Source organism: Drosophila montana, unplaced genomic scaffold (assembly GCF_035044405.1).
Source record: "Drosophila montana isolate Dmon_TW-CO22-7 unplaced genomic scaffold, ASM3504440v1 contig_2481_1, whole genome shotgun sequence".
Classification (NCBI taxonomy): domain Eukaryota; kingdom Metazoa; phylum Arthropoda; class Insecta; order Diptera; family Drosophilidae; genus Drosophila; species Drosophila montana.
This window is the reverse complement of record NW_026997351.1, coordinates 1,344,545-1,405,660: the sequence shown is the minus strand read 5'-3', so window position 1 is coordinate 1,405,660 and position 61,116 is coordinate 1,344,545. Positions and strand designations below refer to the sequence as shown.

At 41.0% G+C, this 61,116-nt stretch overlaps 11 protein-coding genes and 1 long non-coding RNA gene across 17 annotated transcripts; 3 read left to right on the top strand and 9 right to left on the bottom strand.

Annotated features, from left to right (window-relative positions):
• Nucleotides 1–3,547: 3,547 nt before the first annotated feature.
• On the bottom strand, nucleotides 3,548–5,726 carry LOC135428385 (uncharacterized). The gene is made up of 4 exons (XM_064682348.1): nucleotides 5,513–5,726; nucleotides 4,631–5,427; nucleotides 4,379–4,550; nucleotides 3,548–4,276 (listed from the first exon to the last, which is right to left on the bottom strand). The coding sequence occupies exons 1-4, from the start codon at nucleotides 5,709–5,711 to the stop codon at nucleotides 3,885–3,887; spliced, it is 1,560 nt and encodes a 519-aa protein (XP_064538418.1). The 5' UTR covers nucleotides 5,712–5,726; the 3' UTR covers nucleotides 3,548–3,884.
• Nucleotides 5,727–6,719: 993 nt separating this feature from the next.
• Nucleotides 6,720–7,689, bottom strand: LOC135428471 (proteasome inhibitor PI31 subunit-like). Its single transcript, XM_064682514.1, has one exon. It carries the CDS (start codon nucleotides 7,613–7,615, stop codon nucleotides 6,827–6,829), a length of 789 nt encoding a protein of 262 aa, XP_064538584.1. The 5' UTR covers nucleotides 7,616–7,689; the 3' UTR covers nucleotides 6,720–6,826.
• A 224-nt stretch (nucleotides 7,690–7,913) lies between these two features.
• On the bottom strand, nucleotides 7,914–9,920 carry LOC135428470 (uncharacterized). The gene is made up of 5 exons (XM_064682513.1): nucleotides 9,786–9,920; nucleotides 9,507–9,726; nucleotides 9,217–9,442; nucleotides 8,457–8,619; nucleotides 7,914–8,386 (listed from the first exon to the last, which is right to left on the bottom strand). The coding sequence occupies exons 1-5, from the start codon at nucleotides 9,877–9,879 to the stop codon at nucleotides 8,019–8,021; spliced, it is 1,071 nt and encodes a 356-aa protein (XP_064538583.1). The 5' UTR covers nucleotides 9,880–9,920; the 3' UTR covers nucleotides 7,914–8,018.
• A 705-nt stretch (nucleotides 9,921–10,625) lies between these two features.
• On the bottom strand, nucleotides 10,626–13,673 carry LOC135428447 (uncharacterized). 2 transcript variants are annotated; one of them, XM_064682439.1, is made up of 5 exons: nucleotides 12,723–12,858; nucleotides 12,129–12,333; nucleotides 11,848–12,079; nucleotides 11,142–11,304; nucleotides 10,626–11,071 (listed from the first exon to the last, which is right to left on the bottom strand). In XM_064682439.1, the coding sequence occupies exons 1-5, from the start codon at nucleotides 12,844–12,846 to the stop codon at nucleotides 10,704–10,706; spliced, it is 1,092 nt and encodes a 363-aa protein (XP_064538509.1). In that variant the 5' UTR covers nucleotides 12,847–12,858; the 3' UTR covers nucleotides 10,626–10,703. The 2 variants fall into 2 exon arrangements, with proteins under 2 accessions (XP_064538509.1, XP_064538510.1); XM_064682440.1 differs by lacking the exons at nucleotides 10,626–11,071; nucleotides 11,142–11,304 and adding an exon at nucleotides 11,657–11,792 and having other exon boundaries at nucleotides 12,723–13,673.
• A 138-nt stretch (nucleotides 13,674–13,811) lies between these two features.
• On the bottom strand, nucleotides 13,812–14,644 carry LOC135428449 (uncharacterized). The gene is made up of 2 exons (XM_064682441.1): nucleotides 14,247–14,644; nucleotides 13,812–14,122 (listed from the first exon to the last, which is right to left on the bottom strand). The coding sequence occupies exons 1-2, from the start codon at nucleotides 14,524–14,526 to the stop codon at nucleotides 13,866–13,868; spliced, it is 537 nt and encodes a 178-aa protein (XP_064538511.1). The 5' UTR covers nucleotides 14,527–14,644; the 3' UTR covers nucleotides 13,812–13,865.
• A 2,578-nt stretch (nucleotides 14,645–17,222) lies between these two features.
• On the bottom strand, nucleotides 17,223–18,120 carry LOC135428366 (uncharacterized). Its single transcript, XM_064682319.1, has 2 exons — nucleotides 17,808–18,120; nucleotides 17,223–17,708 (listed from the first exon to the last, which is right to left on the bottom strand). Exons 1-2 carry the CDS (start codon nucleotides 18,037–18,039, stop codon nucleotides 17,452–17,454), a joined length of 489 nt encoding a protein of 162 aa, XP_064538389.1. The 5' UTR covers nucleotides 18,040–18,120; the 3' UTR covers nucleotides 17,223–17,451.
• A 4,276-nt stretch (nucleotides 18,121–22,396) lies between these two features.
• Nucleotides 22,397–26,896, bottom strand: Pgant7 (N-acetylgalactosaminyltransferase 7). 3 transcript variants are annotated; one of them, XM_064682359.1, is made up of 3 exons: nucleotides 26,070–26,896; nucleotides 24,695–25,171; nucleotides 22,397–23,750 (listed from the first exon to the last, which is right to left on the bottom strand). In XM_064682359.1, exons 1-3 carry the CDS (start codon nucleotides 26,272–26,274, stop codon nucleotides 22,657–22,659), a joined length of 1,776 nt encoding a protein of 591 aa, XP_064538429.1. In that variant the 5' UTR covers nucleotides 26,275–26,896; the 3' UTR covers nucleotides 22,397–22,656. The 3 variants fall into 3 exon arrangements, with proteins under 3 accessions (XP_064538429.1, XP_064538430.1, XP_064538431.1); XM_064682360.1 differs by lacking the exons at nucleotides 24,695–25,171; nucleotides 26,070–26,896 and adding an exon at nucleotides 24,338–24,425; XM_064682361.1 differs by lacking the exons at nucleotides 24,695–25,171; nucleotides 26,070–26,896 and adding an exon at nucleotides 24,380–24,425.
• LOC135428395 (uncharacterized) lies at nucleotides 25,388–26,318 on the top strand. Its single transcript, XR_010436247.1, has 2 exons — nucleotides 25,388–25,920; nucleotides 25,997–26,318. It is a non-coding gene; the product is annotated as an uncharacterized LOC135428395 (long non-coding RNA).
• A 561-nt stretch (nucleotides 26,897–27,457) lies between the features above and the next one.
• Nucleotides 27,458–35,553, bottom strand: Ggt-1 (gamma-glutamyl transpeptidase). Of its 2 annotated transcripts, none has more exons than XM_064682350.1 (5): nucleotides 35,405–35,553; nucleotides 28,930–29,697; nucleotides 28,337–28,774; nucleotides 28,031–28,271; nucleotides 27,458–27,801 (listed from the first exon to the last, which is right to left on the bottom strand). In XM_064682350.1, the coding sequence occupies exons 1-5, from the start codon at nucleotides 35,407–35,409 to the stop codon at nucleotides 27,514–27,516; spliced, it is 1,740 nt and encodes a 579-aa protein (XP_064538420.1). In that variant the 5' UTR covers nucleotides 35,410–35,553; the 3' UTR covers nucleotides 27,458–27,513. The 2 variants fall into 2 exon arrangements, with proteins under 2 accessions (XP_064538420.1, XP_064538421.1); XM_064682351.1 differs by lacking the exon at nucleotides 35,405–35,553 and adding an exon at nucleotides 29,990–30,146.
• Nucleotides 35,554–36,407: 854 nt separating this feature from the next.
• LOC135428387 (uncharacterized) lies at nucleotides 36,408–37,829 on the bottom strand. Its single transcript, XM_064682352.1, has 2 exons — nucleotides 37,361–37,829; nucleotides 36,408–37,304 (listed from the first exon to the last, which is right to left on the bottom strand). Exons 1-2 carry the CDS (start codon nucleotides 37,653–37,655, stop codon nucleotides 36,631–36,633), a joined length of 969 nt encoding a protein of 322 aa, XP_064538422.1. The 5' UTR covers nucleotides 37,656–37,829; the 3' UTR covers nucleotides 36,408–36,630.
• Nucleotides 37,830–38,207: 378 nt separating this feature from the next.
• HisRS (histidine--tRNA ligase) lies at nucleotides 38,208–43,101 on the top strand. 2 transcript variants are annotated; one of them, XM_064682619.1, is made up of 6 exons: nucleotides 38,208–38,491; nucleotides 40,719–41,012; nucleotides 41,091–41,306; nucleotides 41,369–41,797; nucleotides 41,864–42,484; nucleotides 42,546–43,101. In XM_064682619.1, the coding sequence occupies exons 2-6, from the start codon at nucleotides 40,812–40,814 to the stop codon at nucleotides 42,747–42,749; spliced, it is 1,671 nt and encodes a 556-aa protein (XP_064538689.1). In that variant the 5' UTR covers nucleotides 38,208–38,491; nucleotides 40,719–40,811; the 3' UTR covers nucleotides 42,750–43,101. The 2 variants fall into 2 exon arrangements, with proteins under 2 accessions (XP_064538689.1, XP_064538690.1); XM_064682620.1 differs by lacking the exon at nucleotides 40,719–41,012 and having other exon boundaries at nucleotides 38,212–38,491.
• A 9,589-nt stretch (nucleotides 43,102–52,690) lies between these two features.
• On the top strand, nucleotides 52,691–53,301 carry LOC135428405 (uncharacterized). The gene has a single exon (XM_064682377.1). The coding sequence runs from the start codon at nucleotides 52,773–52,775 to the stop codon at nucleotides 53,262–53,264; it is 492 nt and encodes a 163-aa protein (XP_064538447.1). The 5' UTR covers nucleotides 52,691–52,772; the 3' UTR covers nucleotides 53,265–53,301.
• Nucleotides 53,302–61,116: the final 7,815 nt, after the last annotated feature.

The window sequence follows — 61,116 nt, the reverse complement described above, 5'->3', positions numbered from 1 at the left end:
CAGGTTTCTGGGCGAGTCCAGCGCATTGAACTCTGTAACTCGTCGGCTCCATAAGATAACCTTCATATTTCAGGCAAAACCAATACAAAAACTTTCCAGCCCATTTCCCAATGACATCTGCGAATTCGTACCACATTGTTCAATGGTTTATCTAACAATCGTTTGGCTAAGTGGTACACAAAAAAAAAAAAAAACAGATATACCTAAATAGGCTACATTTGTAGTACAAGCCTCAGCAAATTAACAAATTATCTTTCATATCAGCGTTGTTTCTTGAGCTCCCATGATATTGGCAATTCCTGTGTTCTCGGTTATCTTTGAAGTTCCATAACAGATGGTGCCGCCAAGAAAATTGAAAAGTGTGATGAAATTTTCATTACAAAAAATGAAAATAAAGTAATTCAACAATTTCATGGCATAAACGTGACTTAAGAACAGCAGCAGCTAGAGCTGAACCAAGCCTTTTTTTGAACAGATTATTATTTAAACTATATGATATTATATATTATTTTATTTATATTTGAATAATTGAATATATGTGAAAAATTTCAGTTTGCCTTTAGTTATGCTGCATATGAAAATATTCCCTAATCACTTTTAACATAAATATTTTAAATTGAAAAGCTCGCCAAAGCCAGCATAAAATACTTTAAAAATAGTAAAAATAATAGCATTAATATTAATATTAATAATATTTATTATTATTCAAATAAAATATATGAAATTCTCTATTGAAAAATGTAAAATATGTTCGAACCCGAACGAGGCAGACAAATAGGTTAACGCACCGAACCGTGCACCATGAACCGCGAACCGAACCGAACCGAACCGAACCGCGCCTTGATATGTATATTAAATTTAAACTCTAACCCAACTCTACTCTAATATTGGTATATTGTTTGTTTTTTTCTGGACTCGCTCATATTGGTATAAGGTATATTGATTGTTTATATATGTATATACAGTCACAGGCTCATATTAGTATAGGGTATAGGGTATATTCTTTAGGTATATTCTTTATGTGTGATCTATATAAATATATATATATATTCCATATATATATATATATCTCAGAAAATAATGCATACGTTAGTTGGACAAGCTTTTATGATGTCAGAAAAAAGCGCACTTTGGCAGACTGCACTTGAGGTGATCTCTCATGAAGTGTGTTTGTAAGTAGTTAGCTAAATAAGAGTTCAGCAACTGTATGAACTGTCAGTTGGTTCTAACTGAATATGATTGAAAATGAGCCGCATGCGTTTATAGTCAGGCATCACTGTACTTGTTAAATGCATGTTATTGCGAGCCAACGTGTAATTATCATGAATATAGACCGTGCCAGACCATATCACTGCAGTGCACTACATTTCTCGTGCTTTCATATTTTTTTGATAATTATGATAGCTATTATTATTATTATTGTTGTTACTGTTGTTGTTCTTGTTGTTATTTTGATTGTTATTGTTATTATTTATTATCAGACGAACCTTTGACACGCGCAAGTTTTAAGCCTTTTGTTTTGATAACAACAAATCAAACAAATAAACCAACTGCACTCGATATTTTTCTTGTTGTTGTGATTTTTGAATGTATTTTTGAATATACAATCGTTGTTTTTTCTTATTTTTTGCAACACTTTGATTTTAACAGCACAAGGCAAACAGACAATTAAAAAAAAAAAATAATATAAAACAAAATGGAACTAAAATAAAAAGCAAAAAATAATTTAAACCGGTGCCAGGCGCTGTACGGAAACGCAGAGCACGGCTCTTATCGGCTCTCTGAGTGTTTGTGTGTGCGGCACCGATTCGTGGGGCTGAGGCTGGGGCTACGGGCTACCTCACAGCAACGCGTCGCTTTGCCAACTGAAGCTGAGATTAGAACCCTACAACGCACATAGCTGGAGCGGTGGCCATAGCCAGAGAGCTGAGGCCATGGCCAAGCGGTTGTTAATATACCCTGCAAAACGCTTAAAATGGCTCAGGAGGGTATACCAATTGGGTGGTATCGTATGTAACAGACAGAATCGGGCTTTTACTGATCACTTAGCACGAAGAGCTTAGTCGATCAACACATAAGAGCTAGAGACTTTAAATATAAGAGAACAAAATTATCATTTTTTTTCGATCTTTCAGCATTTTCAAAATATCGATAAATATCGATTTGAAGACATGGTTTTATAGGCATAGCTCGAGAAATGTAAGAGCAATGTACCCAAAATGTGGTATGTAGATACTCGGATGTTATCCAGAGATCAAGAATACATCACTTGCCATTCCCAAAATATCGATAAATATCGGTTTCAAGACATGGTCTAATGGGCATAGCTCGAGAATTGAAAGAGCTATTTACATCAAATTTGATATGTGGACAAAGATCAAAAATATATCACATACCATTTCCAAAATATCGATAAATATCGGTTTCAAGACATGGTACCCATACTTTTTGGTATGTAGATTGTTGTATAGTATACACTGATCGAGAATATATCACATTTTGGATACCTCCCCCACGCCAAACAAAATTTTTACTTTTTTACTTTTAAGGATAGGTTCTTGCGCTTTGGCATATGCACATATGAATCGGATTTTAAGCACCGAAGTTATTCAAGAATGCATTTCCCTTAGCTACTTAGAATGTTTATAACCGAGCTGGGTTCAGGGTAACTTCCAGTCGGGCACAGCCGAGTCGAGCACTCTTGTTGTTCTCATTGTTGTTGCTCCTCCTGTGTCTTGACCGTGCTGAGCGTCGAACCGGTTTTAGCTTTTAGCATTTCACAGAATCAAAATACGCAACTGAGCGCAGCTACAGGTATTCACGAGCCGCTGGTCATAAGTAAACAGCAGCTAAAATAAAAAAATATATAAATAAAAAAAAAGAAACTGTGATTCAAGGGAAATACACGGCGAGAGTCTGAGTCGAATTCAGAGAGCGGCATGGAATTGAATCAAATAGTTTATAGTGGGTTTTTGCCCAAAGTCTTGGCTCATACTATTTTGGCAGCGATTCGATATTGATGAATTTTGTATTTCTTTAACATAATAAAAAAAATATATATATATATATGTTTGTATGTACTGCATACAAAATATACAAGCGGTTGTTTACCCACTGTTTAGCAAGTTCTTGCTGTTAATGCAAGGCTCGGCTTTTTGATCGTTCTTTAGAGGAGCTCATCAGTTGTCTGCATTCCATAAGACTGTGAATGAGACTGAGTTTTCTCTGATCGACTTAGCCATATAATCCTATCTGATACCCGATCTTATATTCCAAGCTTCAAGTCTCTAGCTTCAACAGCGCCGAAGTTCATTCGGATTGAGTAGAAGAAAAATATTTACAAAAAATATATAAAAATTTGTAAAAAGTCAAAATATAACGAATCTATACCATATTTAAAAATTAAAACGAATCAACATTCCATGAGAATTTCTCCAATTATGAAAATAACATAAATTTTTGTTCTATTATAATAATATTTTCCAACACTTTTTTTTTCGAAAAGAAAGAAAGAAGAGAATTCATCATTAGTTAGAGCGGCCAGCAATTATTGTTATTGCTTGAACTAGCAATGCACTGGAGAACCAGTTTATATGTATATATAATTTATAAGTGTCTACATCTGAATATGCTACAGGTACAAGCTATATACATATATAATATATGCATTTTCTTAGACCTAATAATATACATATATAAATAAATGTATATAATAATATTATATATAATATAATAATACAATATATATATTATATATAATATAATTATATAATATATATATACATATATGTATATATTTATATATTTAACGCTAACAAATAAACTAATCACATTTGGAAAGCTGCTTCTTGCTGCATCGCAGTGGAAACACTTTGAAATTGAATTCATTTTCGCATCCTTGGCTGTCTTTTCTGCTGCTGTTGTTGTTGTTGTTGTTGTTGTTGGTATTGTTGTTGCTCCACAAAGTGCACGAGCCGTGTATCCAGCAGACTCGTAAAATACATTGCCTCTGCATTGCATTTGCTACCGGTGGGCGTGGCAATGGCCAGCACACAACGGCTGCCGCTGGGACGTCGCAAATGGAGCACGCTGCCAACAACAGCCGGACATGGAGCACATGAGCTGGCATTGCTGGCGCTCAGCGCGGCGACATCACGTGGCGCCAGGCACAGATGCGACGACGGCAAATCCTGAACCGCAGACAATTTGCCAATGTCCCTGCACGCATCCGAGTTCAGCAGGCGCATGGGCAGCTCATAGAGCGGACAATCGCTGCCTAGAGCAGGAGCAGGAGCAGGAGTAGGAGCAGCAGTAGAAGTGGAAGAAGAAGATGAAGTTATTCAGCATTGGAGCTAGTCGAGTAAGGGTTAAGCCTTACCATTGCCCATGCCCCACGCGCTGGCCAGCAGCTGTCCGCTGACCTGCAGGCGCATCAGCTCGAACTGGCTGCAGATGGGCGCCAGACTGACATGCGGAGCCTTCGCCTGATCCACTGGCATTGAATGGGCCAAGCGCAGCAGCGCCAAGTCCTGACGATACATGTCCACGCGCTGCCAAAGCAGAGCAACCACACATGAGCAAGAGCGAGAGGGAAGAGTAAGCAAGACAGAGAGAGAGAGCGACTACTTACTGCAATATCAACCAGATAGTCCTCATCCACATCCACATCGCGCATATCCGCCACACCGAAGACCCCATGACTGGCATGCCCACAGCCAGCGGCGCTGAGCAGCAGCTGCGGCGTCAGGGCCAGCGCCGTGCAGCGATGCACATGTCCATCGAAGGCGGCATTCGGATACGCAAGCGCAGCCAGATGCGTGTAATGCGGCAGGAGCTCGACTGCCTTGGCTATGGCCGCCGCATCATCGTCAGCTGTGCCCAAGCGCGTTTCGGTGCCCACCTGAACAATCGGATGCAGCGGCAGATTGGTGGGGCAGCAGATGATCTCCTCGACGGTGCCGTCGCGACACGTTTGCACGTCCTCATCGCGCAGCCGGCGCTGCTGCAGCAGCGGCACCAGGCTCTGGCAATCGGAGACGGCCTCACATTTACCCTGGTAGAGCGGCGTCTGGCATGCGGCGCCCGTCGTCGTGACTCTGTCCGGAAATACAATGCTAGACGAGCCAACTGGCACTGGTGTGGTCACCAAGCGCGCCAAGTACTCGCGATCGGTCCTAAATATGTTCAGCCAGGACGGCGTCGTGGCTTGGGTATCGTTGTCCCTGCTGTCGCTGGGCGAGAAGCGCAGATTCGTGCTGTTGCCGGCTTCGCGGGGACAGCATATATTCTCGCCGGTCGTAGAATAGCCACAGTTGAGCACCGCATCCGCTGACAGCCGGCCACTCTCGATGAACTGTGCCAGCGTCGAGCACTGGTCGGCCGGCTGGCAGCTGCTCAGATAGTCGCGTGTCGGACAGGGATCAGCGACTGCAATATCAAAGCACACACACACACACACACACATATATATATACATATGTACAAGGCTCTGGTTGAGATTGAGTCTACGCACCCTGGAGGCTGTAGTAGCCGCAGCAGCAGCTGCTTAAACAGAGCCAAAGCAGCGATGATAACACAACGGCAATACGTAGCATGGCCGATCCGACAACGAACTGGACAGGCGCGTCGCTCGCGCTCAACTGGCCGCTCTCCCACTGCCCAAGCGACGCTGGCAGCAGCCGACGCCGACGCCGACAGCAGCGGAGCAGCATCGAAGTGAGGAAGTGTCTGAGCGCCAGCTCTTCCGAGTTTTATTTAGATGCAAGAGAAACACATTTAACAATCATTTGTTTTCTTACCGAGCCAGGTGTGAATCAGGCCGTGGGAGTTAGGCTAGTCAGAGGAACTACATATCAGTTAAGCACAAATTGCTTGAGAATTGCTAATTTGTTTTTGATTTTTTTTTTCAAAATTCAAGCTGGCAATTTTTGAGAGTTGAGATTAATCACGTCTAATAATAATTATTACCCATCATTAATATTATTATAAATTACTAATAACAAGCACTTAATAAATGCAAGAGAATATTAACAGTTTTTGTCGCCGGTTCCAATCCGAAATTCCAAATTATTTTTTACTTAGAACCGAACCATAAATCTATCCACTCCCAATAACAAAAATAGACCCCCATTATTGCATATAGTTGTATATATGTAGGTATATAGACCCATTTTTGATAGAAGTCAAATTTTGGGTGGAGATCCAATTTAGCCTTGCCTTATTCTCAGTAGAACGCGCAGTTATACAATTAAAATTCAATTGATTCATTTTGGTTAACATGTAAACATTTGATGTGGAAAAACTGGTTCAAAAACTGAACCTCAGGGCAGGCAGTTGATCCGATCCACCTATTATATTGAGCCAAATATACATATATATATTATATATATAGTATATAGTATATATACATATATTACATTTTATATATATATATGCTTAAGTACAAGAGAACTCGCATGGGCTTAGATCTTTAGTTCTCTGCTAGCGCCCTCTCTCTCTGTCTCTCTCTCTCTCTGAACTGCTCCAACTTGTATTATCTACAATCGATGCATCAAAACATTTATAAACGTGCCCGATTTCATAATCAAAAACGCACCCTAACCCAGTCAGATAATTATGTCAATCATTTTTTTAGTCAGACCACATTGTTAATCGCTTCTACGCAATTTATATAGATGTCGGGAGTAAAGTCCATTCAGCTTAGGTGTTGCCCGCCTCTGTCCAGTTTCTAAAGTAATTTATTTTTATTATGTGATATTATCCAATGAAACTATTGATTTTGTAAGTGATTGCCAAAAGATTGTCCCGGCTTCGCTCTGGCTCGCTGTCACATATAATGATCGGGATTCCAGTCTGGGGGCTGCGCATGATCGGGATTTGGGGCACCCTGGCCGGGTATGTTTGGTCGTGGGGGGACCGGGTTACGTGGAAAAGGGAATAGATTACCGATACCGCCGGCGAGTGGATCCAGATCGCTGCGTCCAACATCGGGCAAATTGTATGGATTTGGTTCGAAATTGTGCGGCATATATGCTGGCGGACGTCGCGGCTCATCGGCCAGGAGATTTGTGGTCTGCGCGGGCGTCTGGCTGGTCCGTTGCGGTACGGTTATTTCCCGGGCATTTGCCGCAAATACCGGATCGCACAGCTCGCGGCGAAAGCGTTCAACAATGGCGCCAGCCGTTGGCATTGTTTTTGCAATACTACCCCGCAGATCGGCCACAAGGGAGTCCGGGGTAACGCACAGATTGGACACGTTCTTGGTGTTCACATCCAGCAAATTGACAATCAATGCATCCTCAGTTATATGGGCCAGCAGCAAATAGAGCACCTTATTGTGCACATATCTCAGCGAGTACTTGGAACTATCCCCATTCCATTGATCTGGCAGCAGTTCGCTTCCAGCCTCATCCACCGGCAGGCTCTTATCATCCCCTATGCCCACGCAACGAAAATTACAATGCTTGGTCAGCAGAAAGTGGGCGAGGACCATTAAGACATCCGCCTTCTTGCCAATCCGGCTCTCCACCGTTTTGAATAGCAAATCCCAGCCGTAAAAGAAGTCCGAATTTAGGGATTCCGCAGCTGGTGTTGTGTTTGGATTCGGCACATTCATTTCGTTCAGGAATTTTGGATATTATCAAGGATGAGACTTCAAATAAACTGAAACATATCTCACAGTAGTCTAAATGCTGTGCAAATGCTCGGACATACGAATACAAAGTACAGAAATTCAATGGAAAAAAAACAAAACAAGTAAGACAACCTGTACCCTGAACCATCTTCTTCCAACAGGCGATAGGTATAAAATGAAAGATACTTGATATATATGTATATATACTATTCTAGAAGCTACATGTCAAGTTTGGTGATTTTACCTCTTATTATTTACCAAAATTGCTCAAAAAACAGGATTTCGATATCGATTTTTATCGATTACTTGGAAACGGGGCAAGTAATCGAATATCGGAAACAAAAATATTTATTTATAAAATGTGATAAAGAAATTCCGTTTAATTTTAACTTGTCCGAAAGGTGACTCTTGCATTTCCCGCCTGGATTCTGGGCAGTTCTTCTTCGCCGCCCCTGCCCACGATTCTGGTGTAATAAATCGGATCGCTGTTCACGATGCAATCGTTGGTGGTGGGCGTGGCAATGCCCGCCACACAGAAACTGCCGTCCGCTCGCTCCACATGGAGCACACTGGTGCTGGCCGTCAGGCATTTGGTGCAGCCATCGCCCTGGCCGCCATGGGAAGCGTTCGGCTGTGGCACCAAGCACATATGCGTCCTGGATGTATCGATGCCTGACACCTGACGCTTGAGCTCCACTTTGGTGCAGTCGTTGAATCTCTCAAGGCGCGTCTTGAACAGGGCGCAATTGGAGTCTATCAACATAAGATAGATAAGAGATCAAATGGAGAACTTAGAGCTTCAGCTATTCATATCAATGCCAACCATGATTCTGAGCAAAGCCCACGGCGTATAACTTTGGATCTCCCTCCAGCTCGGTCTTATTACAAATCGTAGCCAAGCTCACATTTGCCATTTTTTGTTGACTTAGATCAATCGAGCTGAAAAGCTTGAAGACCGCCAGATCGTTCTTATAGTGGACGTTTGCCTGTAATGGGATTGAAGCGACTTTTGTCAACGTTTCGGATGCTCTGAGTGCCCTTAAAGTGCTCCAGCCTGAAGTGCCGAACTATGGAATACCCTTTCTTCTACGTAAAAAGTAATATTGAAAAACTTCAGAGTTTACAGTCAAATCTATACAACATTTTCAGGGACTAAATATGTGTATAGAACAAGGCGCAATGAATCGTATATGATATTAAGAAAATTGCGGGAGATATCGAACCTTGTTCTGCGTATGCATTAAACTCCGCGAGAATAGCTCTCTAACTTGTAATACTTCTAACTCCAATCGTTTCCGAGTTTTACTAATGGACATATAGTTCGTTGTGCTGATTAAAAATATTTGCTACTTTCATTTACACAAGACGTATTCCCACTTTTAACCCACTTCAAAGGAGACTGGAGAAGAAAGAAAGAACAGCTAAAGGCAGGTAGAGGAGGGGCCAATCGATTCAGGGGGCACGATCCGATCGTCTGTTCACGCACACCCAGAATATTTACACTTTATGGAAACCCTTGTGTTCTTTTCCAGCTGATACAAGGCACAGTAAGTGATAAAAACGGAAACTGAAACTAAAAGTACCGTAAGCTCAAACTCTAGCTCCGAACCAAGGGAGATCCTTGGGTCTGTAACACCCACTAGGACTCTGTTGGGCTTCTCATATATTTTTGCGCCCAGGCATTTGGTTGTCGCCAGCAATTGGGTCGGCGACAGGATAATCGCCGTGCAGCGGTACACAATTTCGTATAGGTTATCTGCATAGTAACCGAGGGACGCCAGATGATTAAAGCTCAGTCTATTATTGTCTCTGCAGAATGGAAAAGAATGACACATAAAAGCATTTCTTTAAAATGGGAAGAGAAGTGACATACGTGGGCGCCGATGTAGCGCTTGAGACTTTCACGCCGTGAAACTCATCGGGACAGCAAAACATCTCCGAGGAGCGAGCGTTGATGAAACCGCAGCTGGGTATTTCAGTTAATTTCAAAACCTTTTCCTCGATATACACGGACAATGTTGGACAGTTTCTGGCTAGCCTACAATGGCTCTTGGGATAATTTGTTGTAGTCCAGGTGCATAGATCGCCCTCTGCTTTTACATAATGGAGCTCAGAAAGAAATGCACACAAGAACTAATATGCCCAGACTCACCTCGTCTCCTTGGCCAGCCCGCACTGCCAGCGCCTGCAATTAACGCGAGCAGCCCTATAAAAGTCAACATTTGGGATGTGGCGATAATGTACATTATGTTTACAGTAAAAGCGGTCGCGCGAAACTGAGCTGAAAACATCGACTAATCTGCGTTTTAAGCAGCATCAATATATATATATATATGTACATAAGTTAACAGAGGCCAACGACACCAGCTCCAGATGCTGATACAGCACTGGGCCGGATGTTCCTACGAGCTAACAGGGGTCAGCAAAATGCAATATAACACCAGCCGCAGATGCTGACATAGCTCTGGGCCGGATGTTCTTGCACGACGGCATGGCACGAGGCGCAAGCTAAGCATTCTAGCGGCCGTTGTGAAAGCACACAATAGCTTAGGTATTTTTGATCAATCTTTTGTACATTTAGTTTTTAATTCGACTTTCACTGAGGCACATCGGCCTAGCGACTTCGTGTATAATTTAACTCACTCAATACGGCGAGTCGGCCTAGTGTTTTATAAATCATTGTCAAAATAAAGTTCTATCAAAATAATCCGCGAGGACTTATTATTTAAATCCGAATTTATATGTATATGTATTATAAAATATTTATATATTCCTTATCGTACAAACGCGAATACAGCTATTATCATCATCGTGAAATCTCGCATTCTTTCAAATCCTTATCGCTAGCGCCCTCTCTCTCTCTCCCTCTCTCGCTCCCTCTCTCTCTCTCACTCTCTCTCTATCACTCTTTCTCACTCTCATTCAATTCATTTTAAGATTAATCAAAAATAAAAATGTAAGTATTCCAAAGTGGATTGTATAGAAACAGCGATTAATAATGATTGTTTATTCTTATTATTATATACCATAGATTTATATATAAAATGTGATAAAAAAATTCCGTTTAATTTTAACTTGTCCGAAAGGTGACGCTTGCATTTCCCGCCTGGATTCTGGGCAGTTCTTCTTCGCCGCCCCTGCCCACGATTCTGGTGTAATAAATCGGATCGCTGTTCACGATGCAATCGTTGGTGGTGGGCGTGGCAATGCCCGCCACACAGAAACTGCCGTCCGCTCGCTCCACATGGAGCACACTGGTGCTGGCCGTCAGGCATTTGGTGCAGCCATCGCCCTGGCCGCCATGGGAAGCGTTCGGCTGTGGCACCAAGCACATATGCGTCCTGGATGTATCGATGCCTGACACCTGACGCTTGAGCTCCACTTTGGTGCAGTCGTTGAATCTCTCAAGGCGCGTCCTGAACAGGGCGCAATTGGAGTCTATCAACATAAGATAGATAAGAGATCAAATGGAGAACTTAGAGCTTCAGCTATTCATATCAATGCCAACCATGATTCTGAGCAAAGCCCACGGCGTATAACTTTGGATCTCCCTCCAGCTCGGCCTTATTACAAATCGTAGCCAAGCTCACATTTGCCATTTCTGGTTCACGTACATCAATCGAGCTGAAAAGCTTGAAGACTGCCAGATCTTTCTTATACTGTACTTTTGACTGTAATGGGATTGAAGCGACTTTTGTTAACGTTTGAGACGTTTTGAATTCACTTAAAGTGCTCCAGTCTAAAGTGCAAAACTATGGGATACCCTGTGCCTGTACCCAAAATTCAAACTTCCTTCTACTGGAGAACGCCAGACCAATACCCTGTTCTCGGTGAAAGAACAGCTAAAGGCTGGTAGAGGAGGGGCCAATTGATTTAGGGGGGACGGACTGTGCTTTATATATTGGCTGTGCTTCTTCTTTTTCCAGCACTACGCTATGCAGGGATCAAAACATACAATTGCCTACAGATTGAAAAAGTGAAAGATGTGCTTAAAAAATAAATCGATAATTATCGATAGATAAACAAGAACTTATATTCGACATTTCTAACTCTCCTTCTGTCTGAAAAGGAACAGACATGACCCGATCGACTCGTCTGTTGAAGCACATCCGGAATATTTATACTTTATGGAAACCCTTGTATCATTGTTAGCCCCTTTCTAGCTGATACAAGGCACAGTAAGTGATAAAAACGGAAACTGAAACTGAAAGTACCGTAAGCTCAAACTCTAGCTCCGAACCAAGGGAGATGCTTGGGTCTGTAACACCCACTAGGACTCTGTTGGGCTTCTCATATATTTTTGCGCCCAGGCATTTGGTTGTCGCCAGCAATTGGGTCGGCGACAGGATAATCGCCGTGCAGCGGTACACAATTTCGTCTTGAGTATTCGCCGAATAGTAACCGAGCGACGCCAGATGTGATGACATTTGAACTGGAATTATTTCCCTAAGGTGGGCTGTTAGTCAAGAAACACACACATCGAGCAGTTACTTACGTTGTTGGTGCTGGTGATGGTGGCGCGGGCTTGGTGGTTTCGACAGGATCAGGACAGCAGACCGTCTCCTGGCCAGAATGTGAAACGAAGCCGCAAACTGTCACAGAATACTCTAGATGTTTGTAGGCAACCAATGTGGTACAGCTTTCGGCTATTTGGCAAGTGCTAGCGGGGTGTCCAATCTTTTCCGGACACCGTTCACCCACTGCACAGTAAGATATATGTAAATGTATATATAAGTCTGTTGTAACCGACTGTGCGATACTCTGCTCGCAGCGTCAAAAGTCTCTTTGATTACACTGTGCAACAAATCAGCCTTGTCTCGACATTAACACTGCAAGTATCCATTTTTTGTCGATTTAATCCTTGACCTTATTTACTTTGACATGCGGATCAACATTTTCTCTTCATTCGATTAAAGTCTTTTTAATGCCGGACTTGTCACTCATTTGGGTACCAAAAAAAACACACACACACACAGGGAATAAAATAATCTGACGATCATGCTCCGCCCCAAGCAATGCCAAAGGGGTTGTCCGACTGTTGCATTAGACACAATCAAATATACGATATTCACCGAGACACGGAACCCACCTGACAATTGAATTATTTGTGGTTGACCGGAATTCTCAAGTACTCCACAATCAGTCATAGTCAGCACATAAGCTGCGAAGAATGCGAACGAAATAATCCATCCGGTATTTTGTATACTTCCCATTGTACTCGGTCCAACTTTCAACTGGAAATGCAAGACCCAGCCCGATTAAGACTAGGCACAGTGCGAAAGCTAAGCATACAGCCATTGAGTAAAAAGAACTCACAGTTGACATTCCGCTCACGAGCTTTCACTCGTAAGAGTTAAGTTCACAAGTTAAGCTGATTAGCTGGCTTACGATATATTTATCCACTGTGCACTTAAGAATACGGGATAAAGTTGTTTTTAACGATAAGACAGTGACTATTAAGTAAGTTCTTAGTATTATGTTCTGAGTGTTAAGCAAATTCTTAATGCCCAAGACGAGAAGAAAAGCACAAAGTAAATTTAAGAGTCTTGTTTTGAAAGCTCAATCTTAAACCAGAGAAGCTATTATAATATATATTTAGGTTGCCATTAGTATCTTGCGGGTTTTACCCAAACAGAAATGCAATTGGTTCTTTTATTCAATCAATCAATCAATTGTTAGCGCCACATGGGGAACGACATGTGCCACGCGCTGCAGCACCTTATCTATAAGATCATATGATATAGAGAGAAGCGGAGAACGACTATTTCAATTAAATGGAGCTGCATTGGAAAAACCCGCGCGTCATTTCGCAAAATGTATTTATGTAGGGATGCGTGCGTGTGTGTGCGTGTGTGTGTGGGTGTGTACGATAAGCCAGTAGAGCCCCACAAATAGACAAAGTATTGGAAAGAGAAATGATAATAATAATAACTGAACTGTCTGATATGGGAGCCAAAGGAACAAATATCGAATAAGTTGCACAATTTTTCTGAGTTTAACTGTAGATAATTTTTGGTTTTTTTTGTCATGTTTTCATATTTTTTTTTCTCATTTTAGTTTGTTTTTTTTTTTTCTTTCTATTAAATTTAAAGTTAGCTCTATAATAATACTTGTCTTTCTGAGAGAAGGAATGGGATGGATATGGCGTTAGCGTTGAGCGATGGCGATCACAGTTCAGTTCCAAGTTGAAGATGCTGTTGTTTTATTTGCACTCAAATTAGGTCTCTTTAGTCTAGTAACCATAGAAGAAGGCCTCATACGAGAATGTGCGCGTCTGATTGCAGGCCAGCAATATGGATGCCTTGCTCTTGCCAATGCCGCCATCAATAAAATAGGCATCAGCATCTTCCGCCGATGTGTCCACATAGATCTCAATGCTGGTCAGGGTAACGCCAGTACCGCTGCTCGATGAATATGTCATCTCTACCTCAATATCCACGGTGGTGGTGAAGCTCTCGTCATCATAGTTGTTGACCAACAGTTTATCGCCTGGCGACGAGACATTGAACGAGAACGAGAACGTGAACGAGAACGAGATCGAGATCGAGAGCGAGAACGAGTTGTCCCGTTAGACAGCTATTCCTATTTAGTTAGAGATGACAATTTGGCTTACCCGTTATTCGCTCGCCGGCACTGAACACAATATTGCCCTTGGCATGCTTCACCTTGTTCAGGGCGAGCAGCTCCACCCCTGGATTTTGCGACGTGTAGCGAGTATCATCCGTTACAGGCTTGATCGGCGTAAAGACGAGATCGGTGGCGCGCTGCGACGTCGACTGTGACTGCGACGACAACGATGACGACGACGACAACGACGGCGACTGCTGCTGCTGCGTGGGCGCAGCGAGTGCGCAGGCGCCCAGCAAAAGTAACGAGAGAATCACTTGCGGCATTTTTGGGCGCAATCAAAACACGCGAGAAAAAAAAATCAAATATAAATTAAGAAACAACTTAATGAAAAGAAACGAGTTTTGGTTTAGATGGAATTTGGGTTTGTGGCTTCCGCGCTCTGTGCAATCTAATTGGCGACTGTTTTGTGCATTGGCTTTTATACCGCCCGCTCTTATCGGCGGTCAGCGTTAGATAAGGCAGCTCGACGACTGAACGATAAGCCGGCATAGACTAATAGTATTGGCCATGGTTTTGGCTTTTATTTGGTTTTTGTTTTTTTTTTTGCTTTGAATTTGTTTTGGGGCCCCCTAATTGGCAATCATTCGCTCAGTGTCTATAAATAGGCCACTTGAGTGTCAATAATTTTAGACATGCCCTAACACCAAACGGATTCAAGCAATTAATATACTCCTGCAATTACCAATCGATCGATTTGCAGCGCGTGGCCCCAGCAGCAGCAGCAGTAACAACAACTGAAATTGTGATCATGCTCACCTGGTCATCATGTGATAGCTGGATAGCTAGGCTTGAGCTCCATATTAGAATATTGTTTGTTGTTTGGCATATCACTTGAGACCTGGCTTTTACTTCCGTCTTCGTGTTGGCCACTTCAAATTGTTTGCACATTCATTGTGCGCAAGTAGCTGGACTCTGATTTCCTTATCGGCGACGAAAATCAACAAAAACATTAACCATATAGTGCATGTACTTATTTATCGTATTGCGACAGCAAATATAATGTCCAATTGTCATTGGACATTGCCTGCAATAAATATGCGGACCACCCAAAATGCATCATACAAATGATAATAAAAATAGCCATGCATGAATCAACATTTCTACGGAAATGTCACAATATGATTTCCACACTCAGGAAATAATACCAAGAATTCTTTAATTACATCGAGTACAATTATGTACAATTGGATTTATGGACAGCATTTGAATTTAAGCAAACTTAACCTAGATATTATCACATTGAGTACAAAAATCAAAACGCATTTGAAATTTAAAAAATGCTTAAGAACCGAAGACATTGATTTTTAATCAACATATGCTGACTTGGTTTAATCTTTTCTCTTAAAATAAACCAAACACTTGAGTTCAGACTAAAAAAATATTTGTTTAAAATAAACTTTAGATATACAAATATACATATAAGCATGAAGGATCTGAATACTATATTCGTTAGCTCTGGCATGAGATTTAACCGTATTTTTTTAAAAACATTTGCCATAAATAATTTATACTTTTTTTATATTATACAATCAAATGATTTATGATGCCTCTTTGCGTGGCAACAATTGAATAAAAATGGAAAAAAAACTCATACACATATTTAATAAATACAAGTGCTCGAGTTATCTTTCGATTCCAGACAGTTTTCCGATTCATCTACATCGATGAGTCAAGAGTTATCAGTCAGAACGAAAAACAATCTTTGAGCCAAAAGTGAATTTTATGGTTAACATTAAAATGCAAACTTCAATAAAAAAGCAAAAAAATAATTTCTTCTACAAGATTTCAAGCGAAGTCATAAATTATTTACGGAGTGAATGGGGTTTTATTTGTATGCTGTCGAGAATTAAGTTTTGATCGTAACCCAGTGGGGAATTGTTATCATCATCGCTCTTGATGATTAAAGAGAAGTGAGTTGTGCTTGGCGCGTGTTGTTGGGTTTTGTTTTGCAATCTTAACCTTGATATACATAATTGCGCACAATGGCACGCAATCGAAAAAACGTCTATTTCGAGAAATATCGGGCAATTATTTCTTGTATCATATACGTATTAAAGGGTACGAGCAACATTTGGTGAGAGTTTCTTTTCCCAGTCGGGAACAGCCTCAAGCGGAAGAAATCAATGCAATAAATTTGACTTCTAAATACAGCTCAGTTTCTTTCCAGATGCCATTTAATCTTTAACTACAGGGTATCTCAGTGTACCGCCCACTCGACAACCTCACACTCTCACTTCTTATCATTAGGTTAGTAAAAAACATTTCGGGCCTGATGAATTGACACATTTCTTTCAAATTTGTTAAGCCGAGCGCAAAAGCCACCAAACCGAAATAGAACATACATATATGGCAATAGCCCAATATCAGTAACTAGCATAAACTTAGAAGTCTGACTCATACACGGAATCGCCCAGAAGTTAGCATCGACAATTTCTGTAAAGATATGGCAACGCTTTCGATAACAAATATCCGAATTTAAACGGTAAAAGGCCGAGGCATAAATTCAATCGAGATCAACTGATCGATAACATTTCTGTGTGCGCAGAAGAAAAAGAGAGAAACTTACGTTTAGATTGTAAGTAAATACGCTTTTTATATTGCATATTGTTGTTATTATTTTTATTATAATCATAATTATTATGAGCCAAATCCAGTTTGGTTAACCTTGCAACAAAATGATTATAACGCTCCACTTGGCATTATATATAGACCGCAGTAGTTGTCATACGTAGAACTTATCTCCATATCAAATGGGGTCGAATTAACCATAGTTAAACTATTTTTGCCTTGATCTTGGTACCACAAATCACAAACATTGCGAGTCGCGTGAACCCTCAGTTGTCTAGATTATTTCAAGACCATTCAACGGGTACGTTCGGAATATCCCCAGATCAGATGGGGCGCCAGGCGTTGGCGTCATTGTTGAAAGCTTAGCGTTAATTTACGAGATCGCATGCCAATTCTCAAGTGGGAAGCGCGTGAGCACTTTCGATTTATTTGCCAGCGATTGTCTGCTGAACGATATTTACGAAGGCCCCTCTATAAAGAAAGCCGCGACAATTTATAGATAGTAATTCATTTATATATGTGTGTATATACGATAGTTTGTACAATCAAACAACAAGAAAAAAAGAAGATAAAAAAAAAGAAAGAGAGCTACTATTTGTGGGAGAAAGCGGAGCTCTCACTTAATCGGAGCCAAAGTATTGGGCCTGATAGGCAAAGTTCTCGGTCTGCTTGGCCTCCACCACAATCGATATGAAGCGCTGGCCAATGCCGCCGGCAACAACATAGGCGTTGCCCTCGCTGTTGTCCTGCGTGCAAATGAGCTCCACAAAGGTGACAATGGAGCCAGCGCCGGACTCCGGGTATGTCAGCTGCAGGCTGACGTCCTTGCGCGCCGGATAGCTGTAGACGTCGGCGCCCTGGGCAACCAGTCTGTCGCCTGAAAGTAGGCAGCGCACAAGAGTGTTCAAAATTCGTTGCATAGTTTCGGGAACTATCGTCATCGACATCGACAACGGCAACGGCAACTATCGCTTACCGGAAACACGAGCGCCCAGCGTATAACGGACAGACTGTCCGCTGGCACGCACCGCCGGCTGCTTCTCCAGCCGCTGCATCTTCAGGCCCGGATGCTGGGCAGCGAAATCGCGCACATTCTTGACCACAACAATTTCGCGATGTATGTCGGCGTCACGTGCCACACCCGCTAGACTCTGGGCCACCAGGCAGCCAAAGATGGCAACCAACAGACACAAACTCAATTTGCACATTTGGGGAAAGATTTGCAAAACAAAACAAAAAATGCGTGTAATAATAATATGTTCCAACTGTTGCGAATGGTAATCACTGAATGAGCTCTGCAGTGGCAAACTCTTTATTATTTATACTAGCGCCAATTAAGTGGAAGGCATTCGATTTTGGTTTCGTTTAATTTCGCACCACACGCCCCAAACCCAAGCGCCCGGTTCCGGCCCTTATCACGCCAATTGACAATTTCCATTGACAACGTTTAATCCAACAACAAGAACGTGATTCATTATTGCAGACGCAGCTATTTCTGTATGCCCTTCCAGCGCTATCATCTAGAGTTTTCCAGAACAAATAGAAGATAATATATATGAAACAATTTCCAATATCATATATTAAGATTTTCTCCCAATTTCAGCTAACATTTCTGTACCTAATGCCGATTTGCAGAGAGAAACAATATGTGGTAACTGTAAAATAATTATCAGCATACAGAAACAGTTACCAGTTACTAATAACATTAACCAGTTACCTTAATGAGCCCAATGAATTAACAATCCTAATAAAGCCCATTAGAAATACGATAATCACATATATTTACGGCATTTCAACAAACGCATCCTTCAACTGTCTTTACCTAACCTAACCTAAAAAGTAAATTGTCATCTAACCTAACCTAAAGATAAATTTGAACTGCTTTCATAAGTACGTTTACATTTGAAGAACATACGCCAACAAAGCCAGTGTTGTACAACTTACCCGACTGGAGTTAAAAAATGTGAACTTTCAAATACTTTTCAAATTAAAACCAAGATACAAAAAACAAGAGAGAGGGAGAGAGAGAGAGAGAGAGAGAGACCTTCTTGATTTCTTCATTCCCGAAAATAAATTTAAGCAGTATATTAACATTTGAAGAACACATCTAGTGTTGAATAACTTCACCGACGGTAGTTCAAAATAAAAGAGAATAAAAAACCATAAACAAATTTCGTAAGCTTTTAAATACTTTTCAAATCACAAGTGAAAAACAATAGATTATCGCTTAAGCCAAAAATATTAACCAGAGAAAGAGAGAGAGAGAGACCTACCAGATGACCTTCCATGCCGAAAAATAAATACGAAATCAAGTGAGGAAGGTTGTGTACAAACCACATGACCATATAATATGACCCTTTTCTAACATGTATTTACCATAACCAATGCTGATAAGGCTTGTTCCCGGCCCAGCCCACTTCAGTCAATTAAATTGAACAATTTGGTGATATTGCGTTTCGCCCCGCGCCGATCTAATCATGGGGCAACAGACTCATGTACCAGGCTGTGCTCGACTTAGGCGGCTCGCAATGGCGGCTGATAAGTGGCCCAGAATCATAAACAACGTAAACAGCACCTGACAATTTGACAGACACTAGTACGGTAGCTTTCTAATTAGTGATAGGATTGGCGCAATATCGTTCTCAAAAAATGATGGCGTACATCACAATTGGCTAACTTCCAGTGGCATTCCAACGGAGCCATATCTAATTATTCTTGATTCTATTTCGGGGCTTTTCGCAGAACCCTATCGAGGCGGCAGCGCAACTCTTGAGGACTTCCCTGGAATCGGGCAACCTCAAGTGGTGTCATCATCAGTCACAAATTAGCAAACAAGATTAGGCAATGGTCAGTGATAGCACCTGTTATTATTGATCTATTTATCAATGTTGAATCATACGCTTCAATAAATTAATTGCTCCTGATCTAATTACAATTGAAGAATATGTTGTAAGTAGCATTTAACATACGCTGTCTATATATTAAATGCATACTGATATAACCTCAAAAATAATATCTGCCTGGTTGCACATAATATCCAAGACTTTTTGTCTTATTTTAAGATATTACATATATTTATGCCAAGAAGAATTTAAAAAAACACTCCATACATAATACACACACATATATATAAATAACGTTTAGTACATGAAGAACTGCTTACTCTACTTAAATTCATGAGAATCGCATAGAGGGGAAGCATTTAGAAATACGTTTTCTTTCAAAGAGATCATGAAGACATACATACAAACATTGGTTCATTCATTAATCAACACTGTTTCAGACATTTCCCGATCATAATGGAAAAAAACAGCAATTGTTGCAGTTCTCCAGCCATCTTTCGCCCGTGGCGTGCACTTTTTCAAATCGTGTAAACATATATTCATTACTAAATATCGAATTTGCAATATTTCAAAACTTAATAACGTGCATTGACTTCACAAAAGGTGCTACAGTAAAATATCAGATCCTTTAGATCAGTTTGGCATCTAAATCTAGCAACATTATTCTTGGTCAAAATGCATGTGAAAATGGTACCCTCAAATATCCTGTATAGACATGTGTCAAAATTTCCCACTCCCACAACTCGATCAAAAATCAACCTATATTTATAAGGTTTGGCTTTTTGTTTATGGTTTGGCCTGGAAATCAATTTGGCATCTAAATCTGGCAGCATTTTTTTGGGTCAAATTTCATGTAAAAATGGTACTCTCAAATATCCTATATAGACATGGGTCAAAATATTCCACCTTCAGAACTCGGTCAAATCTCATCCGGTTTTCACGAGGTTTGGGTCTTTGTTCATGGCTTGGCCTCTTGATCAATTTGGTATCTAATCTGGCACCATTATTATTGCTTTTGGGATTTGTCCGATTTGCTTCAAACTTATTTTCAAGGCTCTACATAAGAACTTAAAGAATATACATATTATAAGTTAACTATGTTTAGGGATTGCTGGTGTATGTACGTGACTGGACCGGATTGATTTCCAATAAACACATAACGTAAACATAATATATCATAAAACTACAGTGACAGCTCGATAATAAGAACTTCTCGTAGAGTGTTGCAGAAATGTTTAAGAAGCATTTTGAAAGGATTAAAAACTACATTTTTTGATTTATAAGAACATTTGTTTTGAAGTTATTTTCCATATTCAAAAAAGTTTTAAAGCTAATGCAATTTATCTCACTTTTTTTGTATTCGTTAAAATTAAAGATTTGGACTTTAAATATTTTTTGCATATTATTATCATATCTAAAATCGAAATTTTAGTAACTTGCGAGCGAGCAGTTTGGTAAGATACTTCACATACAGCAATTAGGAGAGACAAAAGAATATGGCTGATCAAAATTTATATTCTGCATGCGTCCATAAAATATTGTTTTATAGATCTTAACTTTTATGGTAGCTACAGTAAGAGGTAAGGTAGCACATAGTGTTTAGAAAACGTTTTTTATTACTATTCATTATTCAGACTTATAACTCTAGAGTTACACTTGAATGTAAATAATATATGTATGTATATACTGCATATATATACCCTATGTAATATATATATATATATATATATATATGTATTATGTATAATAAAAATTACATTTAAAACACACAGCGACTGCGAGAAATGTGCGTGCTACAAGTTGGTTGTGTTTGGGAATTTCAAACAATTCAATTTCAATAAAAGTCTATAAGCTATACATATAATTAATATTAACAAAATTTAAAAGAAAAATTTCAAAAAATACAAAATATAGTTACAAATCGGCAAAGTCGCATAAAGTTGAGCTTTATATCAGTTTCTGGAATGTGGCAGCAATAAACTTAATTAATAAACATAGGCATATAATAAATATACGTATATAGAGAGAGATACATATAATTACATGGAGTTATAGTAGGCATATGTACTACAATATTACAAATTAGCTTGCTGATATTCATAAAAATGTCCTGGCAAGGCTTTTATTGCAAACGAACAGGCGCCAATTGGCATTTATCATAAATATATATATAGCATATATATATATATTGCACACGACTCGCTCTCCCTCTTTTGCAGCGCAACGGCATCGCTCGCGCCTTCACTCGCCATCTCGCTCAAACTGCGTCAAACTCGTCGCTCTCACTCATTCCCATGCGTTGTGCACAACAAAAATATACGTACACACACTTGTTTAATAGCTGGGTAACTCAGGGGCAGTCGGTTAGGCTAATTGTTAATTATATATGTCTGCCGCTGGGCCTATATTACATATAATATTCGAATATGTTTATCCTTTAAGCAAGCACCAATCTATGCTCTGTTGTTCATGTAAAAAAGCAAATAGCTTTGCTTTTTTTATCAATATCTTGAGGCTATTTTTTAAGTGTTGCAAATTTGGAGTCATGCCAATCTCTGGACTGCTTATCACAGCTCGAATGTTGCATTTTAGAAATTGATATAAATGGTTAATATCTGTTTTGCTCAATATCATGTGAAATCACAAATAAGTAATGCCTAAGTAAACCGATTGCCCAGGCCCATAAGATATATGCATATATATATGTATATATATATCAATATAAATATAGAAGTATATATATATTCATATATATAGATGTGCGTGTGTGTGTGTGTGTGTACGTTATAAAACCAACAACAATTCCATTTGTTTTCATTTTCACTAAATTCCCTTTGTCTAAAACGGTGCCAACGGTGACCCGGTTGAATACCCCCTCGAGCCCTCCCTCTTTACCCTTGCCTGTCATGATGCACGTCCCATTGAAACCCTTGTTAGATATTGCTTTAACGCCTGGCTGCCGCCTTAGGTGTCCCGGCGCTCCTACCAGTGCGGACGTATCTCCTTGAAGAGCCACTTCTGGTAGCCATCGTTGACATCGCACTGTCCCAGCGAGAGCTGCTGCGTCGTTGGATGCAGTGCCATGCACTTTTTGTGGACGCGATGCAGCAAATGTTTGGTGTGCTCGTTATAGCTCCAGGGTCCATCGACGGTGCCCAAGCGACAGACGGCCAATTTAATGCCCTGACGGTCCGCTTCCACGCAGCGTTCGCCAACGCCCAGCTGCCCGACGGCGTTCAGTCGCACCAGCTGATTATTGCCACCGCCATGGCAATAGGAGAGACCCATTATGGCCGGCGGCTGATGGCCCATGGAATCCAGACAGCCATCAGAGGCAACCGAACGCAGTTCGCCCCAATGCAAATTGGCCGGCAGGGCTGGGAACTTGTCAACCACATCGTAGGCAATGTTGTCCATAAACCATTGGAATGATTTGCAGTTGAGACGCTTCTTCAATGCCAGCTGATCGGTAATGTCGCCCATGTCCAGATAGCGTGCCAGCGGTTCGCGCGTGTAGAAGAACTCCTTGTGCGTATCATCGAACCAAGTCTCAATGACGCGCTTATAGTTGATGGTAATCAGCGGACCCTTCTTCTTGCTGGCCAGCTTGCCAAAGTTATACGGCATAAAGCCGCGATAGACGTGGCCCACGCGAGAGCAGGGCACCCATTCAATGCTGCCGCCGCATTGCCAGATCTTGAAGCTCAGCTCAAAGTTTTCGCCGCCCCACACCAGCAGGCCAGGATCGTAGGCGCCCAGCTCCAAAAAGTATTCGCGATTAATGGCAAACAGACCACCCGCATGCGTTGGACTGCGATAGGGCTCCGAGTTGTGGGCACGACGACGCTGCTCCCGACGCGGCACCTCGTTCTCCTTGTACAGCATGCCCCACTCGAAGATGCCACGGAAATGGGTGTCGCTGCCATACACCGGACGATACTCAAAGCTCTTGTGATCGATGCCATCAATGATAGGCACCGTCATCACCGTCCGATCCCGATAAATGGGCGCCAACAGCGGTGGCAGCCAGTTGAGATTTACCTCGCAATGCGCATCCAGAAAAACAATCACCTCACCTGCAACAGAGTTCAAATGTAATCAATGCTGTTTCAGAGCGTTAAAAAGAAAACAACATGAAAAAAAACTAAAAGTCTACAGAGCTAGTTACCATGAAAACCTACACCTTAGGTATAAACAAAGCTCTCATCTTGAACAACTTAAAAAAAGCTAGAGTTCTCTTTATAAAATCTGTTACTTGTTTCTAAAGACTGTACCATTCAATCAATACGATACAATTTATTTGTATACTCTGTCAAATGCAAAAAAAAACTTTTTTGAAGTTGTCCAAACAAACTTAGGTGGGAGACATATTCGACTTTTAAAGATAATTAATATTCCAGAGCAGCACAACGAGGTAAATTACGTACACACATATACATACACATACATATAAACACACACACATATACATACATACATACACAAACATACATACACATACATACACATACACATACACATACACATACACATACATACTTACATACCTACATACATACCCACATACACACCTACATACACACCTACATACATACCTACATACCTACATACATACCTACATGCATACCTCCAAACATATATACCTACATACTTACATTCTTACATCCATACAAACAATAAAAGTAGGAAAACCTGCCGGGCTTACTTGAATTCATGAGAATCGAGGAGTAAGGCATCACTTAAAAGAACGTTGCATTCAAATTCTAAGCGCAGCGGGAACTTAATTTTTTCAACATTTGCTTCAAACGTGCGTGCATACATATATACATACACACACATACATGCACACATGCATACATACATACATACACACATACATACATGCACACATGCATACATACATACGTACATACACAAAAGTGGGCACATAACCTTTATGTATTACAAAAGCTTTGATAATAATAATAAAAAAAAAAAAGATTTTGGGCAAATCCCTTGACTGGCTCTGGGGCTAGCTCACCTGTGGCCTCCATGGCGCCGCGCGAGCGTGTGCGTATGAGACCCTCGCGCTCGGTGTTGCGTATAATCCTGACGAGGCCCTTGAATTGCAGGACATAGTCATCCAGTTTAGTGCGCAGATTGTCCTTGTCCGAGAAATCGTCCACCAATATGATCTCGTGCAGCATGTGCTTGGGCGAGCGATCGATGACCGAGTGCACGGTGCGCATGAGCACCGAGAAGCCCTCGTTGTGGAACACAATGATGACACTGGTCGGCGGCAGATCGTATGGATAGTCCCAATGTTTGCACTCCTCAAGCCGTGTATCCCGCACCGAACGATGCATCGATATCTCATCGGAGCAGGCAATATTCATGCCATACTCCATTTCAGAGGCATCGGCCACGTTCTTCTTGTCCGCCGACAGCGTGTGCCCGTCTCCATTCTCGCCGGGTCCGTTACGTGGCTTCAGATCTTTCGGCTCAAAGTTGCCCAGACCTGCAAATGCAAACAATTCACCTGTAAATAACGATCGACACCTGCGCACACACACACAATGCACCGGCCGGCAAACAAACAAATGCAAATACAGCAAATAACAAAAACAATAACTTAAGTTATGTACTAATCAGGTGCAAACCCATTATAATTATGCCACACATGTTCTGGCGATGCAGTCGCCACGGACCAGTTGTGTAGAAAATTATATACATGTACATATATATATATTTGTGGCTATAACTGATATGAAAAATAATTAGCTGCTACCATATGATATCATCACAGGCTACTGCGAGTATAATTACGTTTTACATATGGTTATTCATATTGGATATAAAGATTTGAATTTTCTTCTAATTAGTTTCTTCTAATAGGTGCGTATAAGTATCAGACATACCCAAGACATGGAAACACTATTTCATTTCATAAAAACAATTGCATTGGATCAGATTGGCTCCGATTGGTACTCCAAAGCGGACATCTGCCTATGACAGTCGTTCGTTAATAGAGTTTTTACTGCATCTAAGGCCTGGCAAGGGTACAAACGTCCTGGCTCCCATAAAAATATAAGTATATAATTTGAGCAGTATGAAGAGCCAAGTCGATATAGCCGTGTTCTGGATTCCCTCCGTCGATTTCTATGCAAACTAGACTCTCAGTTCCAAAGCTATTTTCCGTATTTCTATTTGCTGTCAATACGTACTAAGTCGGAGCCGGCACTATATCGTAAAGATGTCCTATGAAAGGTATTTTATGAGAAGCTGGATAATAATCTTGATCAAGTAATCTTGACCAAACCTGGCATTTACAAGTTTTACAAAGTCGGCCCACTATACCATATAGTTGCATAGGAAGCATATCCGGCCAATGCCCAGGTATGTGCGTTTGTACTTACCCTCAACTAGCTTGGGCACCTCACGTGGCCTATTCTCGAGGCGCTGATGACTGAACTTGGGTCCGCCGAAGCGCGTATGATACGCCTCCTGGACACGCTTGTGGTGATCACTCCAGTTGGCCAGCAGATAGAGCAGCGGCAAGATGACCAGCAGGCAGAGAACCAAGCGGCAAATGCGGCCGCTGCGTATGTTGCTCACACGCATCTTGCCAGAATTGTGATTTAATTAAATACAGTTACGTTACGTTAGCTGGATACAGATTTCCAATTCTGTTTTTTGTTGACGTGTCGACGTCTTTGTCGACGTTGGCGTCGCCGTTGGCTTTGTCGTTGGCGTCTCAGCAGCGGCTACGCGACAGCAATGTAAAGCAAATGGCTGCAAATGCCGCACAACAATTAGCCAAGTTAGCAGCAGGCAGAGGCTGTTTAAGAATTTTTAATTTTGGATGCGATGTAGATGTCAATGCACGAGTGTGTGTTTGTGTGTGTGTGCGTGTGTGTGTGAGATAGAATCTGAAAGTAAGTGACTGTCAGAGTGTTTGTGTGTGCGTGTAAACGAGAACCAGGTGAGCCGCCGCTGCGAAAGCGTTGATCAAAAGGCAATCAACGTTAATGATAAATGAGCGTAGCGGCTTAACACTTTTAAATGCCCGTGCAAAGCAATTACAGTTCAATGCAAATTGGTTTTTACTGCTGCTGCTGCTCACACTGACGCACCACAAGACGCAAGGCGCGCGCAACGTTGTCGAATGCAATGCACAAATAACTGCGGTGTAAACGTAAACAAAAAAAAATTCGCAGCAGTATGTGGAATTGCCACGCGTTTGACGTTTTCTAGCACATCAGGTGGCACCTTCGGCACTTTAACGCCAACTGGCGGCAATGATGCGCAATAAATGCCGGCTGATATCGATAAGCGATGGGCAAAATATACATTCGAAAAAATACCATGCGCATGTTTAATTTGCGTCTACTTGCTGAGTTTTGCGTTACGTACTCCTCATTGCGTCTGTGAGAATACGTTACGCAAGCTTCGCATGTTTAAATGTCTATTTTCAAAAAAAAACAAGCGCAATTGATATTTGTAATATTGCTTTCTCGAAACTTTTGCAATATTCGAGCTGTTACATTTATTTACATCATTTTTTACATTACAAAATTTTACAATTTACAAATATATGTACATATGTACAGATGCGTAATAATTATAATTACAGTTACAATGAATATATATCTCTATATATATATATATATATATATATATATATACATATGTATGTATGTGTGTGTTTATGTGTATATATACATATATATATATATATACATCATATATAGATATACATATAAATATAATGAGAGTTCAAATGATAAAATGGAAAATTCGCCAATCAAGCGTTGTGCTTAGCTAATTTGATGCCGATACGGCAGCCAAAGTTGTAACTATTTAATGCTGCATCTTGTTTCTATTTTGTAAAGTCAAAACGCTGCCAACGCGTCGACGATCAAAGAACGGTTCCGGTTCATGCAGCGCCCCGATTGCCGTAACTGCAGCGAATCCTCCGTCACCGGGATTATCGCTCAATGTGTGTCCAGCATTGCGTAGATATTCTATAACCTCGCTATTTACATCCGCCTCGTAGTCGATGCGCATAGGTATCAGCTGATGATGCAGGCGACCATCGTTAACGGCATGCGTCATGGACTCACGGCGTATGAGATACTTCATTATAACCTAAGAGAGAAAAGAAAGAATTATCGATTAATACAGCATGGATTAATAACGCGCTGCATTAAGTTGGCTGCGCTAAGGTCTTTGCATGAGACCATTAAGTTGGCTGCGCTAAAGCCTTTGCATGAGCCCATTAAGTTGGCTGCGCCTGGCCATATTAAGCAATGAAGCTGTCAACTCGGAACACAATAGATAGCTTTGATATGTTCCATTTAGCTATGCCCAAACGTACCGTTGCCACGCTGGTTGTTATTTTGGTGCCGCCAGCAGCTCCAACCAGCATGCGCACATCGCCATTGGCATCGACAATAATGGAGGGATTCATGGAGGACATGGGCCGCTTGTGTGGGTAAATGTAATTGGCTGGCGAGGAGGGTACGCCAAAACTGTTAATAACGCCCGGCGTCGAGAAGTCATCCATCTCGTCATTCAATATGATGCCCGTTTGCGGCGATGCTACCTTTGCCCCAAAGCTGCAATAGAGAATATATTTACCTCAATATATCGCTAAATTGTGTAAAATGATAATGATACTCACTATGTATTAATGGTGCTGGTAATGGATATGGCATCGCCATTGCTCGCCAGCACATTCATGTGAGCGGTGCCGTGGTCGGGCTCCACGGTGAAGTTCGCGCCATAGTACACGTAATCCTGCGAGGTTTTCTCATCGTTTATCAGGGCTCGCACGGTGTCAACCAGCTCGGTGCCAAGTAGTTTTTCCAGCTGATCCTTTATGCTCTGACCGTATTCCGGATCATTTTCATAGTCACCCAAATTCGTGCGCTGGCCATACGCATGCTTAAAGCTCTCAATGACACGCTGCCAGTAAATGCCCTCATTATCCGAATAAAGTTCACTCATCACGTTCAATATAAAGGCCAGAACCGGACCGCTCGACGGCAATGGTGTCGTATACAACGTAAATCCCCCGGTCACATTTGCCGATATGTGACCATCGCTCTCCCAGCGCACTCTGGAAATAAACGAATCGCAGGATAAGAGAGATTGTTTTCAAATTATAACCGTCTCTCATGTAATCGCGGTCTGACATCGATAATCGATTATCGATAATTTGTTTAGCAAGTTAACTTTTAGCAACACTGTTCAACACTGTTAACCGTCTCTTACTTGAAATTTTTAAGATCATCCAGTGTTATAATGCCACCCAATTTGGTTATGTCCTCGACAAACTTGACGCCCGTCTCGCCGCCATCGTAAATTTCGCCGGCGCCATTGTTAGCGATCCGCTCCAGGGTATTGGCCAAAGTGGGTCGCTTCATATAATCGTGCTCGACGTATGGCTCACCCTTATCGTTGAGGAACATTTTGGATAACGCTGGATCACTCTTGATCTCCGTTAGCTTGGAGCTGATGGCAGCGGCCAGATAGCGGGACACAACATGACCCTCGCGGGCCATCTTAATGGATGGCTGGAATAGAGCCTTCCATGGCAGGCGTCCATATTTCTGATGCATTTCCCAATAGCCAAGTATTTCGCCGGGCACAGCGCCCGCCAGTGCGCCCGTCACCTCCTTTTGGCCCACAAACATCTCCTTGTGTGCAGCAGCTGGCGCCGATTCGCGTGCCATTACCGTTTCCACTTTGCGTGTGCGACGCGTGTAAATGGTTGCCACAAATCCGCCGCCGATGCCCATCGAATGCGGCAACATGATGCCCTCGCAGAGGAGCGTCGCAATTGCTGCATCCACCGCGGAGCCGCCCTCCTGGAGCATCGAGCCGCCAACCTCGGCACAGCCGATGCCATTGGAGACAACGGCTCCAGTAATATAGCGCGTATCCCTCGATCTCAGTCCGAAGACAAGGCCAAGCGTCAGACCGGTGACCATCAGAGCGACGATTGCCAGCCATACAAGGCTTCTCTTATTCAACAATAGCCTGAAATACAAACAACACACACACACACACACACACGCACACACAAATTAGAGGCGGTTAAATAAAAAACAAATGGGCAATTAATCGGGCGCCAAACCCCTATTCAAGTGGCCTCCCAAGTGCTAGACCCGGGATTTCATCAAGTGGCCAGTTCAACAATTCTGATTAGACCATAGACTATAAGACTATATATATTTATATATACACATACATACATATATATATATATATATATACATATACATATGTTATTCGAGTTTCTTCTGCAATAATCGCTAAATAACACACTCACTGTTAAATACCCTTTTTCACAATTTTGATTTTCTTCTGTTAAGTAAATACATATAATCGAAACGTAGCGACAACTGTTTTGGCTCCAGGCTTACTAAGTGAAAATACTGAGAATTTTGAGAGTCTGGATTAACACTAATTTTGTGTATACATAGGTATACGTATGGGTATTGTATGGCCTGTTTCGATTTAGAAATTTGATTGTGAGTCCGAGTCGAATGATCGTGCACGTAGGCCACAATGACGAGCCGTTCCATTCCATGGTTTCGCGCACAGCGTGCAACTGTACAATCGTGAGGATGTTTCATTCCGTCATTTCCTTTCACATTTTTTTTTAGCAAATAGGAAACACAATTAATCGATATTAAATTGAATCGATTATTGCGAATTTCTTGGCATTAAGCTTCTATGAAACTAGAAAATTCGAAGTACAGCCAGGTTCTATAATCTTTATTGCATATAAAAGCTAAACTTAAACTGAAACTAATTAAGTAATTATCAAAAAATTTTTTCATTATTAACGTGAGTGCTTGGGGTCGTTCATTTATGTCTTAATTAGACTTATTTATTAGCATTCGATAAGAAAAAACTCGAACCAGAAACGCTTCAATCTATTTTAGAACATATTGAAATTGTAAAATCATGGCTTTACAATTGATAAAAGAATCTTATAATTATATTATTATTTTTTTTTTTCAATTAGGTATGACATTTTTATGTCTACTCCCGTGACGCTTCTCAAGTGCCATGACATTTCAAACTGTTCTGCCCTGTCTGGCAATTCCGCTGGTCATTTGTTGAAGTCCCCGCGCATCTGTGGCGCAAGTCCAGCCCGCAAATAATGCACGTCGCACAGGTAGGGCGCTTATCAGTGTATGCTTGTTAGTATATTTAGTTATTTTGTTGTTGTTTTCCCTTTTTTTTTTGGTTTAAGATATTGCCCGTCGTAAAGATACGTTATGTGGCAGTTAAACTCGACAGTGCTATTAACAAGCAATTTTCTATAATTAACGGCGATTTTTTGTACCCTACAATCATAAAATGTTTGATGGGGCTATCGATATGTCGAGCACATGCGGGAAGAAGACGCCAGATAAGCTCCCTTTGACCTTTTTATCTAAGATCGATATATATCGAATTACAGTCATGGCTTTTTAACTATTCTCATAAAGCCAACGAAGACAATATATCGATAACTATATCCTCAGGCTATAGAAGAAATTGGAATAGAGCTTAAGGTCTCCAGTATATGGAATTGGTCTCAAAAAAATGAGAGATTACAAGGGCTAAAGACGCCAAATAGGCTCTCATTTACCATGGGCAGATGAATAATATTTAATTTATGTTCATCTAAATCGATAAATATCTTATTTCAGCCTTGGCTTTCTAATCATTCCACGTTGATTCTAGGATAAGTGAGAGCCGTAATATTTGGCTTACAAATTCCTGTTCAGCTTTAAGAAATCGATTATTAATCGATTAATCGGCTTTTCACAGTTCCTCAACGTTCAATTGATAGAATATCTATGGATAGATTATAGGGAATTGGAGCTGAACAAACAAAGTCTTGATCTGAGTGTTAAATAATGCTAGCTTCCTATTCTTCTCTTCCCATCGATCTGGCAACACTATCGTCAGGATACCTCAAGGCTAGACATAGGGTAGCTGCCAGTCTTGACTAGCTTTTACTGGCGCATACCGATTGGGGTTTATCAATTGCCAGTGACTAAAAAGAAAGGCGCAGAAGTAGAGCACGCGACCAAATCCCAAATAGCTGATGATACTGATAATTCTGGTAATTGGTGGCTTCGAGTGTCTGGCGGTATCTGGTTTTGGTTTCTCCAAGTCATTGTCTACTGTAAACATGATCAAGTATCTGCAGATTAAGATCGAGGCATTATATATATATATAGTGTGTTTTTTTTGCAGATCATCGTCGAACGTCGCATATATGTACATATGTGTCATAAATTTGGACTAATGCATTACCTGGTATAATTTGGGCATATTTATGATGCCCATCGGTATTTCGGTAATTTGTGTTTTACAGTCTTTCGGTAGTTAAACAGAAGCCGCCATTCATTAATTATTGGCGGTAGCATTTGATCAAAATACATCAAACGATATAAAATGGTTTAAGTAATTGCTTAAACAAGTGGCATTTATTATGGGCCTTATCTCTGCAGGCCAAAAGTCCCACCATTGTAGCCCATTGTTCTCGAGAAACCCAGATACATATATATACACACTATTTACTATACTACTATTATAACTTACTATTTAAGTAAGTATACTTGTTCTAGTAATTGACAGTTCGCTGCTAAAGGCGAGTCCAAAACTGCAACTCATCTATATAGAAAGAGACACACAACGAAGGTCAAGAGCACTCGAAGAACTACGAAGATATATGAATTGCTTTATCGACAATTCCCCAAATCGTGATATTAGTTAAAACAGACATTAAGTTTCGACTGTTTGTTTTATAAGCAAGTCAAATATTTAGCACGCAATTAGCTTTCATTTTTGCACGCTTCAAATATTTATTTGCTATAAAAATAAGTTGAGAATTCGACTACGCCACAGCCCTATAGCTCTATAGTTAGTTTAGAGCTGGAACCGGTTGAAATATGTAATTACTTTGGTAGAAAATCCCGAGAGAGACAAAGAGAGAGAGAGAGAGAGAGGGAGAGGTTTGAGATTTTATCGGATTGTATTATATACCTGCATCATATATTTCCACAATAGCTATAAATAATTGAGTCTTGATTCACGCGCTGACTTTATGGCAACTAATTCATTCTCGTTCTGAGAGATGAATAGAAAACAATTATTCAACACTTGTTCTAGCGATTCCACCCACAAGGGACAGACGGAAGTGGTGAAATATGCGTGGAAATGTGCAGATTTGAAATGATTTGATGTATTAGTTATGGGGCCGTACATAACTCAATTAAGTTGGGCACACTGTTATTTTAGGGAAAACACGACGATTCGCTCTGGTCAAGCAAGCAAATAATTGACAGCTTTAAGCCAAGCAGCGTGAAATATATTTATTTTTGTTTTCGTATTTTCAATCTCTAATTTATTCAAGCGTTTTGTTTTTAATGTGTGCACAAAAAAAAGGTTATGTATTTTTGTTTTAGCCAGCTACGTGCAATCGGGTCAAGGGCAATGTTAAGGGGAAAAAAATGTTGGCGGAAAATAAAAGTGGAAAAAAATACATAATTATGACAATGGCACGACCGTTGATTGATAATTGCATATTATTGTAAGCTGTACCCATTGCAATTGAATAGAAACGGGTATATTCAGCTGTTAAGCAGGCAAAAAGATAAAATATATCTCAGATACCCAATAATCAGCCAGTCGAAGAATCGAGTTGAACTATGAAAAGAATACGTGAGTAGGAACAAAAAGAATTTCAATACTACATTTAAGACAATTAAATTGTCTTTGGCATGAAAGAATGTTTATAAAAGCTGAAGACTTAAAATTAAGGAAGAAGTGCGACTTTTTAGGTATATCTATAACTGGAAGCTCTCGCATAGCATATTCATGATGTCCAGCTAAGTATAGGGCATCTGCTAGTCAAGCACGCCCAGCTAGAGCAAACTTAGGCAATACGCGCAACTATTGCCTAAGGTGAAAGTGAACCAGAATTTATAGAACAAAACTTCAGATATAAATTCCATTCATGTAGCATAAAAGATCATTTGTGTGTGGAACTAACCAACAGTTGATAGTTTATGGCCAAGTTACTTTGGCATTATAAAACGATAAAAATTGTCGCTTTGCTTATCTTAATCTTATCGTGGGCACATATATCCATAAATGACTTTATTTAGCAACCCGCTAAGCGGCGCAATGATCCATTCAGCAAATATTTGTAGCATATCGTAAATGTCGAGCACAGTGTAAGCTTTTCGGCTCACACAAATATATATACATATATACATATATACATATAAATATATATATATGTATATTTATATAATGGTCCATAAAGCTGCCTAATTGCAAAATTACGACAGGTGCAAGGCGATAAGTTGCCAGTGCTTCGATAAAATGCTAAAAACAATAATTTCTAGCTAAAATACAAGTTCTCTAGATAACACACTCCTCTCCTTCTCACTCTCTCTCTCTCTCTCCCTCTCACTTTCGGTTTCTTCAGTTAGTCCAGAGTTTAGGGAAATAGAATTTCCAATCGCGCTTACATTTCAGCGAATTTTAAGTACATGTTCCTTTTAATGACTAAAAATGCTGCAATTTCATGTGATTGATAGCGCGATACCCTGTAAAAGTTGTAACTAACCCAAAAATACTTGAAGAATACTGCATTTATCCTAGAAACTTATAATTATTATATTTTATAATAGATATTTATCTGACTGAAGAAACTAAGCGTTACCTAGGCCTAGGACCCTGATTTGAACCACGCCTAAGCCATGCACATAGCGCAACGGTTTGTATTTTCTAAGATCTGGCAGGATATGGCAAGATATGACCCATAATATATCCTGCAGAGCACGAACCGAGGTAGGAAAAGTGCGAGCGAATGATTTAAGCGGTCGTGCGCCTTGGCTGGGACAAAAAGTCTTTCCGCTCAAGCGAGCTTTCACTGTACTTGCCGCCAATATACAACATGAAATATGCCTCAACTTAAACTTATATCTTATACTATACACAGAAACAGTTTCCAGACTTTACAAAACTACATTAATCTGATGCAACAGCTGTAGGCTCTGCTGATGTATTGCCTGACGAACCTAACGTGCCGTTTCAGTCTTATATTACAGGGTATTCAATGGCAACACGCCTGTGATTGACTTGTGATACGTACTTGTATCGAAAAGCACACACAATTTATGATTGCAAAATTCGGTTTGTTTTTCCTGCATCTGCGCATTGTTGTTGTTGTTGTTGTTGTTTTTGGTACACTTGATATGGTCGTAATTGCAGATAGTGTGAAAAAAGAATCGGGTTTACAATTAGGACCGTGTTTGTTCTCGCTAAATAGCGTAATGAAAAACCTGTTAATAGTTTTAATTATGATTGTGTCAGCAGATCTAAAAAGAGCGTTCCAACAAAGTTCATTTAATTTCTAATCTTTACCACAATTATCTTAGTAATAGAAACAGTTAAACAGAAAATAGTTTTTTTTTAAGAATTAGTCTTTTAGACATTAATCTCGCTATGAAAAACCTCATGATCGATCCACTTAGGTAAATATATATTTATATATCTATTGAGTAACTTGAGGTATTATATGGTTTATAGTTTCTTAACCAACTTTCACAATAGTTTGAATTATCGTTACTTTACTAGAATGCATGACTCAGCTGAAAAAAGCCTGGTTTTTTTAATCCCATAAATTCAAGAACCTTATCCGATAAACCAAATAAAAAACAACACTCACCTCATTTTGTACAATTCCTTACGTTTCAACTGAGCGACTCGCAAATTAAACAACACTAACTATCACGTTTGAGCATTGACCGAATTTGCAATAAAAATAAATAAATAAAAAAAACGAAAAACGAAAAACGAAATACAAAAAAAAAAAAAAAACAAAAACTGCAATTCACATGCAAATTATGTTAATATTTAACACGAATGTCGCGTTGCAGGAGCCGCTCAGAAAGGCGCTGATTGCGAATTCTCTCAGTTGCTGTTGGGAGCCGGGACCGAGCTGGTAACTGAGCACCTGTCGCGTTAAACTTCGACTGATGTGTTGGGACAACGCACGGTGCCGCATTACAACTTTGTTTCAATTCCATTCGATTCGATTTTGCATTTTATTTTTTGTTTTTCTGCTATTATGTATATGCACTTTATTTAACTAACTAACTGTTCTTTATCGAAAGAGTCAGCGAAACTCACACAGCCGACACGCACACAAACACATAGGCACGATCGGGCGCAGAGAGCCGCTCATGGCGTTACGCTCACTATTTTTAAATTAGTCGCGATGTGAGCTTGCGGGAAAAAACGAAAATGAAACTAGCAAAAGCGATGATAGTAACACAGCAACACGTGTGTGTGTGTGTAAGTGTATGGATATAAATATATACATATGGATGTATACACGTGATATACATATATATACATACATATATAGATCTGATGCTTAAGCTGCGTTTAGGGCAGAGTTAGCAGCCGGCCGGGTTGTACTACACATGTATATGTACATATACACATATATATATGTATGTATTGTTTTTTTCATATGTATGCGTAGGTCTGCTCAAGCTAAACTTAAGCTTAATGAACAGCTGCTTTTTTTTTTTTTTTTGCTTTTGTTTCTTGTTCAAAAAACAGCTGAGTTGGCAGCTGCTGTGCCTTTATGCTTAAATGTTGGCGCCTGCTGATAGCGGTACACGCACACGCACACGCAAACGCACACGCACACATACAAAAAGTTTCTCACTAAAATTTGCCTTTAATTTGTTGCGCATGCAAATGCAAAATATGATTTGTATATGCAAGGCAAACTGTTCACTTAAACGCCAACTATTTCAAAGTACTCCAATTGCAAAGCGAGCGTCTTTTTGTGTGTTTGTTTTATGTTGTATTGTTTTGTAATGTTGCAGTTTCTTTTTGTGTTGTAGTTGTAGTTGTTTGTTTTTTTTTGATCGGGCCGCATTAGCGCCAACGTCCCATGGGCCCAGCTACCTTGACAGTGTACTTGGTGGTGCGCCTCTTGGCCTTCATCTGCTGCTCCTGTTCGATCATCTTTATTGCAGCCGGTCCAAGTGCCACATACGGCATATTCGGATCCGGCACAGTATGCAGCGGCAAGCCGTTATGCGCAGCCTTCGCCATCCGTTGAAAGTTGGGCAACGGCGCGTTCTTCTTCTCGTGCGCCAGATCCGTGTAGCCCAGCTTGCGTCGCTGCTGCGGCGTGATCTTGTTGCAATGGCACAGCTGATGGATGCGCAGGGCCCGCTCCAAATCGAATGTCCGATCACAGAACTTGCACTGCTTGCCAGCCGGTACGGCCGTCAAGGCCGTGCTGCTCTCGCGCAAACGACGGCCCCGGAAGCGAACCAGGAAGTCGTCGTCGTGGGTGCGACGATGCGCCCCCAGCAGCGACTTGATGTGGAAGATGGCGCCGCACGAGCTGCAGCTGTAGGTGGGCTTGTTGATGTGCTTGATGCTCAGCTGGCTGCGTCGATGCGAATGGCCCAGGTGCTGTTCGTATTCCTCCTGCATGGCGCCGCGCATGGTGCGCGACAATTTCATCTCGTCATCCTCCTCCTCCTCGTCGATGAGGTCGCGCGGCGACAGGCCGTTGCGGCGTGGCGACTGTAAAAAAGCTGCAGCAGCTGTAAGCATAGCATAGGAATCTACATTCGCTTTAGCTGGTACTTACTGTGAACGCTCTTTTGGCGCGCCGCATTCGAGGACGTGTCGTCCTTTATTTTGGATTGCGATGACTTTTTGTTGCTGTGCTTGCGCCGATGATGGTGCCCACCGCTGCCCCCTTCGCTGGAGCGCTGACCGCGTCGTCTGATTGCGCGCGAGTTGGACGTAACATGATTCGATTCGGATAAATAGTTCAGTTTGCGTTCCACAGCTTTGTGTGCGTTCTCCATGTCCGATTCCAGCTGATCGTATGTCTGTATTTTTATGTTGCGCTGATATTGCGCGGCTTTGTTGTGTTTCATTTTTGTGGTTTGGTTTGGTTGCTAATGTTTATTGTTGTTGTTGTTGTTGCTGTTGGTATTATTTATGTGCTGAACTTTGTGGCCGGCAAAGTTCATCAAATGTTATGGTAAAATTTCTTAAAAATTACTTTGTATTTACTTCACTTCCCCAAGTGTAAAATATAAACTGAAGGTAAGCAATACGAAGCAAAATGCAACGCATGTTGAAATTGATTTTAAAAATTTTTAAACATTATTAGTGTTTAACAATGCCCCACAAAAGGTTTTGGTACGCCTGTTAAAGTACAGATGGCGCTGCTTTCAGTATTTTCTTATTGAGTTTTTTTTTTATTTTATAAGCAAATGCATTCGCATACGAAATTAATTCGGCTTCCAATATTAAAATATAAATTATTTATACCTTTTAAATTGCAATAAACAAATTTTAGGCTCATTTTATTTAAATTAACAATTCCATATTTTGTTACGAGTTCTGGGTTTTGTCCACGTTACGTTACTCTTTTTGCGCATACGTTGCTCTTTCCTGCGCTACCGCACTCTGGTTATTTACGTGCCTGTTACTTACGGCTGGCCGCGTGCATTATTTTTGGCAGCCAACAATAAAGTAATTGCAGCCCGCGCGAAGTTACCAAAAATCGTGCGATTATATATATTTTGCCACGACACAGTGCAAATTCGCAATTAAACCAATTTTTGTGTAGTGTCGTACTGTTGTGAATCGTTGGTGCTGTGGCATTTGGAATATGAGTGATACGCGTGAACAGATTTTGGAACAAATTAAAGAACAAGGCGAACTCGTGCGTCAATTGAAAGCGACGAAGGAGTCCAAAGAGAAGGTCAGTATGAAATACATATCAAATGCAATTATATGTATGCAATGCATATATATATATATATATATATATGTATGTATATGCCTGCATGGAAACAAAAGCATTTTCAGTGTGCACATTCATACACACATTGTTTAGCCGTGCGTACGTACGTACGTACGTATGTAATTATGTATGTGTGTTTGAGTGTGCCGCTTGCCATGCTATTTTAACCCCATGTATACATATATATATATATATATATTCATCTGAATCCTGTTGCACTTCCATCAAATTACTTGGACGTAACGATAATTACGTATTTCATCAGCCGCACATGCATGCGTACATATGTACGCAACATGACACATTCGCTTTCCCCCTTTTCTCCCCCCGCTCGTGCTGCGTTGGCAGCTTCTCATTATTGAATTTCAGCTCTGTAATTAGATTGCATGTACATAACAGGGAGCTTAATCGACAGTGGCAACAACAACACAGAACTTTCACATTCGACTGCTGTTATTGTTGTATTTATACTTGTGTTGTTGTTGCTGTGCAGTGTGGCCAACTTAAGAGGGGGAAAAATTAAAGCTAGCTCTAGGTGAAAAGGGGACATGGAAAAGCTACATATCATTTTCCAACTGGAAAAGCATGCGATTATGAGATTTTTCCATTTTAGATATGTATATGTATTAACTACCTATAGGTAATGCAATATTTTTTGGCCCGGCAAAACTAAAACTTTTCGCTCATTTGATTGAAGACTGTCGTAACTTGGAAACTCGATTACGTAGAAAACTCTTTTTTAACTTTTTCAATTCATAAAAGATTAGATTCTCACGTGAGAAGCATATAATATGTAAATATGCAAATTGCACACATTTTTAAGCAAGATATAACAAATAATTCTGAATTCAAGCAAACGAGCGATATGTTCAATCTGTTAATAAAACATATATATTGTTGCGATATAAGCGGAATTGGTCCGCCAAATAATTGAATATTTGTCACGACAAGCCAATTAGATAACCCTTATAAGAACTGACAGTCACTATTTTAAGTTTTGCCCTGCATTTAAACAAATTTTTTTTCGCACTTTTCAAACACGCCAAATTAGGCGGAAAGCAAGAGATATTGGCAACACTGTCCAAATTGAATTGCAATGCCTGGTCTCTCAGTCAGTCAGTCAGTCGGACTGGCAGCCTTCAAGCAAACCACTGCGAGCTTTTTAACCGTAACCAGCCCCCCCCCCTCCCCTCCCGTACCATCCCTTCTTCCCACCGTACATCTGAAACTTGGTTGGTTTTGCCCCCTTTTTTTTTGTTGTTTCTAAATGCTGAATGCTACTGTTATTGTTGTTGTTGTCGTTGTCGTTGTTGTTGTTGTTGTTGCTGTGATATTTTGTGCTCATGACCGAGTGACTAGCCAAGCGAAGTGCTGTTGAAACCGGCTTGGCAACAAATGACGCTGCCTCCTCCGCTTGTGCATGTGTGCGTAAGCAGCATGTCAGGGCAATTGTATGCCGTTAATGGCTATTTTATGCGTTCATTGCATTCAAGAGCACGGGCATCAGCTGTTGCTTCGCAGTCGTAAAAGGTTATGAAAATATCGATATATCGATATTCAAAAACGAACTATAATGTAAGATATCTGGCATGATTGTTGAAATTATACCAACCTGTTGCTAGGGTCATATTTTATGTGTATAGAAAATATGTTATAAAAAAGCGAAAATTCACCAATTGTTATCGGGAGGGAAAAATCGATAAATTTATTTTTTTTTAATCAGATTTAGTCGAAATGAATCGTTTGTGAAATGTCCTTGAAATTGTTCAGGCGACGCAGGAGCGTCGCGGCGTCGCTTATGCGGGTTTCAGTTTCGAGTTTCGATTTCGAATTCGAACTCGAATTTCAAGTGTACTAAAGTGTCAAGTGTGTAACTGTGATGCCCCATTACAAATAAACGAAAAACAGGGCATGGCTAGCGGTCAATAGAACGCAATCATTTTGTATAGCGTTGAAATTTGTGTTTCAAATACCTTTTTATTTTCTTTTCTGCACCCACACAAACACAACCACACGCACATACTAACACACACACGCCTTAATTTCTGCACATTTAACAGTTTCACTTTATTTCAAAATCGCGGAGTTGAAAAAAAAAAGTATATATATAAACATGTTTAAAATAAAAAATAGAAAAACAGCTCTAATCGGTGTTTTTTTTTTCATTGTTGTTGTTGTTTATTAGGTTTGATAAGAGCTAATGCAAGCAATTTGTTGCTATATTTGAAAGCACTTAGTAAAAAGCGAAAAATTATTGAAAGTAAAAGTCAAAAACAAAATGTTGCGTTCAATTGGCCGCCAGTGGCGCTGTAGTGTTGCGTTTCAGTGCCCTTGCCTTAGCCCTGCCCGCCAGCAACTGCCGCTGGCGCCATCTAGCGAAGGGCGCGCGATGTCAACAAGCGTTGGACAACAATTGAAAGCACAACAACAGCAACAATTACAAGAACAACAACAACAACAACAACAACAAATGCATAAGGTTAGCATCTAAGTGCACTATACAAACCGCCTGGAAACTCAAACGCATATCATTTTTGTATATTTTGATCCGTTGTAGATCGATGAGGAGGTGTCCCGCCTGCTGGCCCTAAAGGCCAAACTTGGCGGCGATGCGGCGCCCGCCAATCAAAAGTTCACCCTGAAAACACCGAAAGGCACGCGCGACTATGCCCCGCAGCAGATGACGCTGCGCCAGGGTGTGCTGGACAAGATTATGCAGGTGTTCAAGCGGCACGGCGGCGAGGCCATCGATACGCCCGTTTTTGAGCTGAAGGTGAGAAGGCGATTGACTTTGTTTCATTTCCTGTTAACTGTTTTTTTTTTAATTGATTGCAGGAGGTATTAACGGGCAAATATGGCGAGGATTCGAAACTCATTTACGATCTGAAAGATCAGGGCGGCGAAATCTTATCAATGCGCTATGACCTGACCGTCCCATTGGCACGCTATCTGGCCATGAACAAAATATCCAGCATTAAGCGCTATCACATTGCCAAGGTCTATCGGCGTGATAATCCCGCAATGACCCGCGGTCGCTATCGCGAATTCTATCAATGTGATTTTGATATTGCCGGCACCTATGATCCGATGCTGGCGGATGCCGAGTGCGTCAAGATTGTTGCCGAAGTGCTGGATACTTTGGATATTGGCGACTATGTGATCAAGCTGAATCATCGCCAGCTACTCGATGGCATGTTTGAGGCGTGTGGTGTGCCGGCAAATAACTTCCGTGCCATCTGCTCGGCGGTCGACAAGTTGGACAAGGTAAACTCAAATGCATAAAACCGAATGCTCAGATGTTTTAAAACAATATTTATTGCTACATTGCAGTCACCCTGGGCGGATGTGCGCAAGGAAATGGTGGAGGAGAAGGGCCTGGATAGCGCCACTGCCGACAGGATTGGCGAGTATGTGCGTCTCAGCGGTGGCGCCGAGCTCGTCGAGCAACTGCTGGCCGATCCTAAACTGAAGGCGGTGCCCAATGCCGTGAAGGGACTCGAGGGCATGCAGCTCCTGTTGAAATACTGCTCGCTCTTCGGACTGGAGCAACGCGTCAGCTTTGATTTGAGTCTGGCGCGTGGCCTTGACTACTACACGGGTGTCATCTACGAGGGTGTGCTCAAGGCGGAGCCTGGATCCACAGGCTCACCCGTTAAGACGCTGCAAAATGGTGATCAGGCGTCCGAACAGGGCGGCACCGTTGGCTCCGTGGCAGGTGGCGGCCGGTATGACAATCTGGTGGGCATGTTCGATCCGCGCGGCAAGGCTGTGCCCTGTGTGGGCGTCTCGATCGGGGTAGAGCGCATCTTCTCTGTGCTCGAAGCCAAATTTGCCGCCAGCAAAGTAAAGTTGCGCACCAACGATGTTGAGGTGTATGTGGCATCTGCCCACAAGGGCTTGCACGAGCAACGACTACGCGTGCTCAACCAGCTCTGGGATGCGGGCATTAAGGTGAGTACGCCGACAAAGATTTGACCGTGCCGAATCATTACCCAATTTATCAATTGCGCAGGCGGAGCACTCATACAAGCTGAATCCCAAGCTGTTGGTCCAGTTGCAACACTGCGAGGAGCACCAAATACCATTGGCCATCGTCCTGGGCGATGCCGAGCTGGCTCAGGGCATTGTCAAGCTGCGCGAGGTGCGCACGCGGCAGGAGTCCAATGTTACCCTGGCAGAACTGCCCGCTGAGATTCGTCGCCGCCTGCAGGAATAGCTATTAACGTTCAACGGCTATGGCCAATCCTCGCAACGTTTCGATATTACAACTATGCTGATGTGTTTTTTTTTTTTTTTTTTTTGCGCCTAATTTATCATTGCATTCACTGTGTTTTTTATTTAACGTTTTGTATTAGCTCCCGTCAGCTGCGCCGTCGACCGGACACATCCAAGTGCTACTATATTATATAAACCTACCATTTAGTTGTAGGAATAAGTTATAGCAAATTTATACCAAAACTGGAGACTACAAATAAACTGCAAACGCATTCGCATTTAAACAAAAGACAAACATAACATAAAAGAAAACAGAAAAAGCTAAATGCGTAAAGCTTTGCTTTAACATATTGTGTACTTTGTAATTAGAGGGATATGCGCTTAAATATAAAACAAATAGATCAGTTACCTTCGGACTGCCGAAGATTAAATACCATAATATCTTGTTTATTTATTTATACTTATAGACGCCGAGTTTTTATACCTCGGCTTTATTTTCAACCGATAGCCCGATTTGATACGGTTTCTCTCGTATATTCCGATATCTTAAAAATTAGAAAAGACATAAAAGTATGAGGTCTTTTTCAACCAATGCTTAAGATATATAGTAGTTTCATGTTGATAAGAGCTCACTTTATATATAAAGAGCATCCTCCAAGCTTGGCGAGGGTAATTTAAAAAACATAATGGTTTTTATAATCGATCTTCCAAACCAATCATTGATTGACTGATAGTTCGAACGGGAGCTATATAATATAGTTGTCTGTTCCATACGACCTTATATAGCGCCTGCAGATCTATACGAAATCAGTTATGTCTCTCCCAAATGCCCTTTGCCAGGTTAATGTAACAAATTTTAATAATCGATTTGTGTATAGGAGTCAGTCCAAATCTTTTCCAACATCCCTATAAGCCCATATATAATCCTATATTAATACATACTAATATAGTGAATGAAATGGGTATAAAAGCCGATTTTAATAATCGATAATTAATCGAGTACTTGCACCTTTGTGTACAAGAGTCAGTCCAAATAGTTGCCTACATCTATATTAGCCCTACATTTAATCCGTCTATATAAATGCATGCGAATAAAGTGAATGAAATAGATATAATAATCCATTTTAATAATCGATAAATAATCGATCCTTGCGCTTGTGTGTATAGAAATCGAGTCGAAATCTTTTGCAATCCCAAATTTAGTCCTTTGGTATTAATGCATAAGAAATAAAGTGAACTCATTTGAATAATCGATAATTAATCGATTCCTTGCAAATCAAGTTCAAATCGTTCCAACAGCCATTAGATAATCGTTTATAGATAGATAATCCTACATTTATGTATGCAAAAAAAAGTGAATAACAATGTATTTTATATTGTCGTATGTTATACATAAGTCTTGAATGTTGTTTTAGCTGGCAGTTCGATAAATTACTTGAACTGAGAAGCCAATATCACATCTCAGTGGAATCGTTGTTATCGCTCAATTTGACTGCATCACTCCGACCAACACGTTTGCTTTCAGACTCCATAACACCATTTGCTTCTACAGACTGCTTGTTCTCCAATGAATTCTTTTGCATCAAATAGCGACTTGTGGTTATTGACAATGCGTCCAGTGAGCTCTCCAGATGATCCACAAACCCCAAAATATCGACAAGACGACGATTGATATTCAATAGCGCGTGTATTTTCCTCTGATTTTGTCGAATTTCTTCATCAACATCCATGGTTTATTCGCAATACAAGTATTAAGTCTGTTTTATAGAAAATTTTAAAGTAGCAATTTTTTTATTATTTTTATTATTTTTTTTTTTTGTATACAATTTTGAACTGTCAAAGAGAGAATTGTTGCCCAATTATAACTATTACAGTACTTGTTTATCCAAAGCTCATGTGTTCGAAGTTAAATACAAGGACATGATGTTCAGGCTTTTACTCAATGCAGAAATTAGCTCGTCTTTAACTTAGGCATCGTTGCAACCGGAGGGTATATGTTTATCAAGTGAAAGGAGAGTGTTCGACTGGAAGACTATAAGTATTACAAATATATTGCTTTTATAAATGTATAACGGTTGACTCTTCTATGCGATTCTCATATTTTTTTTTTTTTTCAAATATATACCAAATTTCTTCCCAAGCTCGCTTTTTGTTTGTAATCCATCTTGGGACAGTAAATAAATTGCTTATTTCTTGATATAATGAAGTTTTGAAACGTGATTATTGTGTTTTTCTTCTAGTTGGAATAACTTTAACACCCTTTTTTTAATTCCTCTTAGTTTTTATTAAGTGCGACTCTCACTCGTTGGTCCTCTTGACCTCTTGATATAACCTTCTCACCTCTTCTTTTTCTTTTTATGTTACTCAGTCTATATCAGTCACTTTCTCTCTTACCTCCCACTTACCCGTTCTCTTAATCCCTCTCACTAGCTCTCACTCCTCTTCACTCGCTCTGCCTGGCTTCTTAGCACCGCCTTTCTATGCGATTTTCATGATTTTAATTACATGCAGGTTTAATTTTTTCTCGTTATTGATGTGCGCATAAAATCGTGATATTTGAAAAGCTTTATGAAATGAATTTAATTAACGGGTTCCTCCACACGCACGGAGTGTGCTCTTGCATCGCGTTGCGGTTTAGGGACCATGTTCGACTGCCATATATTAACAATATACTCGTATCTCTTATCGTTGCAGTGCTTGCCAGACGGCGTTGAGCAGTTGGAGGCGACGCTTCAGCAGCACCAGCAGCAGCAGCAGCAGCAGCAGCTTCAGCTTCAAAAACAATTGAAAGGTGTATTGAGACCGCAGGATGCCGGAAACACTGCCAGCAACCGCAACGGTGAGCGCCAGCAGCATAGACTGCACAGTTGCGGTGCTTAAGGTGCCCACGCCCACCATGCAGTTGCCGCAGCCGTGCAACCTCCAGAGTCTGGGCCTCGTCATGGAGCCAAACAATATCAATATTGAGCTAAATCCTGCGGCAACAACGTCCGACTTTAAGGTGAGTGCATTATCAATAGATTAATAGCTAATCAAATATACCAGTTAACTAAATATCTGAAAGGAAATTCAATATAATCTAAAGTCGGGAGTCTCTGATCTAACTCTCATTTTAGAAGCGATTATTCTCAATATATACAGTTAATCATGTACAAAATCGATAAATCCAAATTTACCAACCCTAAAACTCGGTCAAATCTCATCAGATTTCCAGGTTTGGCTCTTTCTTCATGCTTTGACCTCTAGATCAAATTTCCATCTAAATCTGGGAACATTATTCTAGGTCAAAATTCATGTGAAAATGGTATCCTCAAATATCCTATATAGACATGGGTCAAAATTAAATCTTAACCGATTTTTATGGGGTTTGGCGTTTTGTTCATGGATTGGCCTCTTGATCAATGCGGCCTTTAGATGAATTTGGCATCTAAATCAAATTTTATTATAAAGAGATCTTCTAAAAGAGATCTTGTCAAAAACTGTTTTCAAATCTCGCTCAATTTCTACAGATTTTCCATCAATCTAAAAGAAAAACTTGTGCAGAATTTCCTAGAACTTCAACCTAATAGTAAGCTTTCTTGGCCTATGCCCTAATATAGAAGACGATGAGTTTATCGAAAGTATTTATTAAATTATGTTTTGGTTGATGGACTCTTCCGTTCGCCTCTTATTTGGTTGGAACAGGTCCGCGATTCTGGAAGGTTGTGCGATCATTCGGACTGCCCATGACGGCCCGATTGGGCCGATCCGCTCGCAGCAAATGTGGTCCATGCTCTTGGGTCTGATCCGCGCCAGCTGGGCTCTCGGGCTCGAAAAGCCAACACATTGTGCGGTATATGTGATCGGCCAGGACGACCAGCGGCTCGTCGATGCTCGGCCCGAAGAGCGTCGGCGACATCAGGGACTCGTCCTGGCATTCGAGCGGCTCCTGCCGTCCAAATGATAGCTTCACACAATGCCTGGCCATTGTCCGTAGGTTGTGCACTATTTTGGTCGGGCTGAGGGCCGACTTGAAGCGTTCGTAGATCTCCTTTCGATGGTGATATTCCTTGAATTGTGCGATCATTATGCGACCATCAGGTGTCTCTTGCATATCGCTCTCACTGCCGGAGTCAAATAGATCACTGAAACTGGAGACCTCGAGCATATAGCCTCTTTGCGGCTCCGGCTGCGGGCTCGCAACTGGATCGACCGCAAGGGATTCGATCTGTTGTTTGGGTGCGCATTTCGTTAAATCCCCGGAGCCTCGATTTGGTTTAATCGTTTGTGTCTTGCGCGAATTCGGGGTCTTGTTGTTGTACTCCTCCTCGTGCTCCGACTGTGCACCGCTGTCCGATATGTCCGGATTGTAGGGTCGACCCTCTATGCGAACCGAACAGCGACGACCCGAATTCGCGTCATAGCATATCTTCTGCACCGTCTTCTCAATCACCTGGCGACTGAGCATAGCCTCGGGATTGGCGGACACGAACAGCAGATAGGTGTCGCCTTCCGGCACCGCCTTGTGGGAGCCTGCTGGCTCATTGATGCGGCGATGGAAGCGCCTCTCCAACTCGTCGATGACTTCTTTGTTGAAATATTTACTCATTGTCCTCACAAATGGGGGTTTTCGACTCTCAATTTTGTTATAAGAACAATTTTAAAAAATTAAAAAGAAAAGAAAGGCTACAAATATATAAAAAACTTGTAAAACTATTTCTAAAGGTTTAAAAATTTCAATCAGATTTGAGTGTGAACTGTGCTACAGAAATAGAAAAACTTGACTGTTCTCGTACAGTCTGAGAATTGATTACTTTGCCATCTCTCCAAGGCCTACATAGTTCATGTCTAGATCTCTTGTGGAAGACAATATCTGTAGCTATATAAGCTCGGGATCGATATCCCAGATTTGGGATATTATTTTATGTATGTCTATTGTGTAAATATTGCGTTTAAACTTTGTAACATAAGATTGAGCTAGTCCCGAGGCAGATACAGATACAGATACAGATACAGATACAGATACAGATACAGATACAGATACAGATACAGATACAGATACAGATACAGATACAGATACAGATACAGATACAGATACAGATACAGATACAGATACAGATACAGATACAGATACAGATACAGATACAGATACAGATACAGATACAGATACAGATACAGATACAGATACAGATACAGATACAGATACAGATACAGATACAGATACAGATACAGATACAGATACAGATACAGATACAGATACAGATACAGATACAGATACAGATACAGATACAGATACAGATACAGATACAGATACAGATACAGATACAGATACAGATACAGATACAGATACAGATACAGATACAGATACAGATACAGATACAGATACAGATACAGATACAGATACAGATACAGATACAGATACAGATACAGATACAGATACAGATACATACAGATTCCTAGCATTTACCGCTCAGTCAATCAGTCAGTCAATCAATCAGTAAAGACAAACAATTTTATAGAGTTTACGGATTATACTTATCAGGGAATATAGACATATATGCATATAAGTCAATACGTATAGGTGTACATATAAAGTACACTTAGAACTGCTTACAGGATATATTCCAGTTAAACACTCACGATTGGAGCATTTCATTTTTTTGTCATTATTATTTTAGAGCCCTGCTAATGGATCTCTCTCTGTCGGCAGTTATTCATTTTGTGCGTTGCGTAATTTAATTACGCACACGAAAATGTCAAACGGTCGCGGCTGCTGCTGCTCGCATCGTTTTTACACTCGAATTGAGTTCTGCCCTTCACCGAGTCCTGGCTACTGCTGTTGCTGCCGCTGCTACTGCTGCCGCTGCTACTGCTGCTGCTGCTGCCGCTGCTTGTGGTCGCCGCATTTTTCATGCTTCAGTGCGTGCAATTTGGCCCGGCAGCGGGGGTAAAAGGGGAAAAGCGTATGCCGTCGCCTTATTCAAATGACCTAACGCAGGATGCGTCGCTGATTTTGACAGGCAGCCACGCAGCCAGCCGATACTGACGTTGGCGTCGACGCTGACGTCGCTGTCGCCATCATCGTCGCCGTCGCCGTCGCCGTTAGCAGCGCGCGTCTAATACAGTTTTAATACAAATTTCATTTCATTTTGTTTCGTTTCATTTCGACAGGCCAACTTTTTTCTTCTTCTTCTTCTTTTGCTTTTTTTGTGGTATTTCTCTATTGTTGTTGTAGGTCTTATGTCATCCTTCGCTGTCTCCGTTGTCTTTGTTGTTGACATGTCACTGCAGGCACAGCGGCACAGTGGTTCCAATGCAATTGTTAGCGCGTGAAACACAATTGCACGTAACCAATACCTTTAAGCATTAGATCAATTGCAAAATGTTACAAATGCAAAGTATACCGATAATTATCTTGAGTTTTCTTCACCAAAAGCAAGCAGTCTGTTTATACACAATATTATTTTCTAATAATTTCAAAACAACAGTATTATTTCTTGACCTTTTTTTCAAATTTGCTTGTTTTTTATTTATTTCAATTTTGCAGACTTTTAAGTTGAATTTGGTTTGATCGCATTTTCACATACAAGCGCACACTGTGCAGCGGAGTCGCTTCCGCTGTCGCTGCTGTGCCCCTTGGCTCTGGTGGTGGCATTGGGTTCGGCGGACAGTTTAAATCTCAATGCATGTGTGCTCTGCCCAATCTGTGTATGTGTGTGTGTGTGTGTGCAGTGATTTGTTGTAGGGCTGCAGGGTGCACTTCAACTACGCGGCTTGTTTGTCAGCACCAGCTAGATCCCTGGTTGGGTGGTGGTGGGGGGTAGCAGCAGAGGGTGAGGAGAGCAACGTTGCCGACGGCAGAGCAGTCAACCAGCCAGTTGAGCCCGATATCATTCAATGCTTCTAATTTACGGATTAATGAAGGCGCAATTTTACATATTGAAATTTTCGGTTGTGCGCCCGACCCGATCGTGGGAAGCGATTAGTGGCCATGGCCGTGGCCATGGCGGAGGCGACACACTGCAATTGTTGCCCCTTGCTGCTGCTGCTGGTGTTGTTGTTGCTGCCACTCTTTAAATTTGCTCGGCTCCGGGCCTGGCATTGATGAATTGCCTCATAAATTTGTGATTTGCTAAGCTTGATTTTCCATTTCAACCATAAATGCACAAATTTAATTTGTATGAATATTTATATGCATAGATGTATGTATGCATGTGTGCCATGTGTCAGGGAGCGCATTCAGGTCATTGGCTGAACGGGGGTACGGGGGTGGCGCCGTGTAAAAGTATCGGTTGTGTGTTGTCCTAGGTTGTGCCTGCCTCACATTTGCATAATTTCAAGTGTGGAGTCAACCGATCCACGTGTTGTCAGTTATTGTTTGAGGGGGAAATCAAATTTTAATTGAATTGTATTTAAATCTGGCAATTCAAACAGATTCGCCTTATAAAAACAGTTGATACTTATCGATATACTAAAATGTCTTTAGGCATTTGTGTTTTAACATGTCAACTGGGTTAAAAATAAGTTTCGAAAAATTAAAAAAAAAAAAAATTTTACAATTAACTTTGTTGTTTATACTTAAAAAGCCATATTCTACAATGTATTGTGTATTTTATTCTACAAAACCTTATAGCTAAATGTAAGCAAGGCTTTTGGCTGATAAACCAGTTTTATAAAGTTAAGCTTTAAACAACAAATCCATATTCTAAAACCTATATCGTATATTAGCATGGTTTATAACTGAATAGCCATATACTACAATCAATATTACAATCTATATAAATACATATATCTAATTGCACAAAATCTTGTTGCTAAGTTTAAGTAAAAACAAAAACATTTTTATATTCAAATATTGCTTCGTTCCATATTTGGTTCAGGTATCAAATCATATCATCAGAGTCCACTGCAATGGAAAAAGTGTTATAGAAATTGCAAAAAGAAAAGTATATAAATTTAAAGCCTGCTATAGTCAAAGTCAAATATGCATAACTCTTTCTCAACTAAGTATTGTCTACTTTGGAGAAGCTTTAGATCGTTTATCATTAGGCAGCTTTTGAACGCTTGGGCTGTTCAATTTTCCAATTCACAGCTCAACGCCTCCAGCAAAAAAGAGAGAGCTGAAAAGAAAAGAATATAAATAAACGGAAGTCAGTTGCTTAGTGCAAACACTAATAATATTAATAACGATAATCGTGATGAAAATGAAGCTGCCAATCCGATTTCAGTTCATAAATACGTAACGCCATGCCCATTGATTGGTATCTCCCGTTGAATATCAGTGCAACAGAGACAGGGTGATTGGGCGAAGGGAGCGAGAGGGTGCATTCCAGTGGCAGGCCACGCGTTGCCAGTTGCTTATCTCGGGTGACCAGCGTGCCACGTGCGATTGCCAATTCCAATTCCATTCATGGGCCATAGTTTTTGGCACGTATGTATGTATGTGTGGTACGACCAGCAACGGGTGGCGGGTAACGGGAAAGGGGGACGCTGTTGCCGGGACCAACAAATTTGCGTGCAATCGTTAGCCTTGCGTTTTTAATGACTTTTTCGATTCAGTTCTGTTGGCATTGCATTTAATTCGATTATGATCCCTGCGCCCAGTCGCAGTCCGCCTGGGGTAGCTGCAAAGTAATTGAAACGAAACCGTAAGTGGAGCGCTGTGCATTTCCCAGGCGTACGCGTACATACATACATATAGGTATACATACGCATGTGTGTGTTTGTGTGTGAGTGTGCGTCCAAGTACAACTAATGTGGGTGTTAACGGTGTGTTAAGTGATTTTGCCATTTGTAAAATCGAACAATTGCGCTAAAGCCGCTGCGATAACTATCGATGTCGCTGCTGCTGTAGCTGTCGGCGCACGTTTTGCCCATATTTCAAATGCTCAAGTTAAAACTTTTGATATCCGTTTTAAAACTGTTCCAATGCGCGCGTGTGTGTGTGTGTATGTGCGCGAGCATTTAAAAAGTATCGACTTACGTTTTCTTTTACGTTCTTTGCTGCTGCCTTAGCGCGCCATTTGCCAGCGCTGCCCAACTGCCTGCTGCACGTTAACACAGCTGGCAACGCCAAATGAGAATTAATTTTTAAATATATGTATGTAAGTGCGTGTATTGTTACGTACTCAAAGGGCAGCGGCTCTTATATCTTAATTTTAGTGCGTTTGTATGCTTGCCATTTATTAAATGCGCCCACTGTCGTCCCTTGTCATTTGGTCCTTGGCCGGCTTTGGCTAATGAAAACTAAAAACTTCAATTACCAAAAGCAAAATAATGCGTTTTTAAACCCAAAAATGTAAGAACTGTAGCAAGAAATTGTGATAGATGAGGGTATGGCAATGCTTTTTACGGACCACTTGTTTGTCCCTCCCTGGGCTGCTTATAAACAAAGAGTTAACCGAAAAGGACGACACAGCGCACCAAGAAAATGGCAATAAATCAGTGTAAGCAACACACACACACACACACACACACATGCGTATACACAAATAGTAAAGTAATGCAAAGCAAAAGTAAGAGAGAATGAAAGGGTTTCGATTGTTGTATGTTTGTTGGACTTTCCATGAAATTTCCCAATGGGGTGATTATTTAAAATTGTGCAACGCATAAATAGCATACCAAACGAAGACAGCGGGGAAGCAGCTGTATAATAAAATCATTTGTGTTCTGTGTGTGTGTTGGGTGTGTCCCTGATATACATAATTGTTGCCAACTTTTTGTTATCTAAGTTTTGTAAACAAACATAAAAGCCACTCGATGCCTGCAGAAGATACTCAGCTGGTATCGATGCGCGGCTGGCTACTAAAGAGAACGAGGTATGAATGGCACTCCCGTAACATATTCAGCTAATTATTTAAGGAATTAGTGCTGTGACGTCAGCAATAAATTTGCATACATTAGAGTTGAGGAATATCCATGTTGTTAATCGATATTCTGTATCGCGCTGTTGCGCATCTCTAAGAATAAAAGGCGCGCTCGCATTGAACATCTCTGATTGGATTTCGTTATTGTAAAAAAGCTGCTGCTACTATAATAAAAAACAATGTCAACCGATGTGCAAAACGAAAAGAACGCTGCGGAGGCAGACGTTTCAACAGATGCAAACGATACGGTTGGCCTGCTCAAGCTCGTCGCAGACATGGGCTACCCGGAGCACGAGGCACGCAATGCGCTGGAGCGCGCCTCCAACAATCTGGAGCTGGCCATACAATATCTGGTAGAGGGCTCCGCCAACACCGATGAGGAGCAGCTCTCCGACGCAGCGCTGCGGCGTCGCACACGTCGCCGCTACAAGCAGCTGCGCAACTGCCTCATGGACAATCCGGCCATAACCGATTACGCTGTGGCGGCATTGATGAAACAGCCGCCGCGGGCTGTCGAAGCGTTGCGTGACGTCGTCGCCAATCATAGTGTGCTGTTTTTGGAGTCAATGCTTGAATCGTCGTCCGACGAAGAGCAGCAGAATGGGCAGAAGGCTGCTCCCAAAGCGCAGAAGCTAGCTGCTAAGTCAGCTGATGGTGCGATGTACTCGTAAAAGAAAGCATTAAAGATACTTAACCGGAAGGTAAAAATCGCTGTTGCTGTTGTTGTTGTTGTTGTTTACTTTTTGCTTTGGCATTGTTTTTGTTGTGGCGCCGGTCAAGCCACCCTTTTGTGCGTGTTATTTATATGTATATTTTTTTTTGTTCATTCAATTTTTGTTGTTGCGGTGTTTTGTATTTTGGGCACTGTCGAGCGCGTCAACCCTTTTGGCTTGATGATTAATGATCGTTTTTTATTTTATTTTCTGCTTGCTGCTGTTTTGTACTGATTTCAATTTAGCGCTTGGCGTTACCAATTTACCCTTACCAGAGGCGCATCTTTCACTTTGTTATGCAGCAGGCATTCTAATTCAGTTTTTGCAGTTCGGATATGCATATATGTATATATATATATATATATATATATATATATAAAGGTATACATTAATTCATTTACACATGTTTGTATGTTCTTTTTTTCGAGTGATTGGCCAAGTTCATTTTGTAGTTCAAGCTGTCCTTTTGAGTTTGTGAACCGGTTCGAAAGAGCTGTTAAAACTTCTTATTAGAGTTTTACAAACATGCTGTTAAAATGTAGTATTTTTCATGCCGTTAAATTGTTGTATTTATTAAAGGGTATCTTAGCGTCGGTGGCACAGTAGCAAAATTTGTTTTACACTTCTTGCTGTTGTTGAAAAATCCTAATTAATTTTGACTTGCAACCGTTTGCACTGTCAACCGCAGCCACGTAGCCGGCGCTGCCACCGCTGCTGCCGCTGTCAGCGCTTATCGGCCATTTGATCGGCGTTGCGGCGTACCGCGAAACGCGACAGCGACGGCGACAACCCTTGACGCGCGTAGGCGGCGCCCTATCATTTATCATGGGTTGCAAATGCGCTGCCGCTGCTTAAAATTGGCCGTAACTGAGCTCAAGCAATGGCAATTTTAAAGTGCATTGTGGTGCGGCCGCGGCTGCGGCCGCGTTCGCATTTCACAGTCACAGTTAATAAATTATGTATTGAAATTGGATATCGCCAGTGGCTGCTGCTGTTTGACGCACAATGCAACGCAATTAGACGCGTTGAAAGGGAACGCACGCGCGCGCGCGCTCTCGCCTATACTTCTCTTATGGGTCCCATGCACGTAACAACAACAATGCAAAACTCATGCTCAGGCATTAAACTTGCCCAAAATATACGTGTCTGATTGTAAGCGCAGTTAAGGTGCACTCTGCTGCTTTTGCAGGGCTCGTACGCCGATCGTTCTCCCTTTTTGGTGGTACGCTCGTTTACATGTGATTAACAAGAGGCAATCAATATATTGACAACAAGCAGCTATAATAATTGCAATAATAACCGCAAATGCTGCAGCGAACGGTGTGCGAAAACGCACCAAAAACAAAAATGAAAGAGTCTCTCAAGTACGCAAACAACCACGACAACGATGCAATTAATTGCGGTGCAATTTTGTGTGTGCATATACATAAATACATATGTAAATACATACATTCATATATGCAAATTAATTGGCAAGTAACAAGACGCGGCTTAAGGTGCAGCCGGCTGTGTCTTAGCTCCGCAACTTTAACAACACTGTCGGCCATTTTGAGTTTTGAACATAGGAAGAGTGCCTGATAGAGCCAAATATTTTAAAATTAATTTTGTATATCTATATATATATATATACATATATTTATGTATCGGTTTGTTTTAGCAGTCTTTTAGTAGTGTTAAGATCGTCTCTCGTTTTCTGTTAAGTTACGTTCTCCCAACGATAAGCTAAAATCGTTTATTTAACATTCCGGTTTAATTAAAAACAAATGCATATCATTTATGTCAAAGTAAAGTGCAGAAAACTGTAATCGAAATTGGCTATTATCATAACCAATTAGACTTGTTTCAGATCGAACACGAAAATCTTGGCAATGCGCTGTGGACACGCCAGCGAGAAACCCCATGTAAACGTATCGAGAAATTCAAGTGGTAAATTTACATATTTCTGTAAAGCGTTGGTTTCGCTTTTTATTTGCACAAGCGCTTAATTGTGTAAAAGGGGAAGGCGAATCGCATGCATGTCCTGGCCAGCAGCTGCTGAGGGCTGCCAATTAATAGATGAAAATGGATTTGTGTAAGAAATATGCGTTGCCATTTGCATGCGCAGCAACAACAACAACAAGCACAACAAGAACAGAAGCAGCGGCGGCAACAACAATGTATGCCACTGAAAAGCCCCGACCAGAGACAATTAGGCAATTATTTGCGCAAAGGATCAAAACCAAAACAAAAAGCAGTCTGTCTGTGCCGTCTCTCTCTCTCACCATCTCTCACACACACACACTCACTTCGCATCGCACACACACACACACACACAAACGCACTCGCGCTCTCGCTGCGCCTTGTGGGAAAACGCACAGTGTGGCCAGATTCTAGAGCTGGGGCTTTCGTTTCTGTTCTGTTCTGTTTTCTGTTCTGTTCGCGTTTGCTTTTAATTGAACATGAGCAATTAGCGTGCAATTTGTTTCGCTCGCAAAAATGCTAACGGTAATCGCTGCTTGCTCCACCCTGAGCCCCTCCCCCCGACAATTCGCTTCACGTGTGCCACGTGTTTTCGGGCAGCCCAAAACGCACTTGAGTAGAATTAATTTTAAATGCTGCGCTGCACGCGGCTAAGTGATTATGCCAAGCCATAGGAACCATACCATGAAACCATATCAGCCCATCCCATTCCATTCCATTCCATTCCAGCGTTTGCTCGCTCGCTCGCATGTTTAATTATAATTAAAAAGCCTTAGCTCATCTCTAGCCCCCACCGCTCTCTCGCTCACACACACACACACACAGCCACTCTGTCCCGTTTGCACATGCTGCAAGCAAAAGCTGGTCCCGTAAACATTATAATGGTTAATTGAGTGCTTAGTGGCCGGGCTACGCCTTGCAGCAGCCGCCCCAGGATCTTGAGCTCATCTGCCTTGGCCATTGTCAAATCGAGCCATGCACTCCATAATATTAATTATTTTAATTGAAATGTTCATTATTTTACATCTAATTTAGCGTTGGTTGCGTGTGCGACCCCCGCCCAACCCCTAACCCCGAAACCATCAATTCCAGCTTCATGTTCGGACAGGACAGGAATCCTGTGCGCAATGCTCACATGCTTTTAAGCTTTCACTTTGAGGCCGCCCGTGTACAGTGGGTCAAGTCTGATTAAAATGGCAAATTATTTGTTTTGCTTTTATTTTGATTTGAAATGTTAGTTTGTTATTAGGGATTACAAATTTCCCATTTGTTTATATATGTACATACATTCCGGAGGCGTTTCCCATTATTATCTGACTAATAGATTAATTGAAAAATTAAATTAAAACCTAAAAGTATGCAGGGTATTACATACAAGATTAAAAAATTCACTTTTGGTTAACTAGCCAAAGTTAAGGCAACAAAAAACTAGTTTAAAATAATACTTCATCTATAATTATAGATATTTTCTATGATGCTAAATCTAGATGATACAAATATGGATCAAATCTATAAAAATATTGTTAGAGAATATACCCTGTATAAACTTATATCTAAAACTTTTTACATATTAACCTCAAATTCCAAAGTCTGTTTAAATAGAAAATTTTGTAATTATACAATTGACTTTTGGGCCATGTATGGCTTATGGTACCACTGTGCACAGTGCTTACGTTTATTTTTATATTTTGGGGTTGCTGCATTTGGCGCGGGGTTTATTATAAATTTTTAATTGGCTTTTTATGTATGAATAATGCTGCTCTTTGCCAGCAGTCGTCCTGCCAAAGGGCCAAAGGGATGCAGTCCAGGGGGTTGCGGTGGATTCGCTGCGTCTCTGCTCGTGTGTGTGTGTGTGTGTGTGTCTCTCATTCTCTCTGTGTGTTGGGTGCGTGCGCTATGCTTATCCTAAGTAGTTTGAGCCTATTATTTATGCAGCCAATTCATTATGTGGTTGTTCATGGCCGATGCGATTCGCTCTACGTTTTTTTATTTCTATTCTATTATTATTATTTTGTTTTATTCTTTTTTTTTTGCAACAAATTTGTTATGGACTGAAAAAGGGGTTGGCCGCTTGCAGCCAAATAGAGAGCAGAAGGCACGATTATTATCTCCAGCGAAATGTGTCTGTCAAGTTGGTTGGTTAACCGACAAGAATCAAATCAGTCCGAGGTGCAAAATAATAAATGGCTAAATGGCAACAGCAACAACAACAACAACAAAAGCAAGAGCAGTGCTTGCAACCCCGTTACAAAGGTCCACGTCAAATATAAAAAATTACATTTTTGTCAACTCATTAGAAACGTGACGATGGTAGCTGCCCGGCCATTTAGCGCTTTGAAAAGGGTTTGTCATTTAATTAAAAAACGGCATAGTCAAATGAATAAATGGAAATTTGTACATAGCTGGCGCTGGCTCCACCTACGGCAGCTAGTCGGGCCACTTGACAGCCAGTTTAACAGTGCGCGCCTACGCACAGGTGTGCCTAACAGAGCGCTGTTAACGGGCTGCGATTCTGTTGCTGCTACCCTCGTTGGCCGGCACCTGCGATAGGCGGCTGGCAGCCAAAAGCCAACCGATTGGCGTCCAATGGCAGCGCAGCCCCAAAAGCATCAAAATGGAAAAAAAATAAAAAAAAGGGCACAACAACAACAACAAACCCCCAACCACATCGAATCTGGAGCAGCGGTTAATATGCGCAAGAGCCAAAACAACCCTCGCAGGAGCAGCAACAGCAACAGCAAAAGCAGCAGCAGAAGCAGCAGCAGCAAATGCCGGTCTCAGCCAGCAGCAACAGCAGCTGATAAGCCAGTGAGAGCGAGAGAGTGCCAGAGCGCAACCACCTAACAGCCGTATCGGCAGCAACAACAACAGCAGCAGCAGCAGCAGCAGCGCAGCAGAGCCAGCAACAACAACACAGTTGCTGCCGCTTTTCGGTTTTCATTCATGCAGCCTCGTCGCATTCGTCAAGTGAACTTCGGCGCTGGCGGTCGTGTGTGCGCGCAGTAGCAGTCAGTAGCAAAAGCAACAGTAACTAAAATTACGTTAACGCGAAACTCAAAATTTGTTGTGTGCAAAGTGCGAAGCGCATTGTTTATTATAACAAAACAACAAAATTATTTCTTTTTTTTTCCAAGATATTTATGCAAGTGTGTGTAAGTTGTGCGTGCCACAAAATTAAAGAAAAAAATAAAAAACAACAGCAACAGAAGCAATAACAACAACAACATCTGTGCGTGTGTGTGTGTTCGGCCCCACCATACTTCCCACCGCATTAGCGTTTGTGTGTGGCGCAATTATTCGAAATATGCAAATTTACGAGCTAACTAATTGAGTCGAGTTCAGTTCGCAGTTCGCGTGTGTTTTGTGTTGTTGCAGGTGTCGGGCATCAGTTTGTTCTTTCTCCCTCGCTCTCTCTCTCTCTCTCTCTCTGTCTCGCTCGCTCACGCTGACGCTCCAGGCTCTCTGATGTACGGACTGATCTTGCCTCGTTAGGAGCGTCTTCTTCTTGCCATCTGTATTAATTCAATCAACGGTAAATCACGCGCGCAAACGGCTCTCACCCACTCATAGCACTCTCTCTCTCTCTCTCGCTCGCTCGCTCTGTCTGTGTCACTCTCCCTATCGCACTCATTGGCTCTGCACGTGTGCAAGCAGCAGCAATTTTCATGCGTTTAGTACGACTATAAAAATTCGCACTCAATTAGCTGTGAGCAGCAGCAGCAGCAGCAGCAGCAACAACAATTCATAACATAAACAAAACAAAACAAAAGAAAACGGCAACAACAACAACAACAATAATAATCGCTAGCACATTCCTGTGCGCAAATTGTACAACAAACAGCGCTAAGTAAATACAAGAAAAATCAAGAAAAAAAGCCTTTCCACAAACCAGAACCAAGAAGAAGCAGAAGAGGCAGAAGAATAAGGAGAAACGACTGCAACAACAATAAAAGCTATAAAGAAGAAAATAACCCTCGTCCCCCGTCGCCAGCTACGAAACTCGCTCGCAGCAAGAAAAGCAACAATTTTCTGCATATGTAAGTCGAAACTTTTGTGCTGCGATCCTTTTAATTAGTTTACTTTTAGTTTCTGCTGCTGTTGTTTATTTTTGCCATTTGTTTTAATTAACGTCGCCGTCGCCGTCGCCGTTGCGGCTGCGACTGCATTTGGCAGGCCAGAAGAAAACGAGCGACGCGGCCGAGTGAACGGCCCAAGAACAACAAAACGCAAATCTTTTCTGTTAATTGCCTCAGTTTCAAGTTTCGCAATAACAACAATAACACCGACATAACAGAGCAGACTTAACATAGACTGTAACTGCGTGCACCGAGAGCTGTGCGCGTGTGTGTGTGTGTCTGTGTCTGTGTCTTATGCGTTATATAAAATCGATCACCAAAAAAATATTGCGAAAAATCAAACAAAAATGTGATTTATTGACAAATTCGAAAATTTAGATGCAGCAGCATTTTAGTAGAATTTCATTTAAATGAGTTTGGGTACAGTAAAAGCACCTTTCACGGACAGCTTCCTTTGGCGAAGCTCTCGCTACTCCCTACAAAAACTTCTTTTCTTTTCTGCACAAAACAACTTTTGCGAAAATATTATCCGAAAATTGAATTTAAGAATGAAATCGAGTTTTTAAAAGCTTAATTAACGAGGTTTTAAGATTTGGGCCTTACCTAGAGGAGGAAGAACTGGGATGGATCACTATTTATACTTATTACAATTTGTATATACATAGATTGATGTTTATCAAAATTCTAAAAAAAAACTTCAATATAAATTATAAACTTAGATAGGTATATTTAGAAGTCGGGATATTTCGATATTTCTCTTAAGTAAAACAAAATCGTGTAGCAGACATTCACTGTCCGCTCAAGCTATCATTTACTGTATTCATTTCCGGAATATATTTTGCTTGCATTGACAATTTGCTCAGTTTTCAATACCAGACCACAAAAAAAGAAACTCTGTGGGTGATCTTATTGACAGCATATCAGAAACTTGAACTTTCAGAAATTAGAGTCCAATTTGTTTGTCATTTGTGTCCGGCCTTGGGTCAGACTTATGAATAAAAAAAAATGCTCTTTTGGTTTCGTATAGCTATAACAATGCTGAGTTCGAATTTAGAACTTAGCCTTACAAAATGGAATGCCTTAGCATTTAAGCTCCTCCTAACTCCAATTTTGGTGCACAAGGTTCTTGCAATATGAATAAAAAGTTAACCAGCTTAAGCAATTAATTTAGAATAGTTAATTACATAAATAAAGCTCAGGGGCCTAGGAAAATCAGTTCAATTACAATTTTGTCTTAAAGATATTACTTTTCGGAAGGCTTCATCGCATTCCTAGCCAAACGATAAGCCACAGAGCTACGCGAACACTTCCAGGAAAACTCCGTCGAGCTACCTTCATTTGAGAATTCGCCAAGAATTTCAAATATGTCATTTGACACCCAACTAACTGCGATAACATGTTTTTTTATTGGAAAGGAAGAATTCTCGTGCTCAGAAATGTTTATACTCTGTGAAAGTAAGCGCAAGGAGTATATTAGTTTTCTACTACAATCGACGGGCTGTGCGGCTGTTCGCTTGAAGCTAAAGACTTGACAAATCATATAAATACATATATATATATATATATATATAGATATTCTCGTTTATGCCTGCGTCAGACCACGCCCATCAGGGATGGGTGGACATATCCATAAAGATTTCCAAAGTTTTGGAGCCAGAAATGATCATTCATTGTTCTTGTTGTTAATATAATTCGTGTAATGAAAAATGAAAATGAACATAAAATTGACAATTTTTTGTTAGAGTGCAATTTGTAGACCCTTCTAGAGATTTATA

Coding starts and splice junctions, on each gene's coding strand:
- LOC135428470 (XM_064682513.1), bottom strand. CDS start 9,879: ATGTACATTATCGCCACATCCCAAATGTTGACTTTTATAGGGCTGCTC. Junction 9,727..9,785: donor GGGCTGGCCAAGGAGACGAG/GTGAGTCTGGGC, acceptor ATTATGTAAAAG/CAGAGGGCGATCTATGCACC. Junction 9,443..9,506: donor AGCGCTACATCGGCGCCCAC/GTATGTCACTTC, acceptor TCCATTCTGCAG/AGACAATAATAGACTGAGCT.
- LOC135428449 (XM_064682441.1), bottom strand. CDS start 14,526: ATGCCGCAAGTGATTCTCTCGTTACTTTTGCTGGGCGCCTGCGCACTC. Junction 14,123..14,246: donor TGCCGGCGAGCGAATAACGG/GTAAGCCAAATT, acceptor TCTCGTCGCCAG/GCGATAAACTGTTGGTCAAC.
- LOC135428366 (XM_064682319.1), bottom strand. CDS start 18,039: ATGTGCAAATTGAGTTTGTGTCTGTTGGTTGCCATCTTTGGCTGCCTG. Junction 17,709..17,807: donor GCTGGGCGCTCGTGTTTCCG/GTAAGCGATAGT, acceptor GCCTACTTTCAG/GCGACAGACTGGTTGCCCAG.
- LOC135428405 (XM_064682377.1), top strand. CDS start 52,773: ATGTCAACCGATGTGCAAAACGAAAAGAACGCTGCGGAGGCAGACGTT.
- Ggt-1 (XM_064682350.1), bottom strand. Junction 28,775..28,929: donor GATGATCTTAAAAATTTCAA/GTAAGAGACGGT, acceptor GTTTATTTCCAG/AGTGCGCTGGGAGAGCGATG. Junction 28,272..28,336: donor ACCAGCACCATTAATACATA/GTGAGTATCATT, acceptor TCTCTATTGCAG/CTTTGGGGCAAAGGTAGCAT.
- LOC135428471 (XM_064682514.1), bottom strand. CDS start 7,615: ATGAATGTGCCGAATCCAAACACAACACCAGCTGCGGAATCCCTAAAT.
- LOC135428385 (XM_064682348.1), bottom strand. CDS start 5,711: ATGCTGCTCCGCTGCTGTCGGCGTCGGCGTCGGCTGCTGCCAGCGTCG. Junction 4,551..4,630: donor ACTATCTGGTTGATATTGCA/GTAAGTAGTCGC, acceptor CTGCTTTGGCAG/CGCGTGGACATGTATCGTCA. Junction 4,277..4,378: donor CGCGTGGGGCATGGGCAATG/GTAAGGCTTAAC, acceptor CTCCTGCTCTAG/GCAGCGATTGTCCGCTCTAT.
- LOC135428387 (XM_064682352.1), bottom strand. CDS start 37,655: ATGAAACACAACAAAGCCGCGCAATATCAGCGCAACATAAAAATACAG. Junction 37,305..37,360: donor GCGCCAAAAGAGCGTTCACA/GTAAGTACCAGC, acceptor CAGCTGCTGCAG/CTTTTTTACAGTCGCCACGC.
- Pgant7 (XM_064682359.1), bottom strand. CDS start 26,274: ATGCGTGTGAGCAACATACGCAGCGGCCGCATTTGCCGCTTGGTTCTC. Junction 25,172..26,069: donor GGTGCCCAAGCTAGTTGAGG/GTAAGTACAAAC, acceptor TTGCATTTGCAG/GTCTGGGCAACTTTGAGCCG. Junction 23,751..24,694: donor CGGCGCCATGGAGGCCACAG/GTGAGCTAGCCC, acceptor ACTCTGTTGCAG/GTGAGGTGATTGTTTTTCTG.
- LOC135428447 (XM_064682439.1), bottom strand. CDS start 12,846: ATGGGAAGTATACAAAATACCGGATGGATTATTTCGTTCGCATTCTTC. Junction 12,334..12,722: donor ACAAATAATTCAATTGTCAG/GTGGGTTCCGTG, acceptor CTTACTGTGCAG/TGGGTGAACGGTGTCCGGAA. Junction 11,305..11,847: donor AGCTAGAGTTTGAGCTTACG/GTACTTTCAGTT, acceptor ATCCCATTACAG/TCAAAAGTACAGTATAAGAA.
- HisRS (XM_064682619.1), top strand. CDS start 40,812: ATGTTGCGTTCAATTGGCCGCCAGTGGCGCTGTAGTGTTGCGTTTCAG. Junction 41,307..41,368: donor CGCCCGTTTTTGAGCTGAAG/GTGAGAAGGCGA, acceptor AATTGATTGCAG/GAGGTATTAACGGGCAAATA. Junction 42,485..42,545: donor TCTGGGATGCGGGCATTAAG/GTGAGTACGCCG, acceptor TCAATTGCGCAG/GCGGAGCACTCATACAAGCT.